The sequence below is a fragment of the Heloderma suspectum genome, chromosome 6, assembly GCF_057233095.1.
Source record: "Heloderma suspectum isolate Gila_16-S chromosome 6, 16-S_ref, whole genome shotgun sequence".
In the NCBI taxonomy this organism is placed as follows: Eukaryota; Metazoa; Chordata; class Lepidosauria; order Squamata; family Helodermatidae; genus Heloderma; species Heloderma suspectum.
In genome coordinates, this window is record NC_139463.1 from 86,146,038 (window position 1) to 86,208,219 (window position 62,182).

The 62,182-nt window shown below is 45.8% G+C and overlaps 3 protein-coding genes across 12 annotated transcripts; 2 read left to right on the plus strand and 1 right to left on the minus strand.

The window, feature by feature from the left end:
- Nucleotides 1–20,965: 20,965 nt before the first annotated feature.
- LOC146341687 (zinc finger protein 449-like) lies at nucleotides 20,966–31,166 on the minus strand. Of its 3 annotated transcripts, none has more exons than XM_084805136.1 (4): nucleotides 31,116–31,166; nucleotides 27,576–28,569; nucleotides 26,049–26,247; nucleotides 20,966–22,334 (listed from the first exon to the last, which is right to left on the minus strand). In XM_084805136.1, exons 2-4 carry the CDS (start codon nucleotides 28,374–28,376, stop codon nucleotides 21,616–21,618), a joined length of 1,719 nt encoding a protein of 572 aa, XP_084661262.1. In that variant the 5' UTR covers nucleotides 28,377–28,569; nucleotides 31,116–31,166; the 3' UTR covers nucleotides 20,966–21,615. The 3 variants fall into 3 exon arrangements, with proteins under 3 accessions (XP_084661262.1, XP_084661260.1, XP_084661261.1); XM_084805134.1 differs by having other exon boundaries at nucleotides 27,576–28,543; nucleotides 31,116–31,165; XM_084805135.1 differs by lacking the exon at nucleotides 31,116–31,166 and having other exon boundaries at nucleotides 27,576–30,208.
- A 268-nt stretch (nucleotides 31,167–31,434) lies between these two features.
- On the plus strand, nucleotides 31,435–43,956 carry LOC146341688 (uncharacterized). 7 transcript variants are annotated; one of them, XM_084805171.1, is made up of 5 exons: nucleotides 31,435–31,673; nucleotides 32,887–32,999; nucleotides 37,081–37,983; nucleotides 39,156–39,285; nucleotides 41,827–43,956. In XM_084805171.1, the coding sequence occupies exons 3-5, from the start codon at nucleotides 37,153–37,155 to the stop codon at nucleotides 42,315–42,317; spliced, it is 1,452 nt and encodes a 483-aa protein (XP_084661297.1). In that variant the 5' UTR covers nucleotides 31,435–31,673; nucleotides 32,887–32,999; nucleotides 37,081–37,152; the 3' UTR covers nucleotides 42,318–43,956. The 7 variants fall into 7 exon arrangements, 6 of the variants coding, with proteins under 6 accessions (XP_084661297.1, XP_084661299.1, XP_084661298.1 ...); XR_014783869.1 differs by lacking the exons at nucleotides 31,435–31,673; nucleotides 32,887–32,999 and adding an exon at nucleotides 33,478–33,663 and having other exon boundaries at nucleotides 41,827–42,868; nucleotides 42,983–43,956; XM_084805169.1 differs by lacking the exons at nucleotides 31,435–31,673; nucleotides 32,887–32,999 and adding an exon at nucleotides 33,491–33,663 and having other exon boundaries at nucleotides 41,827–42,342; nucleotides 43,342–43,956.
- LOC146341689 (uncharacterized) lies at nucleotides 43,631–57,915 on the plus strand. Of its 2 annotated transcripts, XM_084805163.1 has the most exons (5): nucleotides 43,631–44,417; nucleotides 47,221–47,325; nucleotides 52,749–53,622; nucleotides 54,815–54,986; nucleotides 56,705–57,909. In XM_084805163.1, exons 2-5 carry the CDS (start codon nucleotides 47,234–47,236, stop codon nucleotides 57,550–57,552), a joined length of 1,986 nt encoding a protein of 661 aa, XP_084661289.1. In that variant the 5' UTR covers nucleotides 43,631–44,417; nucleotides 47,221–47,233; the 3' UTR covers nucleotides 57,553–57,909. The 2 variants fall into 2 exon arrangements, with proteins under 2 accessions (XP_084661289.1, XP_084661290.1); XM_084805164.1 differs by lacking the exons at nucleotides 43,631–44,417; nucleotides 47,221–47,325 and adding an exon at nucleotides 51,347–51,525 and having other exon boundaries at nucleotides 56,705–57,915.
- The last annotated feature ends 4,267 nt before the right edge of the window (nucleotides 57,916–62,182 follow it).

Sequence of the window (62,182 nt, forward strand, 5' to 3'; positions counted from 1 at the left end):
TAAATTCCCTACTCACTGATCTCCAAAAGCAGAGCACAAAGGTTTTTTTTCCAGCTCTAATTATGTTGCCTGGTTATTCTTCACAATTGTAAAACAGAACAACCTGTTCCATTTTCAGCCAGGATTCTTACACACAGACAGACAGGCATACTTTCCCCCTGTACACAGTTGTGTTAGATGAGGAGCATCTCCTTTTGTGATGCAGTGACCCAGTTGCTTGTTTTTCAGTCGGGAGTGACTAGCATAGAGGTGAGATGACCCCCAGTAAAACTGTATACACACATAGCAGCCAGGGCCATTTCCACAGAGTTTTCTTCAAAATGTGACTTACTGGCTGTTCAGGAAGGAGAGAAGAAGGGAACTAAGTACAGCCATCCTGCTCTCCCCCTGAACAGCTGATGGGCCTGATTACTGCTCTTTAAAGACAGCTCTGCAGGTACAGCCCTGGCTGCTGGATATATGATCATCTGCAAGCATCAACTCGCAAATTAATGTGGCTGTTCAGTGTCCAAGTCAAACTCGTTCTTTCGTGTCCAACCTAAACTTTTGAGCAGGCCAAATTCTTCCCACCTCCTCTACTCCCCCACATCTCTGCTTGTTCTCCCCACGATCTCCAATTTAAAAAAAAAAAATCCTCATCTTGGGGAAGTGAAGGGGATAACCAGCCATCGAGGGCAGCAGAGCAGTGTACCTGGCTGCCTTAGCCACAGGCACATCCACCGTCTCGGGTGCAAATAAGCTCCACACAGCCTCATGTGGACCCTCCTGAATGGCACAGTGGTGGAACTGGCTATAAATGGTGGAGGCAGGATGGGAGCCCCAGTTTAAGGAGTGAGCTTGAAAGGCTGCATCCTCCGCAAATTAGGACTGCTCTACTAATTCAAGTGAGCTGCTCATTGTCAAGTTTCTGTGCTTCAGATATTCACTCTATCTTTAGTCTAGCTTCAAGACCATTTCTCTCCCCCATATTTTTGAGTGGTGAAGGGGGCACTCTCATCACTGCTGTGTAAGGAACTGCTTACCAGTGTCCCATGTGATGAACCATGTAACTGCAGCCTGTCAGAGAAGAACCTTCCAGATCTGGCATGGCTCCACCCACCCAGGCTAGCCATTGCCCTCTGATCTTGATTCTCCTTTGGTCCTGCCCCCCAGTTTCTGGTTTCTGACCCTCTTCAGCACACTGCCCATGGTCTGGCTCTGACAGGCTTGTGTGTGTGTGCTGCGAGGGGGGGATTAGGTATATATCTTGAATGCCCAATTATCTCCTAACACCCCCAAAATGAACAGAAGCAAGTGACAGGCTAGATTCCCAATACGTGACCAGTTTTCAAAGACTGGGGAGGAGAGAGAGGATCGTTTTGAACTGCCTCTGTTTTTCTGCAAGGGTAGAATGTTCCTGCTATCAATAGCAGCTCACTGCTACCCTGCCTTTTACCCATTTAGGCCCTGATGGTGTCCAAATAGGGATGGGAGATCCAGGAGGCTCAAACTTGCTGAAATTCTCTGAACTGTACTTCAAAACTCAGTTTCGGTTGCTCCCATTCTCGTTTGCAACCTGTTTTTCAGTTCATTCAAAGGGGGAAAGTTGCACAGTTTGAGAATGCTGTGCATTTTTTTCGAACTTTGCATATTTTGAGAAAGTTGTGCAGGTTGAAAAGAGTTGTGCATTTTTCAAGTACACATTTTCCAAATACAAATTCGAGAATTTGCAAACATTTACGAAGAACATGTGCTCTTCTTCGTGTTTGCATTTGGGACTGCAAACGGGGCATTTTTGAGTATTTGCAAACTGAAACGAAATTCTCATACATCCCTATTTCTCACACCCACTTTACAGAGACACTGACAGTTGCCATCTGTTGGTCCTGTTCTCATAATCATAAAATTGGATATAACAGCCATTCCACCTATAAGTATGTATTGAATTTCGCTCTCCCTCTCCTAGAGAAGGAGAAATCCAAGGAGAAATCCCCTGAAGAGCAGGAAAGAATGACCCAAGGTAAGTTCCTGTTAGGACTAGGAACAGGAAGGAATTATAAATATTATACTTCAGGACAGGATTTAGTCATCTAGATTATAAATTACCAACCTCCATGAAATAGTTGTCTATAATACTTCAAAATTATGATGGGATTTTGGTTTATCGCTATTTTGCAGAACATCAGGATCAAATGGGTGAGTATATATGTACCGTTCTGAATATGTTTTTGTCTTTTGGAAATATTCAGGTGAGAACAAGAAAAGCCAGACAAAGACCAAGCCTTTGCTACCTTATATGAGGGGAAAACCTCATTCAAAACATGCATGTAGCTTTCACACCTGTTATTGTGAATCGCACTAGCTTGTGAGCCCGTTTATGATCTTATGTGAAGCGACTCAAAGGATAAATCCAGCCAGTTCTAATAACAATGTGATGTTGCTGATGGTATTTATTCTGAAAATGTCTCTGGAAAAGGTGAACTGCCCTTTAGGGACAATTCCCACACTCCCATGTGTGCACTGTGATTAGACAAGGTGGGAGCACTGGAAACCATGTGGACATAACCCTATTTACAAATTCAAGGTTTAAGTGTAGCAGAAATATAGACTAACTTTTAATTGTTCAGATGGATTAATAAAGTAGCATGAGCTTTCATGGGTTACAGCCCACTTCATCAGATGCTGTAAGTGGAACTGGAGGCTTTGACTTTGAAAAGATGATTTAACAAGTAGATCTGCAGCAAGCATTCCATTCTCATAAGGTGCACTTCTGTGTGTCTCTGTGAAATAAGCACTCTGGAAACTTTTTTTCTGTGTATATTTTTCTTTTGCAATTTGCTCATCAATTGAAAAACATGCCTTTTCCTTTCAGAACCCAACAGTGAAGTTTCTCTGAACATTTCTGCTTTACAGTTATTATTACACATAGAGCACCTGAAACTAAGCCTGCCTACAGACTTCCATTCTGATCATAAGAACATAAGAACATAAGAAAAGCTACGCTGGATCAGATCAAGGGTCCATCTAGTCCAGCATTCTGTTCACACCAACCAGCTGTCAACCAAGAACCCACAAGCAGGACATGAGCGCAACAGCACCCCCCACCCATGTTTGGTCTGATCAAAGGGGACGTCAGCAAGAGTTGTTGAAACAGAATCACCCTAGAAGCCAGAAGCAGCAGGAATAGCTGAAAGCAAAGGAAGGCTCCTTTTGGCTAGATTTCGGTTTAGGGAAATTTCCTATTTGTGAAATCTAATTTAGAACTTTGTTAAAAATTGTGGCAGGAATTCCATAGACTCAAGCCACAAAGTTTTTAAAAGGGGGAAATAGATTGTTGTAGTTTTGTCACAGTTAGCAACATATGCAAAGCATGTTTGAAGTTGGAAAAAAAAGAGACAGACCCAGGTCTTGGGTTATATCTTGGCCACAACTCTATTTATATACAGACATAAGCATATCAATATTTGGAGTGGGGCAAAGGCCATCTCATTCACCTTGTCAACCTCATCCAAGGAGCAGGGCTGGCAGTCCATGCTGCATTCGGCCCCTCAGAGAATCTGCTCAAGCTGGAGCCTTAACCCTGCTAGTTCAATTCCAGCAGTGGCCCAAAATCTGCTGGGTGGTCCCCAGACAACCCCAATGCTTCTAATTATCTGTCCATCTTTCATCAGCAGCTATGGGCCTTTTACTCCTTTTTCCTTTTTACCTGCCAAAGTTGTGACAACTATATATAGCCTGCATTCCCTGCGCTATCCCTAAAGTGCTAGCCCAGAGAAGGTGAAAAAGATGCCCATCCATTACCAATTGGAGGGCATTAAAAAAATGCTTCCCAGTGTCCAATGGGATGACCAGTGCATGCCCAGGGTAACTTTCAAAAGCTAAAGGAGTAGTGTGAATCACACTGCCTCCCTGGCTGAACTGGCCAGGAACAGAATGGGTGAGGCATTAGAAATTCCTGCTCCAGTCGTCCACTCCCCCATCTTTTTATTTTTTCAGGTTTTTTTAATATACATACATGAATTTGTATATATCCATAGCAATTAATACATATGAAATGTACATATATGAATATGAAACTTACTAGCAATTATACATAGGTTTCAACAAAAGTGGACCATAAATCAAAATAAATATCCATCTGAAGGTGGCATCTATATGCCACCCGTTCAAATGCTGAAAGCATTATAAGGTCCTCCACCCATTGCATTATAGGAGGCAAGCGTTTGTCCTTCCAAAGTTGTAATATCAGTCTTCTAGCTGTCAAGAGGGCACAGAGGATCCATTTACAGTGGCCATTCATTTATTTCCATGAAGCACGTAAATAACTAAAAGAGTGTGCACTTCAATTAATATTAAGACTGTTCCAGTACATTTATCTGTATAATAACCTCCTGCCCAAAAGAAGCAACTATGGGACATTACCAAAACTTATGTTTAAAAGAAGTATTAGCTGCACTATGCCGCCAAGAATTGGTCAAATCAGACAATCCCTTATTAAAGAGATGAATAAAGACACAGCCTAAGATCCATAGGCAGGTATAGACACCAACACAACCCACTCACAATGGGCAGGCAGCTGTCATTGGCAGAAGGGTTGGGGACAGTGATCACAATGAGAAGTATAGTTAGTGCACAGATACCAGTGGAGGCTGATGGCTCGAATTGCGGTGGGATTGAGATTCCATTCTGGATTTTAGTCAGAACTCTGAAGGAGTTATTCAAGGTGCTGCACCCTATCCCCAAAATAGGTTCGGCACCTTAGAGAGCTCCTTTAGAATTCTGGCTGGTTCTGACTAAAATGGATGACCCAAAATGGATTCACAGCCCTACCAAAATCGGAGCCACCAGCCTCCACTGACAGACACTCTAGAGTCTAGAGCATCATGCTTCCTATCCATGATCACAAAGGACATATTTGTGGCTTTTCCCTAAAGAGCCCTGTGAATTGTAATTTGGTGTTGTTATGGTCAGGCTCCCCTCAGAATTGGGATGGGGGATTTTTTCTTAAGGAAGCTTAAAAAAAAAATGAGTGAAGCGTGACAGGGAGGGCTCGCTACCGGAGACAGGAAAGGCCTTGCTAGCCTCTCCTTAACTGGAAATTATGCTCCTGGGCATGTTCTCATCTGGGGGTACGTTGATGCGCTACACTGTTCACATTGGGAAGGATATTGGGTTAAATCCAACATCATGCAGTTAGACTTCCACTCCTGTAATGGGACTTCCCTTGGTTCTTTTCCATGCAGCCACTGTGCACACCCTAAACCTCCACCCTCTCAAACAGATCTGGGGCTTGCACAGGGGGTTGTAAGGGGGGAATCTGTTCCACCAGAAGTTTCCATTCTGCTGGAGGATGGCCAGCCTTGGATACAACCCATTGTGTTTTGTTTTGTTTCTTTTGGATTGTACCTCATTCATGTGGTGGGGTTGATGTCACGGAGGCATCCCACCATCTCTGTGCATAGATTTGTTCCTTTCATGCATGGCTAAGGAAAGGGTGTCACTGGCATACTGCACAGTGATTGGTGGGAGTCGGCAGTGTTGCCGTGGGTGCTGGGACTGTGGTTGATGGCATTGCTACAATTTTTGGACATTCATCATAGTCATCCAGAAATTCTTAACATTCACATGTTAAAGTTGAGAACTGCCAAATTTTGAACATTCCCTGTAGCATACACATGGCCTAACACTGATGAGAGTATTACATTCCACCCATAAGCAATGGAAGGGTAGAAGGTCCGTCATTTTACCACTCTTTGATCACCCTCACTGTATGAAATGGTGATTAAAGGGTGTTCATAGAGACCTATGCATTAGGCTACAATCCTATGCACACTTAGCTGGGGGTAAGTCTCATTGACCTCAGTAGGGTTTAGTTCTGAGCAGACATGCATAGGATTGCACTTTAAGCAATCTTGAGTATGTTGCTGGTTGGAGCTCAGTGGGGAAAATGCAAACATGGGGCAAGTATTATATATTTAACAGCACAAATCTACGGATGTTTTGACAGAAAAGGAGTAAAATCTAACCTAATTCCTACTTAGAGTGGATCGATGAAATGAATGGGACTTCGCTTAGTTATGGCTTACTTAAATCCCACTCATTTCAATGGGTCTACTCTAAGCAGGACTTGGGTTAGATCTTACCCAAGAAGTCCTACAACTTTTGGCTATGCTTGCAGGGGAATGCTGGGAGTTGTAGAACCTTTTTCTGTCTAAACATGTATAGGACTACACCCTAAGGCATATATAAATAGCTGTCTAGAAGTGCACGTTACACATCAGTTTCAACGTCAGCCCTTCCAGTAAGGTTATGTGGAGAGAGGCCTTCCAAAACAGCAATGTGGTTCTCTGCACTGGTGGAACAAGTCACATGGGTTAGGAGCCACAGCACGCACAGTGACTCTCTCACACCCAGCCTGCAATCTCTTTAAATAAACTCATTCTACCAGAACATGATTTGATATATTTGGAGGTAAGCCTGAAATGGAAGCTCTGATGAACTGTAAGTGGCTGAAGAAAAGCTACTTTCTATGAGGGACAACTGTACGGGGTTTCATCTGGATTAGAACAATGGGAGGGCAGCTACATTTTGTTTCACATAACATATTAGAGGGCTAGAGAAAGTGTGGCCCTCCAAATGTTGCTGGATTTCAACTCTCATCAGCCCCAGCCAGCATAGCTGATGATGGGAGTTGCAGTCCAATGACATCTAGAGAGCCACACATTCCCCATCTCCACTATAGTGCAGTCTTCCCCAACCTGGTGCCTCCAGCTCTTTGGCCTATAATTCACATCAGCCCCAGCCAGCATGGCCAATGGTGAGGGATGATGGGAGTTGTAGTTCTACACATATGGACAGTTCCAGGTGTGGGGAAAGATTGCCTAGCCTTTTCTTGTACCTTGTACCAACTCTGAGGTTCGTTTTTCACAGCTGCTAATTGAAACAAATCATGCTGCTGTTGAAGGCACATCCACAGGGGCCAGCTGAAATGTTGGCAACACTGCAAGTGTTGAGTCAGAATACCAGAATGACTCTTGGCCAGTTCTGTGTAGGAGTGTCTGGGTTGAGAGGACATGGGCAAGAATTGGGCTTGTCATAAAATATGTGTTTGCTTGTATTGGTGTACTGCAGTTCATCTCATGTTGTCGTCGGTGTCATTGACAAGCCACATGTAGAATCTTTATTGTGGCAAAGTAGGTTGGACTATGAAACTGAAGTGAAGCAATCACATGATCGTTTCAACACAGACATGGTATCAGCCTGAATCCACTCCTCAGCATGCTATAAGAGTTATGGAAATATATTTTCCATTCCATTCTGATACATCCCAAGATATAATTCTGCATCTGATAGGACATGTAGTAGAAATGTGGAAGACCATTATAATTTCAAGGAATTAGTGGTGAACAACAATTGTCCCTTTCTGTGTCTAGATTTCCAGTTGGGCCTGTTGCTTTAAGTAGCCAGCTATGCTTCTCACTTTCTTATTATTTCTCAGAAGCAAACTCTTCTGGCAAGTTCATATAGGCTTCTGCCTCAAATAAGTTCAGTTACAATAGCCCTGTTCAGACAGCATGCTAAGCCATGACGGTTAGGAGTTTTGAGCTAACCATGTTGGCTTAGTGTGATGTCTGAACAGGTGTCTCTCCCAAACATGGTGGTTTATTAACCATGGTCTAACCACATTCACTAACCACTTGCTGCAAGATGGTTAGTGGGCTCTACCATGGCTTAGCATAATGTCTGAACAGCCTCCGTGGTTAACTGAGAGCTGCCATAGAGCTCCGCAGCAAGAGCAGCCAAAGAAGGAGTAGCCGCCAAGCATCAAAATGGTTGACAGTGCAAAGGGCACTGGGATGCATGGCCCCCCATCCAGTGGGAGGGAGGGTGGTTAGAGAATGGTTAGTCCAACCATGTTGTGAAACATGGTTACCTGCATGTGTGGCAGTAGCACTTGCCATGGTTAGCGGTAACCACCGTGCACCATGGTTGCCTAACCACCCTTCCCCAATGTGCGTCTGAACAGGGCCAATGCCGTTTAAGCATCTTACAAAGGAACAAAGCTATAGGCCTAGATATGCCCTGATTCCCAAGATGTACATATGCCACTACTATGTTGTTCAATTCCTTGCGTGTTTTTAAAAGTTGTTCCCTGTCCATTTGAGTAGATGCCTGATCCATTACTCGAGAGCCCACCCCATGAAGGAATCCCCGCCAGTTATCTCTGATTTGCGATCTGAGATTACATTGGCAATTCACCTGTGTGCTACTCTCCTACCATGGACTAGAGATGACACCAGGGGTGCAGGCAACAGGGTACTCAGTTGGTGCTGGGAGGAGCCACTTATCCCAGTGCCATCTGGGTCCGATGGCATAGCATGTGCTCCCCCCCCCCCGGACAATGTGCAGTACACTCACGGGTCCTATAGCCTGTGACTTGGCCAGTGCTTGGACAGGTGGCTGCTTCTCCCAGCACTAGCCAAGACCCTTACTCGATCTCTCTCTCAGCACAGAGAAAGTCAAAATGAGATGGGGGGTATAGCCATGCCCACTGATGTCATCCTCCTTGCAGAGGGCCTGGTGGGGGACAATTCAGCCCCACACCTAAAACATCTGTCATTGTCGTCCCCACACTATAGTAGTAACGTATGTACTGAACTGAGATCCATGCTCAGGCAAACCATGGCAGATTCAGGCCACAAAGTGTTGTTCTACTTCTCTTGGGAGTTTCAGGAGTTGTGTGTTCAGACCGAGCTTCAACAACACTTCTCCAAAATGCTGCTGAAGATATATGATGAGACCAGGAGGAGAAGCATCACTATGGAGCGGAGAATCCAGACATAGAGAGGTACGGCTAGGCCCGATCAAACAGAGAAAGTGTGGCATATTTTATGTGTATTGTGCAAACACACGATCAAAATGGTTTGACTAAAACAACATTCCGTTGAGCAATCTTACGCCATGGTTATGCCAGCTGCACAACAAGCAGTCATTCTGCTGACATAGCAGTGGCGTATCTGTGACCCAGCAGAACCATGAGTATAGGTTTGCTCTGCCCATCATGATGCAAACCTGGAACACTGACATTCGACTCAAAACATTTATAGCATTTGTAGTCTTGCTGTTTGAATAGTGTCAATGTCAGTGGTGGCTGGTGACTCCAGTTTTGGAGGGGCCTTGACTCCATCCAGGGCTTTAGTTATAACCAGCCAAAACTCTAAAGGTGCTATCCAAGGGATAAGGTTCAGCACATTGGATAGCACCTTTAGAGATTTGGCTGGTGGCGTTTAAGCCCAGAATGGATCCACCGCCCCTCGGGGACTGGAGTCACCAGCCACCACAGCTCAACGTTTATTTTTCAGCAGTCAGGTCAATTTGGACAAAAATGAATGCTCTCTGTTAAATGCTTATGGAATTTGCTATGAATGCAGGACTTCTGCTTGTCTAAATCTTTTTTTACAATTAAGGCCTACAAGATCAAAGCCACTCACTCACTGCTTGGAGGTCACTTTTCCTTTCCAGTGTTTCTGCCATTGCTGTTGGAGCAAATATAGTTACCTGGGCTCAGTGACAACCAGAAACACTTACAGAAAACATTTAACCATACATCAAGTTAAGACCAGCTCAAGGAATTGCCAGCCTTGTAATTCCTGGAGCATCTCCAGGTCAGCTATCAAATTTGTTTAGCTCGACTCTAGCTGATACACACAGAGATTGGCAGAATTACAAAAAAAGTTAGGAAAAAATGTTTAGTGGGGTAAAAAAAAAAATCCAAAATAGCCCAATGAGGTGGGCAGGGGGAGGGTGGATGGAAAACCAAGGGGGGGGGAATGGAATGGAGTATGCTGGAAAAGGGCATAGCTGGCTGGCTGGTTGGAACCCTGAAAAGGAGCACTTCCACACTGCAACATTTTGTTGCAGGTCCCACTTGGAATCTATTGGACTCCTTGACCATATCAATCTCACCACTGACCCCCCAATCTATGATGATCTGAAGCGTAATCAAAGAGAAGACAAAAAAGTAGTAGAACAGCCTTTCCCAACCTGGTGCCTTCCAGATGTTCTGGACTACAACTCCCAGGATTCCCAAGTGTTGGCCATGCTGGCTGGGACTGATGGAAGTTGAAGTCCAAAACATCTAGAGGGCACCAGGTTGGGGAAGGCTGCCCTGCAGACATGTATCCACTGGCAGTCAGGTTTGGGAACTTCACCACTGGAGTGCCATAAAAATGTGTGCAAACATTCGGGATGCACTTTGTACAGTGTGTATACATTTATTTTTTTTGGCTCGCTAGAAAATATGGGATATAAAGGCAACTAGAGATCTCACTCTCTCTGGACATCTCTACATTAAAAGAAAATCTGGGAGCCCCCCGGAGCATCTTCTTCCATCTCTGTGGCATGATAAGAATTGGCTCATTGGACAAGGAAAACGACCAAACGCCCTTTCTCACCAGCCCGTATATCTTTCAATGAAAACTCCTCTATCTAGTGGCTGAAAAATGGTGGTGCACCCCATTGTATTTAAATACCTCGCTTAGGGCTCATTCCTATGCAAGTGTAGACAGAAAAAAAGGCCTACAACTCCCAGAATGCCCCAGCTGGCCATGCTGGCTGGGGCATGCTGGGCGTTGTAGGCCTTTTTTCTGTCTAAATTTGCATAGGATTGCACCTTTAAACTGTTTGTTTTTTTAACTACACTTTTTGACAAGGATAGCGCAGGAGGAGCTCTGGATAACGATGGTGTCATGTAACGGCCCACAAACTCCCGTGGGTGGCCAGTCACGAGTGCACTATAAATGCCTCGTGTAAAGACAGCCTCTCTCTCTCTCAACAGAATGCACTTCAGAGGTAATACACCTACCATTCCTTGTCTGTGCCTTCTTGTCTTTGTTGAATTGGCCATGATATTCTGTTGTTCCTGGGGGGCAGAAGAGCAAATGAATGAATGAAGAGTCTCTTAAAGCTTTACTGGGGATGCATGTGGGAGAGCTTGGGCTGTATCTAACGTTGTTGCACTTAGGCCTCATTCATTTCAATGGGTCTAGTTTAAGTAGGGCTAGCATTGGATACAACCCATTAATTCCACTCTCTGCTGTAAACTGAATCAGTGCTAGATGCTGTTGTCATATTAGACGAGAGGAAGGAAAATTCTGCCTTGCTAATGCTCATAATGCAGCACCGCAGAATCAGTGCTTAGTTTGGCCCACAGACTCACCTGGAATGCCGCATATCTCTAAATCTATATCCAAACACCAGGCAGCTGTGGACAGAACACCTGCAAGAGCACACACAGTGCAGCAACATTTAGCTGAAGAAAGACAGTGAGTTACAATGGTAACACTGTTAAGGAAAGATGATAATACTCGCCCAGCTCCCCAAGTAGTAGGAAGCCCAAGGGACAGCCTCTTTACAGCTGTGTTTCCTTGTAATGAAAGACAGCACTGGATAGTCATGCTTTCTTTGCAATATCTGTTCATTTACACATGTACAAACTCAGCACTTTGGAAGCAAATGTCTCCTAAAGCAGGCAGCACAACCACTGATTCTGCCTCAGATTCCACTAAGATCAACAGAGGGTGCTTCCAGACAGACAGCTCCTAATGCTGCCAAGTAAAACAACACATTGTGGAGTTATTCCATCTTTTTCTCCTTAATGGGGGAAAGAAAAAAGATGGAAGAAGTGGTGGGGAAACATAGGAGGGAAGACAACAATATCTGGAGCCCCATACATTTCCATAAATGAGGCAGGGTGATGGCATGCTAAAACCCACATCTAGAAACACCCAGAGTTGACCCCAGTTTCACCCAATTCCAACCAAAAATGCTTTGCCCTCTTTGATTAGAAAAGTAACTCAAGGGCAGGGGACACATAAGGAAATCCCCCAAAAGTATCTCCTCACCATTCAGTGTTCACTTCTCATCTTTCTATGGGACTTCACCCAAAGTAAATTAGCATCCCTCTGAAGCAGCACAGTGTCTGAATATAACTTGCAAAGATACAAATACAACCCTCTTTTTAAGTAATTCCCCTCTGCCTTCAGAGGCTTTCCCTGTCAGTCCAGTACAAGTTCTGCACATGCTCTCTTTTACATGTCTTTGGTAACCCAGCTTCCCACAACTAAGGATGGTGCGGACTCCTGATTCCATCCAGGAATCCAGCGGGAACCACACACACCCCTGCACCCCCAAGCTGCACTCACCGAGCCCCTGCCCCTAGTCGCCCCCTGCCCGCACTCACCAAGCCGCCCTTACTCATCCGGGTGGTGGCATCAAGCTCCGCGATCACCATTTTTCGGGAAAGAATGGCGATCACGAAAACGCACATATTTGCATATATGCAAAACAAGGCTGTGAATAGCCCATATAAGCAAGATTACAGGCATTTCCTTGTCTGTAATCTTGCTTATATGGGCTATTCACAGCCCCATTTTGCATTTGGGCAAATATGAGCATTTGCAAAAACGCGCACACTTGCATACATGCAAAATGGGGCCATGAATGGCCCGTATACGCAAGATTACAGGCAAGCAAACACCTGTAATATTGTGCATATGGGTGATTCAAGGCCCCATTTTGTATATATGCAAATATGAGCATTTTCACAATTGCCATTTTATTTTTTAAAAAATGGCGATCGCAGAGCTTGCCGAGGCCGGCCAGGTGAATGTGGGTGGCTCAGTGAGTGGCAGGGAGCACGAACACAGGTCCAGGTGCACATGAGTAGGGGCAGGGGCTGGGCAGGTGCCCAGAGAAGCCAGATGGGGGGCGTCTGCCCAGCCCCTTCCCCCACTTGCATGCAAAGATGTCACCCTTTCACTCCATCCAATCTCTTCCTTTAACTTACAAAGAAGCCAGACAATGTTCATTGGGGAGCAGGACTAGGTCTTCAGGCTGATCCTTCTCAGCCTCTCTTCTCATTTGTACTCCCTGAGTCCCCTACTTCTCCCAGCTCAGTCGTTGTTGTTGTTTATTCATTCAGTCGCTTCCGACTCTTCGTGACTTCATGGACCAGCCCACGCCAGAGTTTCCTGTCAGCCGTTGCCACCCCCAGCTCCCCCAAGGTCGAGTCTGTCACCTCCAGAATATCATCCATCCATCTTGCCCTTGGTCGGCCCCTCTTCCTTTTGCTTTCCACTTTCCCTAGCATCAGCACCTTCTCCAGGGTATCCTGTCTTCTCATTATGTGGCCAAAGTACTTCAGTTTTGCCTTTAATATCATTCCCTCAAGTGAGCAGTCTGGCTTGATTTCCTGGAGTATGGACTGGTTTGATCTTCTTGCAGTCCAAGGCACTCTCAGAATTTTCCTCCAGCACCACAGTTCAAAAGCATCTATCTTCCTTCACTCAGCCTTCTTTATGGTCCAGCTCTCGCAGCCATAGGTTACTACGGGGAATACCATTGCTTTAACTATGCAGACCTTTGTTGTCAGTGTGATGTCTCTGCTCTTCACTATTTTATCAAGATTTGTCATTGCTCTCCTCCCAAGAAGTAAACGTCTTCTGATTTCCTGGCTGCAGTCGGCGTCTGCAGTAATCTTTGCACCTAGAAAGAGAAAGTCTGTCACTGCCTCCACATTTTCTCCCTCTATTTGCCAGTTATCAATCAAGCTGGTTGCCATAATCTTGGTTTTTTTGAGGTTTAACTGCAACCCAGCTTTTGCACTTTCTTCTTTCACCCTCGTCATGAGGTTCCTCAGCTCCTCCTCGCTTTCAGCCATCAAAGTGGTATCATCTACTTATCGGAGATTGTTAATGTTTCTTCCAGCAATTTTAACTCCAGCCTTGGCTTCATCAAGCCCAGCACGTCGCATGATGTGTTCTGCGTACAGGTTGAATAGGTAGGGTGAGAGTATACAACCCTGCCATACTCCTTTCCCAATCTTAAACCAGTCCGTTGTTCCATGGTCTGTTCCTACGGTTGCTACTTGGTTGTTATACAGATTCATCAGGAGGCAGACAAGATGACTTGGTATCCCCATACCACCAAGAACTTGCTACAATTTGTTATGATCCACACAGTCAAAGGCTTTAGAATAGTCAATAAAACAGAAATAGATGTTTTTCTGAAACTCCCTGGCTTTCTCCATTATCCAGCGGATATTGGCAATTTGGTCTCTAGTTCCTCTGCCTTTTCTAAACCCAGCTTGTACATCTGGCAATTCTCATTCCATGAATTGCTGGAGTCTACCTTACAAGATCTTGAGCATTACCTTACTGGCATGTGAAATAAGTGTCACTGTTCGATAGTTTGAACATTCTTTGGTGCTTCCCTTTTTTGGTATGGGGATATAAGTTGATTTTTTCCAATCTGTTGGCCATTCTTGTGTTTTCCAAATTTGCTGGCATATGGCAGGCATCACCTTGACAGCATCATCTTGCAAGATTTTAAACAGTTCAGCTGGGATACCGTCATCTCCTGCTGCCTTGTTATTAGCAATGCTTCTTAAGGCCCATTCCACCTCACTCTTCAGGATGTCTGGCTCTAGCTCACTGACCACACCGTCAAATCTATCCCCAATATTATTATCCTTCCTATACAGATCTTCCGTATATTCTTGCCACCTTTGCTTGATCTCTTCTGCTTCTGTTAGGTCCTTGCCATCTTTGTTTTTGATCATACCCATTTTTGCCTGGAATTTACCTCCGATGTTTCTAATGTTCTGGAAGAGGTCTCTTGTCCTTCCTATTCTATTATCTTCTTCCACTTCCGCGCATTGCTTGTTTAAAAATAATTCCTTATCTCTTCTGGCTAACCTCTGGAATTTTGCATTTAATTGGGCATATCTCCCCCGATCACTGTTGCCTTTTGCTTTCCTTCTTTCTTGGGCTGCTTCCAGTGTCTCAGCAGACAGACATCTTGCCTTCTTGGTTTTCTTTTTCTTTGGGATGTTTTTTGTTGCTGCCTCCTGAACAATGTTGCGAACTTCTGTCCATAGTTCTTCCAGGACCCTATCTACTAAATCTAGTCCCTTAAATCTATTCTTCACCTCCACTGCATATTCATGAGGAATATTAGTGAGCTCATATCTAACGGATCTGTGGGTCTTCCCTGTTCTCTTTAGACTGATTCTAAATTGTGCAATAAGAAGTTCGTGATCTGAACTACAACCAGCTCCAGGTCTTGTTTTTACCAACTGCATAGATGTCCGCCACCTTTGGCTACAAAGGATGTAGTCAATCTGATTTTGGTGTCGACCGTCTGGTGAAGTCCGACTGGTGAAGTCAGTCAGAAACCTTTAAACCTCTTGAAGAATGCTTAGGACAACCCCACACCCCTCCCTGCACAGTGTGGCTTTGGCCTTGAGATAAATAAACCTTGCACATGTTTGGATCTCTGTTTATGTGAGGGTTGGTCAGGCAAAGAGGTTAGAGAGCGCCAAGGGCGGAAAGAGATACTTCATCTTCCTGAAATAGCATGCTGTATGAAACGAGTTACTTGACATGAATGTTGGAGATAAGCTCTTTTTGCTGATTTATTGAAGGTTGACTCTTTACTCTCAGTTAGGAGGGCTGCTTATAAATCGCCAAAAAAGAGGAAACGCATCACCAAAAGGTGGCACAAATTTGCATAAAATGTGCATATCCTGATTTATCTGTATAGATGCAAATTTAGACATTATTATTGTAATTTAAATAGAAGTACAGTGCATCTCACCATTGGGTGGAAGACTGTGACCAGGTGATTTGTGGGCTTTGCTCAGTCTGCTGTCCAGGTAGTGTTGATGGGCAGCTTCAAGGCCCAACTCTTCCATATGATGGTTTTTCATCTTGCAACCCAGCATGGTCTGGACAGCCCTTCAAACAGAAAATCCCTTCAAATACAGGATGGGCTACCCTGTGTGAGGTGCAGTGGTGGAAGTGTGCGGGTCCTGTCAGGTTTAGTACACAGGCATAAGGTTTAGCAGTGGTACACGAGTTTTCATTTTTTAATTAAAAAAACACACAGCTGATACAAGGGAGGTGGAAGCAGTAACTAAAAGGATCCCTGCTCCTTAATTCTAACAATGGATGGCAGAGAATTCCTCCGCGGACTCAAATGAAGCCGGATTCCAAAGAATCCGGACTCCAGAATCCGCGGCAGAACGGCTCACAGGAGGATTCTATGCAGAACAGCACACCGGCTCCGGACCGCAGGCGATATGGTAATGGCAGCCGCCATTACTGTATCACGGGGAAAAACAGATGCAAATGGCATAGTGGACACCACTTGTGGCCATAAAGCCTTCAGTTTAATCTAATTGCAGCCATTTATGGCTCTATTTAGGGAAAAAAAACAAAAACAGGGCTTTACGGCCACATGTGGCATCCACTATGCCATTTGCGGCTGTATTCCTCCCAGTGATATGGTATGGAGCCGGAGTGCAGCTCCGCGGAATCCTCCCGATGCAGAACCGCTCCGGAGGATTCTGGGGGGGCGGGAACGGATCACCTCCCCCCCCCAGGTGGATTGCCCCACAGACCGGAAGGTAGGGAATCTGCCCATCCCTAATTCTAACTATGTCAGATCAAGCCACAGCTGCTCATCAATGAGGAAAAGGCACCCTGTTCGCACTCAGAGGTACTTTGTTATGTTTCATAGGCGGTAGTGAGGTGGCAAATTCAGAAGTGCAAGATCCCTTTGTGACAGTCACAGCCATGCCCCTCACAGCCACGCCCCCTCATAGCCACACCCCTTCTAAGATTGTACAACCTTGTGAGATATACAGCATTCAACTGGGATCCATAAGCAGTGCAGCTGAAAGTAAGGCAGTGGTATTTCAGTTGGATGTCTGAGAAAAAAATGCAGGTGTGTTAATCTTTTTCACCCACTCACTCACTCAAACACAAACGTTTTAGGATTTCAAAATATGATACTCTATGGAGGCTTCAACCTCTCAACTCAGCCTTCATGGACAGATCCCAGATTAGAGAGCCAGTGTGGTGTAGTGGCTAGAGTGTTGGACTGGGAGCCTGGAGATCCGGGTTCTAGTCCCCACTCAGCCATGGAAGCTCACTGGGTGACTTTGAGCCAGTCACAGACTCTCAGCCCAACCTACCTCACAGGGTTGTTGTTGTGAGGATAAAATGGAGAGGAGGAGGATAATGTAAGCCGCCTTGGGTTCCTTGCAAGAGGAAAAAAGGCGGGATAGAAATGCAATAAATAAATAAATAAATAAATCCCTTCTCATTTAAACAGCCCCCTTGCACACTCCTTTAGCGCCCCAATATTACCCATTAGCCTTTCCTAAGTTCCTTCATTATCTCTCTCCCCTCCCGCAACAGAAATGTCCGCACACCCAGCTGGATTGAACCACACACACCTTCTTTCTCCTCTCCCCCCAACTGATTTTTTCCCATTTCCCTTCCCTCCACCAGGGTTTGTTTGCCCAGATAAATGCCAATTTTGTACCAAAAAGTGTAGCTGACAGATCAGGTTGCATTTGGCAATTCTGCTTACTGTAGAAAGTAATGTTCAGTAATTAACAGTGCAATCCAATGGGTCTTTATTTCGAATTAAATTTACAGAGATCTTGGAAAGGCAGCTAAGGCTGCAGTCCTACGCACACTTACCTGGGAGAAAGCCCAATCAGCAATGAACATAGTGGGACCGACTTCTGACTAAACATGCATAGGATTGTGTGATAAATCCTAAAAACTGGCACAAACCAGCCACCTGCCCTGCCTCATAAATAAATGGTGGTGGCGGTGGCGGCAGCAGCAGCACCCCCACCACCCCCAGCTCTGAGCAGGTGGCCAGTGTTGCAGGAGACGAGGGCATGCTCCATGCATGCTCCATGCATGCGGGCGCGCAGGCATGGAGCAGGGATGGGGGGAGGGGGAGAAGCCAAGAGCTGAGAAGGGGGGTGAAAGGAGGCTGCAGAGCTCCCTCAGGCTCCCTCTCTCACTCACTCCCTTTGTCTGGCCAGCAGCGAAGAGGCAGCCGCCTGGACTCCCTCTGCTCCCTCCTCCTTCCCTAGCAGACTGCGACCCGACTGGGGGCTGGCTTCAAAAAAAGTGCCGGAGCGACACCCTGGTGCGACCCACCACCACTACACTGCTGTTCATAGGTTCTTCCTTAAAGAAAAGGCCTGGCTCAAAGATGGGGCTGGTGGTGCTAAATGGCTGACTGATGAACAAGGGCTACATGGCCAAGACCAGCTGTGCCTGCAAGATTTTTTTTCACTTCTAGTGAGATAGTGAGTCTCTGCATCACTCTGCAAATGTTTAATTTGTAAAGATTTTACCATGTTAACACATAACATATTCTGTCTCAGATTCTTCCTATTGGACAAGAGCATCATAGCTAGTCATTTCTGGACCTAGACACCAGAGGGCACTAAACCCAAACATTTGTTGCACATTTTCTTTTTCTTTTCTTTCACATAGCTGACTGCACTTCTCAGGCGATAACTACATGCAGACATCAGTAATAGAGTTCTGAAGCTTTAAAAATAAAAGCTACTTGGGGGGGGGATTTGGACCAAAGAATCATCAAAGTGAAAGTGCCGAAGCCTTTCCCTACGTGCGGTTTCTGTGCTCTGAAATGTGCTCCACAATCGAATGTGATTGTAGAAACATAGATTTGGAACCCCCTGGAGGAGAACCAGCTTGGAGGTGGGGCTGTGTTAGGGCTCTGTTACATGCAGGGAGGACCCCTCCTCCAGTCCAAAACAAAGATTTCCAGACAGTAGGTGCTCCCAGATGGCTCCTGGAGGGAGCAATCAGAAGCTGCCTGAGGCAAAGGACAAAATGGTATTTCCTCCCATTCCATGTACAAAAGCTGACTGGACCAGCTCTTAAATGTTTCTTCAGTACCGGCAGTGCAAACAGCACCTTCCACCATACAGCTGGTTTGCTTAGGGGGCACAGGGCAAGCTGTGTGGCACACACAGCTCTCTCTTCCAACCTCTTGCTGCCGCCTCCTAGCATCTACCACCTGAGGCAAGTGCCTCACTCCACCTAATGGTAGGGCCAGCCCTGATCAGAAGGCACTGTGCAGCTGTCCCATTGCTTTCTCTTAATGGATTTTCTTCAATAAGGGAAAAGACGGAAGAAACTATAAGCAAACCTGGGAGGGTCAGAAGTAAAAGACAATGCCATCTGGATTGTAACCTTCCATGAATGAGGCAGGGAGGAGGCGTGATAAAAGCCTCGTCTGGAAGCAGCCTCTGTGGAGTTCCCAAAGTATCAAAAAAATAATTATTATCTGCTCTTTCCTCATACACTGGAAGGTGGAGGTAAAGGTGAGAACTGGAAGAAAACTCCAATCTCCTCCTTGCAGACTGGATCATCAGAGGATAATTCTAGTCTGTGTTCATAGATGACACTTGAACAGTTAGGTTGCTGTGCAATAGGGACACTAGACCATCTTGCCATGTACACTAGATGGTTAAAGAAACAGAGTGCTTCCACATAAGGCTTTTACCGTGCCACCACACCGCCTCATTCACAAAATTTTACACGCCTGGACAAAATCTTCCATTTGTAACCCTCCTGTGCCTTCTCATTCCCTGTCTTTTTTTTTAACCACGGAAAATCTGTTAAGACAAAATTGCTGCGCAATGCCTTGATTTGTAGCTCCGGGAGCCCTCCATCTGCAAGCTCCCAGACATTTTCTTCTCTGGCCTTTCTCCACAGTGCTTCCGTCCCAATGAAGTCAACATGAAAAATTGGTCATGAATTAAGAACCCTTGATTTCTGTGAGAACTAAGTGCAACTAACCAAGTCTGGATCCAGCTCAGTTTTCTACACTATGAGCCCTCAAGCCAAAGTGGCAACAAAGAAGTGACAAGGAAAAGTATTGGCCAAATCAACCCAAAACCACAGAGAAGATGGAAACATAAAACTAGAAAAAGCAGTGAACGGTTAGCTCAAGGCCATCTGAAGGACGTTTCCTGAATATACACCATGAGAATGCAGACTTGATGTAGGAGAGGGAGTGGTGCTTCTCCTGAGTTGTTTATATGCCTCAACCTATTTGCTCTTCCATGCAGTCCAACCCAGGTAACTCACTTGGGAATAAATAAACTGTAACCGAAGCGCTACACAGCCCAACTCAATTTGCTTTAGTGTGGTTTGGGTGCATGCCAATCACATCCACTGCAGCCTACGACTTCATGAGGAAAAAGGGTTTTGGGGAGGCCTGGGAGAATAACCAAGGCAGCCAGTTTCAGGACAGGCTCCCAGCTGAGGATAATACTTGGACATGATGCTTACCTATCCTATTTGACAAAAACTTGGAGAGGATCAACCGCATTTGATCCTAGGTACCTTTAGTTCTATAGAATTCACTCTCTACTCCCAGATAGCCCCTGCAACCTAGTGGAGTGACTAACCAGGCAATACTATGCTTGTTTTCTTGGAAGTACTTCCCCCTGAGCTTAATGACTCTTAGTCCCTCATAAGGCTGCTTACTAGGGCTGCAGCTTTAAGAGACCAAGGGCACAATCCTATGCATGCTTAGACAGCAAAAAAAGTCCTACAGCTCCGAGCACCCCCTGGCCAACACTGCTGGCTAGGTAATGCTGGGAATTGTAGGACTACCTCCTGTCTAAACATGCATAGGATTGCACCCTAAATTGTGGAGAACCAAGTCTCCAGTTCAAATCTTGCTCTGACCATGAACTCACCAGATTGCATTAGGCAAGCCTTCAGTTTCAGACTCACATCTGCAATACAGGGATAGCAATACTGACCAACCTTAACAATGTTACAGTACACCCAGCTGAGATGATGTATGTGAACTGCTTATTAGTATTATTCTGGCCAGTGGAGGTCAAGGGGTGCAGCATAATTTTAGCTTCAAGCATCACCCTGCCAATGCTGCCAGGCAACCAGCGAGTGCTGGGACTTTTAAAAATGGGGGTGGGGGGCATATTGACAACCAGCACAGCACCACAAAATAATCAAAATCTTTTCAGCTCCATTCAACATGATACCCCAAATAGCAAAATGATGGTTTGGCATATTTGAATTCCCCATTTTACAGAAATGCTGTACAGAATGATGGCACACTTACATGTTTTATTTTTATTCTTTTCTTTTTAATGACCTGAGGAAAAAACTTGTCCTTTATCATCAGCATCCCCTTATGCTCCTCACAAAGGCCGAATATCAAAACCTGTTGGCAACAGCATTAAGAATTTCATCTCCTAGTCTTTGTTCATTGTCCCAGAATATTTGCTTTTCATATCATTAAAATATGTGTGTGCGTGTGTGTAACTCTGGAGAGCCAATGGAAAAGAAGCTGTAGGCATCCATCCTGGACTGGTTGCTATCAGACATTTGCAACTTCAGTGCTCCAGCACCGAATAAATGAGAGGTAAACAACAGGAGCATATGCTCAGTGGGCATCTGCGTGTATGCATCTCTGCTTTCCTCTGGACAGTCCCTGTAGTGTTGCCGAGTGGCTGAAACTCCTTCACCTCTCTCCCACATTCCTGCTCCACCCACGCCCGTTTTATCTGGGCTTGGACGACATGAACCCCCCGATGTGCCAAATCAACAGCACCACTTCAGGTCCCTCCATTTTTACCCTGACAGGGCCAGGTTCTGGTTGGCCAGACCGTGTTCTACCACAGGGTCCTTCTCGGGCCCGGCTTGTGGCACCTCCAAGGAGACGGCTTATGAGTCATGTTTCCACCCAACCCTCCTGTCAATATAGCCAGGATATTCTTCCCCCCTCGTGAATCTTCTGGTGAGTGAGGAGATCCTTCTGCTTGCTGAAGCAGTCTCCACACGTGTCACAAATGTAAGGCCTGTCTCCTCGGTGCCTCTTTTGGTGTTTATAAAAATTGGACAGGTCCCCAAAGGCTTTCCCGCACTCCGTACACTGGTAGGGCTTCTGGGCTGCGTGGCTCCTCTGGTGCTTGTAGAAGTTGGAAGCGTCCGCATAGCACTTCCCACACTCAGTGCAGTGGTACGGCTTCTCGCCCGAGTGGATCCTCAGGTGGGTGGTCAGGTGGTACAGCCGGGTGAATCTCTTCCCGCAAATGGCGCAAGGGAAGGGCCGCTCCCGCCAGTGGATCCCTTTGTGCAAGGCGAGCTCTTGCTTTGCTCGGAAGCTCTCCCCACACTCTCGGCACTGGTGAGGTTTTTCCGCCCAGAAGAATGTCCTTGCCTGGCTTCCGGTGTCCTTTGGTGCTGCCTTGGCCTCCATGGTCTGTGACGGGAGGACTATCAGACCCTTTCTTGGTCCTCTTCTTTGGGTAGAAAGCTCATCTTCTGAGGAGTCGTCCTGCTCACCAGGCAGCCTATCCTCCTCCCACTCAGGGGACATTGCCTCACTCATATTCCCCCATGCATCCTTGGGGATCTCCAAGGAATCTTCAGTAGTAGCTCGGTGATTAGTAGCTCGGCTGGTAATCCTGGCACCTAAGATTTAAAAATAAATAAATCCAAATGATATTCCCATCACCACATTCAAATTACTCCCGGCAATGGGACATCCTCAAAGGGACTGCCTGTAATTAGAGAGAGATCAAAAAATGGATTCAAACCCCATAATTTGCACTGAAGGTGTGGGTTGAGATGGGGGGAGTAGCAAAAAGGGGCATATGATTATGTAATTCAGGGGTAAGCAATTTCGGGAGGTCTGGGGGCCATTTTCTCCCCCACCCCTGCAGGCCACACTCATGCTGCCACCCCGCTACAAATTTGGTGGTGGTGGCGAAAAAAGAAAATGGTGATTTGCTGCCCATTGTCGGCAGCAAACCTCTACAGAACAGAAAAATTGCCAAATTTAGCTTCCCATCCCAAACCCAATGCTGAATTGCCTGCAGAAGTCTTGTGCTCCATTGACCTGCTGTACTCTTAGAAGTTTAGAAATTATGAAATTATGTTTTCCACAAAAAGTAAGTTCTGAGCTTATAAGAGGAGAAACTTCTGCCTATCTTGCTATGGGGCATTACTGCCTAATCACAGCTAAGCTAAAAACCTGGATTTCTCTGTTGTTTTCTATGAGCAGCTATCAATTTTGTCTCAGCGGAGTTTCCCCCCACCAAAGTAAACCAGGAAAAGTTCCCTATATGCAAGTCTAGATACAAGTCTGTGACTATACCCTGTTCAGCCCTGGGGGTGGGGGGCGGGAGTGTCTGGGTAGGCATCCCAGCACCAACCCACTAAACCAGTTAGAGCCCATACCAGTTAAGGGCTTGCATTACTACAAGGTGTAACCTGAACAAACCTGCTTAAAGAGCTTCCTGAGCCTGTAAGCATACCTGTGTATGAAAGAGCATATTCGCATCCCAGTTGAAACACTATTGCAAGCAGGTTGTCCCTTCAAGAAAGAAATAGCCCATGAAACTGGCCAAGGCAGAGCAGCCCAAAGGGACAAAGAACATTTGCAATGAAGGTTCCGTTTGCAAGGAAGGTATTAGGTGTGAAGAGAAAAAACAGAATGTGTCTGTACCAGCTATTTTCTGTACAATTTGTACCTGAACATACATGTCTTCTCCAGAGTACTATTCCACTTTTGGTATGGATTATGGGCTTATTAAAGAGGCCCTAAGATTTCCACAATATTCCTCATTATGCTTGTTTAGTCATGCTCTGATGTTCCTCATCCTAGCCATTACTCCACTGCCATTCTACTCTGCACACTTTTCATTTTTTGTGTGCTTCTCTACCTATTTATCCATCCCAAAAATAGATAATTCAATTTGTTTGTTTGTTTTTCCTGACACAAGCTCTACCTACTTCCAAATCTCTCAAAAACAAACATTCCATTGACCCACACTTCTCCTTTAAAATAAAATCTCTTGCAAATCCAAAGCACATCCCACAGTCTTGAAAGGAGGAAACATTCACAAACAGGAAATGTGCAAACAGCAGCAGGACAGAAAGAGAGAGAGAGAGAAACTTTTGTTAACTGATAGAGCGTTGGAAGTTTTAGAGCATGTGTGGGTAGAAAGAAGATCACTGGATGATTTGCAGTATATCAGCAAGGGTTTCCGACTTCGAATTGTTTAACAGTAGCGACAAAAGTGTTTGTCTCCCCACCCTTCTAAATTAGACTGTCAGAATCCCTGATCTGTAGTAACTCAGATGTAGATTTGTATTTATATAGGGAGATCATCCCAGTCTATGGTTCAAGGAGTGAGGTAGGTAACTGGCTCCGCCTCCTGAGCCACCATTTTGCATCTAGCTCCACCCATCTCCCAGCCACTATTTTGTCCCTGGCTCCAGTTGGTGGTTTTCCAGGTTCTAGTAAAAAATAAAAAATAAAGTAGATCCTGGAAGCCTGAAGTCTACCCACACTTGTTTTAGAGCAGGGAGACCCAAGTTCAAATCCCTACTTGTTGGGCGGCCTTGAGCAAATAACTATTGAAAGGCAGCGTGATGTAGTCAACGGAGTGTTGGACTTGGAGTATGGAGACCTGAGTACAAAGCTTCACTCAGCCACGAAGCTCACTGGGTGACCTTGGACCAGTCACTATCTCTCAGCCTAATCTACCTCGCAGAGTTGTTGTGAAGATAAAGAGAGGTGAGGAAGAACTACGCATGCCACCCTGAGCATGGGATTTTTTAAAACGTAACAAATGAAAATCAGTGACTGTCTCTCAGTCTGACCTATCTCATACAGCTCTTGTGAGAATAAAAATGGGATAACCCTGACAGAACAGTGCGATGCACATGTGATAAAAAAAACAAAAGCAATGAACAACCAGAGATAAAAGTAAAACGCAAAGCACTGGTATTGTTTTCTCCACATTTACATCACCAGAATAACTCAGGGCACCTCCACATACGGCTAGCCCAGCCTTGCCCAACTTAGTGCCCTCCAGATGTGTTGGACTACAACTCCCAGCATGCCCCAACCAGCCATGCTTCCTGGGTCTTCAAAGGTCCAGAGCAACCTTCCCCAACATGGCGGCCTCCAAATGTCTTAGACTACAACTACCAGCAGCCCCAGCAGTATGCTGCATGGTCACTGATGGGAGTTGTAGTCCAATATATCTGGAAGCCACCAAGTTCAGCATATATAAGTTCACATCTGCAAACCGCAATCTGCAGTTAGCCCTGGGCAGTTCCTTCTGTACCACTCCCTTGGCACTGTTCTGCACACACATGCAGATTATTAGGAAATGGTATGGTTCAGCAGCTGGTAGGAAACAGACACTGCCTCCAGAATGAACCACAAGAACACCTAATGAGCATAGCCGGGCAGGGCTTATCTACATGTTTATTATAGATAATTTTGGAGAACAGGAATAGTGCTGTAATTGCTAAGAGGCAGTAACAACTAGGAGAAGTGGAAACCGTGTACTCCTGGTATCACTTGCCCTGAACAAAGACCAATACTGGGAGTACAAGGTTGAGAAAAGGGGGTGATTTCTGTTATTTTTTTATTTATGTATTTATTTATATTTTATTTATTTTTATATTTATTATTTTATTTTATATTATATTTTATTTTTGTATCATTCCTTCAGCTAGATTCCTGAAGGAATAAAACAAAATACGTTATTCATTTTATATATTTTATTGTATATTTTATTTTTGTATCATTCCTTCAGCTAGATTCCTGAGCCAGTGGCTACAGCTCTGGACAACGTGAGGCCCTCCAGATGTTTTAGCCTACAACTCCCATGATCCCTCACCATTGGCTATATTGGCTAGGGCTGATGGGGAGTTGTGAGCCAAAACATCTGGAGGGCAACAAGTTGCCCAATCCTGCGGTAGAAAGAAAAGCCCTAGATCAACCTTCCCCAACATGGTGCCCTCCAAACATTTTGGACTACAGTTCCCATCATCATGATCACAGGGCATGCTGCTGGGGCTGCTGGGGGTTGTAGTCCAATACAACTGGAGGCCAACACATTGGGGAAGGCTGCCCTAGATCTTTGAACCTCCAGTACCAGAGGTGATATGCCTATGTACACCAGTTGCTGGGGAACATGGGCGGGAGGGTGCTGTTGCACTTGTATCATGCTTGTGGGTTCCTGGTCGAGGGCAGGTTGGCCACTGTGTGAACAGAATGCTGGACTGGATGGACCCTTGGTCTGATCCAGCAGGGCATTTCTTGTGTTCTTAACCTGGCCCTTGGTTCTAATCCAAGGATTTCACATATAATTACAAGATCATTACCCATCTCCCAAGGGGGCTGATCTTCTTCCCTGGGGACACAAGTCAGCTTATGCTGTGGCTCTAGGGGATCTCTGTAGTCCACTGACTCCTGCAAGAGAGATCCAGGATACGTCTGGGAGCCAGGAACATCCTGCAATGCAAAAGGCGACGTCACCTCCTCCTCTGAAGTCACTTCCTCCACCTTCATGCGAACGGTGACCTGAGGGTGGACAAAACACACCGCTTCCAAGTTGGAATAGTCTACGGGACAAGGGTGATGGCTCCCGAATTAATGGCCCCCAGAGAGTTCTCTACGGCAGGAGACCCAAGACTGAATTGCTCCAAATAACTACAGGCCCAATATGTAATCCACAAGAACCCCAGATATTTCTAGGCGGCTTCACTTCAACAAAACTCGGGTGACTAATGACAAAACCACTCCACTTTTCTCCTCAGCCTGAGAACCTTTATTGCTAATTAATTTTAACGGCCTGCTCGGGCGGCTTTAATGTATCTTATTTCATTTCTTTCCTGCCCTTCCTCCAAGGAGTTCAGGGTGGCTTACAACGTTTCCCATTGCCAGCACCCTCTTTATCCTCACAACAACCCTGTAAGGAAAGTTCAGGTGAGGGAATGTGACTGGCCCAGGATCACCCAGCGAGCTTCAAGGCTGCATGGGGATTTGAAAATGGATCTCCACAGCCTTAGTCCAGCACTCTACCACATACATTAGAGGTGACATTTCAGTTTTTCTTATTCCTGCATACACATGGCTAGGGTGCTTGAAACCCCCACAGTGTGCGAGCAGACATCAAGGAGTAACACAGGCTGCGTCTTCTGCTGTGATGTCAGACAGCATCTGCATAGGCCAAGGGGTGAACTGCAGTAAAGCCCTTTAGCAGAGCCCTTCCCTGATAATACAGTTTGCGGCTGCTCGCTTCTAGACACAAGAAAACAAGTGAGCAGCTGAGGCACAGAGGAAGAGAATTCTGACACAGCACTCTATTTATGTAGCAGCAGTGTGAGGTTAAGGCTGCAATCCTAAACACGCTTACCATGGAGTAACCCCACTGCACACAATGGGACTTATTTCAGAGCAAGCATGCATAGGATTCCCTGCACAGATCCCTTTGCCTGTGTCTCCACTTGTAAGGGAGAAAACAGATGCATGAAAAGAGAATTTCCTAAGGGCCAGACTGAAACCTTCTCCCTGCACTATTTGCATGCTACAACCTGAACTTAGTATTAATTTAGAATACTTATGTCAGGAGTGCAGAACCCCCGGCCTGTGGGCCTAATTCCCAATCTGGCCCGCGGAGCCTCCTCAGGTTTTCCAAGCCCCGCCCCCTGGAGGAATCCTGCTGTTATCTCCAATCTGAGATAACAGCAGGAGTGGGAGCGGCACACAGGGGAATCCCCGCTGTTATCTCAGATCAGATATAACAGCGGGGATGACAGGAACTCCGCCAGTGCTGGGAAAAGAGTGTGTGTGTGTGTGTGTGTGTGTGTGCGCGCGCACGTGCATCTGTATGTATAACATTTGCTCACATGCAAGTCTGATCGCTCAGCCTCCTGCTGCCTCAGGGCAAATTCCTCTGCCAGGGCCACAGCCTGGGCACAGGTCTCTGGGTGACATTCCCAAACCCAGGTCTGCATTTCCTCTGGCAAGATATTCAGGAACTGCTCCAGGATCAGCAGCTCCAAGATGTGCTCCTTGGTGCGGATCTCTGGCTTCAGCCACCGGCAGCAAAGTTCCCGCAAGTTTCCACAAGCCTGGCGGGGGCCCTCAGCCTCCCGGAAGCAGAAGCGCCTGAAGCGCTGCCGCTGGGTCTCGCTGGCAATGTCGCAGTGGCCCAAGATGGCAGCCTTGACTTTCCCATAGTCTCCTCTGTCCCTAGAGTCGAGGCTGTTGTAGGCCCGTTGGGCTGCCCCACTGAGGGCGGGCACGAGTCGGACCACCCATTGTTCTTTTGGCCACTGGCAGGCGTCCGCCACTTGCTCAAAGGTGGACAGATAGACCTCGACATCATCGGCTACAGTGAGCTGAGGAACTTGAAGGCTGCCCCATGCAGGAGAGGAGGCTGACGTCGCTTCTGGAGCAACAGTCTCCTGCCACTGGATTTCCCAGTGCTGTGATGTTTCCCGGTTTTCGTTCCTGGACTGCTGAGAGGCCACCCATCTCAGAAGCTCTCCAGATGTCCCAGCCTGGATGAGAAAAGGGGGGTTGCCTACACGCTTCAGGCTCTCCTCTGGCAGAGAGTCTTCCAGGTCCTGCTGCTCAGTTTTCACCACAGGCAGTAGGCCTCGTTCAAGCCGAACCACATGTTGCAGGCCCAAGATTGTAGTCATCGTTCTCCAGATCTAATATGTATTTTCAAACCTGGATTCACGAGTCTCCTTCCAAACCAGGGTGCGGCAAGCCTGGAAACCTCTGGCCCAAGGACTTGAACACAAGCCTTTAAGTCCTGCACACTCAAACTTCTTGGGGAGAATAGCAGGCCTGCAGGGACATGCCACTAGGAAAACAAGATTACTTTTCTGCCTAGCGAAGGGGTAACAGAAAATATAAACAGGGTGGGAGAGTACATGAGGAAGTGTCTATTTTTCACTCCACTGCCTCCATAACCATCATCCCAAACTCAGCAAATTGGCCTCAAATTGAAGGTTGCCAGATTAATAAAGAATAGGGCTCTTGTGCCTTTCAAAAACAGAATTTCCTCAGTTCCAGCTTCTTCTCAACTGCTGCACTATCCTGGGAGAAGTTGCGGCTGTCAAAATTTTCCTTCTACTTGGCTTATTTGTGTGGATTTTTAACCTACTCTGTCCTTAGAGGGTGAGGGTGGGTAACACCATTTAGGAATATATTATCATTTGTATTCTACCCTTCCTCCAAACAGCTAAGAGCAGCATTTTTCACCTCACAATGACCCTGTGAAGTAGATTAGGCTATGAAGTAATGATTTTCCCATAACTGCCCAGCAAACTTCAGGAATAAGCAACTATTTGACGCCACTTCACCCTTGAGGTAAAATTCCTCCCCAGCTTCAAATATGGCAAAAGATTAAAACTCGAGTATGACAGAGAAACCCAACCACCACTACCCAACCCTGCCCTGAACCAGAAAGACTTCTTAACACTGTAATTATGCTCTTTCCAATATCCCACCTACAATTATGACCAGGAAAGAAGGGGAATGGAAACCCTATGATTTTAGCATGGGGGAAGAGGGTCCCCCCCCCCCCCGTAATGCTGATAAATACTGGATTAAAACTCATCAGAATTTTAAGAGACACTGCTGTAGGTTTATTCTGGGAGGGTGTGGTTCTTTACTTCTGAGTAAACATGCATAAGATAACTCTGTAAATGTGTCATTTCAGTTGTGTACCTTTAAACATTAAAAATAAAATAGCAGCTGCGGGGGGGGCTGGGGGGCAATCTGGAACAGGACTGTGGTACAGGAAGAAGGGTTGTTTTCCTGATGAAAATTGTATTCTATGCACACAAAGCTATTATTTGGTTGTTCCCAGTCTGCTTTTTTTAAATAAATAAATAAATAAATAAATAAATATGCACAGAATAATCTATCATCTAGTTTGGGCTATAGAAACCTAAGTACCTTTACACCAGCTGAAAATAGTTCAGGAAAACAGGGTACGGAACACAGAAGTTACAGTTACAACGGCAGCTTAAGTGTTTGACTCTTTAAGACACGAGAGACCTGGGTTCAAATTCCCACTCAGCCGTGATGTTTACTGGGCGACCTTGGCCCAGTCACTCTCTCTCAGCCTAACCTACCTCACAGAATTGTTGTGAGGATAGGAGGGGGACCATGAATGCTGCCTTGAGCTCCTTGGAGAATGGGTAGGAAATAAATAAATAAAATAATTACACAGTCCCTGCTTGCAATTTACTGTATACAACTGGGACTGGTGGGGGGAGTGACAAGAGTACATTACGCCACACATGGTAGCAGAAAAAGCAAAGAGAGCTTAATTTGAGCCAGGTTCAGCCTCAAACAGCAAATCACGTCATTCTAGAAATTGTTCTTTGAGCATGCAAAGTGCCTCTCTTTTCCCACTGAAGAACCACAGGCAACTTCATCATATACTGGATGAGGGGCTAAACCTTTGAGTTTCCCTAGGACCTAGACCAGCGGTGGGCAACCTGGCACCCACCAGACTTTTTAAACTACAGTTCCCATCAGCCCCAGCCATTGTGGCCAATGTGCAGGGATTGTGGGAGTTATCATCCAAAACATGTGGAGGGGACAAATTGGCCTGCCGCTGTCCTTGGCAGACTTATCCTGCCACTAGGGATTGTCAATTGATTTGGGAGCAAGAGCAGGAGAACAACTGCCTGGATTGTTCCTGTTGACTTTAAAAGCAGCTTGATCTGCAGCAATAAAACAGGCAAATGTTTTGTTTTCCATAGCAAACATTATTCACTGCTAATGTCTGCACATCAAGCTGCTATTAAAGGCGCTGATGCTGAGCCCACTTGGAAAGTTGGCAACCCTACCCGACACTCCAAAAAAAGAAAAGTAGGGCACAATCTTATGCATGTTTGGACAGGAAAAAAAGTCCTACAACTCCCAGCATTCCCAAGCCAGCATTCCCCGGCTGGGGAATGCTGGGAGTTGTAGGACTTTTTTTTGTCTAAACACGCATTCGGAATGCGCCATTACGCACTACCCAAAAGCAAAACAATTCCACTGAATTCAGAAAAGGTAGCTCCTCAAATTAAAATCTGCAAGCTTTCTCAACTCGATCCGTACTTAATAAAACTGCTAGTGCACCAAAGCAGAGTTTAACTAGCTGCTGGCTAGTAAACTTCTTGATTAAGCCCAAACTTGGCACGCACAAAAAGGTTCTTGGCCCAATGGCTGCGATCCTACGCACACTTACTTGGGAGTAAGCCCCACTGCGTTTCAGTGAAACTTCTTTCCAAGTCAATATGCATAAGGTTGGTGTGTACGTTGTATACTGCAATTTATTCCCTTCCTTACCAGTAGGCAACAATTGTAGTTTATCTGTCCCGCATGACTCTACTGCTCCAGCAAACCCCATTTTTCCCCGACCCCCAACTCACCCAGAAAGGCTCTTGCATTCCCCAGAAATGCTGGAGGAAGAGGAAGTCTCTGCTTCCAAAACAATCTGGGCGGCTGTAGGACCCAGAGAGCTCTGCCCATTTAACCCTTTCTCATCTTACTTAGCAGAAACTAGGGCTTCGTTTTCAGCACATCTCGGCGTCGGGAGCTATTTTTCAACTCCAGGAACCTCAATGATCGGAACCAACGAAAGAGCAAACAAGAAGTGCCTCTGGGCATAGGCAAAGTGCCTTTCCATCGCCCCCGCATAATCACAGACAATTTCCACACATCTGGGATCACTAGGGGGAAGGACTTCCCGGGTCAGAGGGATGTGGTTTCCGGGCAGCTTTGAGCCCCGGCACCTCTTTTTTGATTTGGAAATTAACCGCCGGCAGAAGCTCAAGCAGAATAGCCCGCAGCAGCAACACTGGCTAAAGTTGCATTCTCAAGACCACTAAACCCAGATCAGTGTTACACCCTTCAGCCACCCTGCCGTGGCTTGTGTACAGTGTACGCTGCTGGGCAGAACTTAATTTCAGCCAGGGCTCACACCAAAGGTATAGTTGCCCCCTTCCCTGAGCTGCTGCATCCGTTGTAACGTCCTGCTCTAGAGGAACCGGTTGCACCTGGTCCTCGCCGCTGTTTGCTTTGGATAGCAGCAGACCACAGAAATGGGCAGTTCATCAGCTGCTTGATGAAGAGTTCTGTGTAACCTGGAGACTGGCTGGGAAGGGATAGAAAAAGGACCTCCAGGACGGGGGGCAGGAAGGGAAATGGGGTGGGAACTAGCCAATGTTTATTTGCCTGTGTTACTGTCTGCAGCTTTAAAAAAAATTCACTGCTAGGGTCTGAAGATTAGGTGGGGGAGGGAAACTTGCCAGACCTGTTCCAAACGGGCTAGATTGAGATCTTGGGGAGGAACATTCCTTTAATTCAAGAGAGGGGTTAGAAATGCTATTCAGGAGCCTGCTTTTTTTTTTTCTTACAAAAATTAATAACCGAGTATAAACAGTGGGTGGAGTTAACGACGCTTTCCAGTATAGCTTGCAGACGGCAGCTTCAAGCATGTCATTAAATGAATAACCCCGCAGCCCTATACACGCTTATTTCGGACTAAGCCCCCCACTGAACGCAGCGAGACTTGCTCCTGGGTAAGCATCCATAGGATCAAACTGCCAACGTAATATGAGTTGGGGGTAAACCGTCTGTGGCCCGAAGGGAGCAGTATATAAAAGTGTACTATTTCATTGCGGATTAATGAACCCCATTATCTGTAATCCGTTGGTCGCGGGACAAGATTCAAAGGGCCCGTTTCCTGTGCAGTCCGATCCTATGCATGCTTACTCAGAAGCAAACCCTGCTCACTTCAACAGGGCTTGCTCTCAAGCGACGTTGTGGTGGCCTTAATAGACTTGGAGAGAACAGGATTTCGCAAATGGCGCTGCTTTCCTCGCATTTTTCTGAAAAAAACTGAAAATACCTTCTTTTGCAGGCCTGAAGGCACACAAGTTCTCTTTTGTATCTGATCACCCTGAGGCTAGGTCAAAGACGCCAGTAACCCAGGTTGCTGAGTGTGCATTTTAAAAAACCAAATCCTAATTTTGAAGGGATTTGCTTTGAAATAAGTGTGTTTTGAATTGGAGCCTAACTAGTCTCAGGAGGAACTCGCTTGATTCACTCGCTTGAGCCATGCTGCAATTATTTCTCACATGATGCACTTATTCTTTGCTTCAGAGAAACTGAAGTTGCTATCCTAAACCCTCTTCCTAGGTGGTAAGACCCACTGAGCGTAGTGAGGCTTACTTCTAAGTCAACAGGCATAGGATTCTTTATGAACAGAGCTCCGGGCGTTTCCCCGTTGCGTGACAGGCAGAAATCAACTGGTAAGGATTTCCCGTCACTGCATTTCCATGCTGAGAAAAGCACCATTGGTTGATCTCTCTCTGTTGCAGCTGTAAAAAAAAGCACATAATCTATTCTGTTATTGTAATGACTCATCACATTTTTGTAACAAATGCTTATCAATCCACATAGTTTTGTTGTTTGTTTAAAATCCAAGCCTCTCTACAGGCTTTTCAATCTGAATAATATTGTGCAAGTATTTCTGAAGGTGACTATTCGGCAGAAGGAAATGAAAGGAGCCAAGCGTCTGCCCAGTTGATGGCCTTCTTTTGTGTAGCCAATGCATTCTCCTGGGCTGGGCTTTTGTTTGCATGCACACCGACTGCATACATTCTAATGCAATGTTCAGCTGTTTGTGGCAAATACAAAATGCCCTGAGACCATATGAGTGCAATGAGGCCTAGTCACCTGCACAGCCTTTTTTGATCTGAGCATGCTGGGAGAGGGGTGGAGGTTGATGATATCAAATTCCAGAAAGTGAGGGATGCAAAGGCAAAAGAGGCAAGTAAGACCTTGGCCATCTGAAACGAAGAAATAGCAGTGAAGAGCACTTTGGGGCATTTGAAGTGTGCAAGCTGACAGACACTGGACTGGTCCTGCATTTCTTGGCTGACAAGAGCACAGTTGTGTATGAGAACCAGGCTTGTAAGATTTTATTTTTTTCCAGATTGTGTTCCATTTTTTGTATTCCTTCCTGGCATTGCATTGATTTGCTTCCCTTGTGTGAGTTGATTGGGACTGGTTTGCTACTTCAAAAAATGTATTGTTCCAACACAAATGTAGTTTTAAAAATGTCCATTGCCTGGTGATAAAGCAATTGTGGGATTGAGAGAATATAGCGTTGAATTTTGTATGGTCCAAAGATCTTGGGTCTTCAAATCTTAGAAGATTTAAATTGTATGCAGAATGAAGTATTAAGGGCCGTACAAGAAGTACAGAGAATGATTCCAACATTATACTTGCACTTGGAAATGGGGTTTGTGAAAATACATCACCGGGCTTTTAATTATTGGTTAAAAGCTCTTGGGCATGCCAAACATATAGGTTAGCAAAAATCTGTTCTCTGGATCAAAGAAGAATCAGCTTGCAGAAAGTTAAATCTTAATATCAAGGCATAGTTTCCCTACTAAACAAATTTGGATATTCGAAGACCTGCTTCTGCCAGAGGAGTTTAACCTTATAGGCTATGATGTACTCGCTCTGGCTGAAATCCCATATGCCCAATTTTCTGGGATTAAGATCCATTGACCTCAGTAGGATTTCCTTCTGAGTAAAGATATCTACAGTTGCATTGTTAAACCTTTCCTCTCTTAGGACAGTCAAGGTTGCCCAGCGGTATAATCTAATCAAATATAAACCAGGTTTGGAGGATTATCTATGCAGAATTTATACATTTAACTTGAGGGAATTCATTTTTTCCAGATTTCAACTACTGCCATCTGTGGTGTTAGAGAGGGTAGGTCGTCTTGTCTGAGGTTCTTGTATTTATCACTACCAGCCAAACAGGGTCTTCCTTGCTTTCTTTTTCTCACTTGCCCACTGCCGCAGCCTGTAAGAGGAATGGATATGTTAAAGAAAGATGCTAATTGGTCTGACCTCCACAAGATAGGGTTCTTTTGCCTTTTAACAATGACTTCAGGATAACAGGTAAAGCTGCCACAGTATTAATGGCATTAGCAGAGTTTACTCGAGCAGAACACAATTGATTGCATTACATATGTTGAATGAATTTAAAGACTTTTTTTATACTGTTAGATTTTAGATTTCTTGATTCTAATTCCTTTTTCTTGGAGTTTTGTAATTGGCGGTGGCTAAACAATACAACTAACCGAACTAAACAGCAGTGGAAGAAACTTCCTCGCTTAATTCTGTGTCAGGCTTAGAGGCATAGAAGCAGTACTAGGGGAAGAAAATGAGAACCCTACCGATTTGTGCAATTGCTTCAGCTGGAGTCAATTCACATGACTTTGAGTCACCACCCCAAGAATGTCTCTTGCGTGGATCATTGCTGTGTTTGGTGACCACTGAAGAGATTTGTGGTTACTTGGCAATATGTGCAATTCATCTCTCAGCTATAAAATTGCTACAGCACCTTCTGTGTTGCACAGTGGCAGTGCCATAAAAGCTACAAGAGGAAGTATTTGCAAAACCAAGCTTTGCCATATCTGCTCAGTCCATGTTCTCTGCGTTCCAGTTGGTGTGAATTCGAGGGGGAAAGTGTATTTCTTCTATCTCTGGATCCAGGTTTGAGCGGCAAAGTGCCCTCTGGAGAACCTGCTGGTTAGTCCATCAGCCCTGGCACACTTACTTGGTGACAGAGGTGGGCAGCAGCACTCTGACCAGGCCTGGATGGTTGGTCTTGGCCACCATTTTAATTTCCTGCACTGCCCCAGAATACTGCTACATCAGGGGCAGCGGAGGGGGTGCACTGTAGGGAATTTTCTTTTCTCTTTTAAACGTTGACAGATTGTTCACTGGTCTTCTGTGTCATGTCTAGTTTGGCCCTAAGAATTCCACCTCGAATTAAAGCAACATATTTCATATTTTTTACATTTAATAGTGAAGGTAAGTCAGCAGTTAAAGAGAGAACCAATGTGGTGTAGTGATTAGATTGTCGGACTGGGAAAACCCAGGGTCTAGTCCCCACTTGGGTGACTTTGGGTCAGTCACTGAATCTTAGCCTAGCCTACGTCATGGGGTTAATGTATAAGGATAAAATGGAGAGGAGGAGGATCGTGTACACCTTCTTGGAGGAAAAGGTGGGCGTCAGGGTACCCCTTATGATTTGGATCCCCTGAGTAACTCCTTAAGAATCAATTGCCTCCTTAGAGTCCCACCTTCCTCCTTTTAAATTTCCCCTTCCCAATAATGTGGGGCTTAGACTGTAGATGTGGGGTGACTGACCACAACATTTTACTGGTAAATTAAAACAAGCAAATTACAACTAAAGGTATTTACAGAATAGAGCTGAGTGATACAAAAGGCATTAAGAGAAAATAAAGGTTGCAGAAATAGAAGTTCCTCTACCCTAGCTGCACTTAAGACTTCTCCAGGCTGCTTCTTGCTGCTCTGTCTTCAGGCTCTGGTCTTCCTCTCCCTCTGGTCTGCCTCTCTCTAGCTCACTCTCCTTTATATCTCCTCCAAAAGTACTGTTTCATACCTGGAGGAATGAAACCTAACTCAGGAAAACAAAACTTAGCTGGGGAAATGAAACTATTCTTCTCAGGGATACCCCGTCACAACAACAAAAAAACAGGCTTCTAGGCTTGACCCTTTTCCTCACCTCTGTAGGCCTCAAACCTTCATAGTGGGAGATAAATGTAACCAAAAAATACATAAATAAAGAGGAGGAGGAGCTCTCATGTGTCACCTTGCAAGAAAGGTGATCAGGTTGTCCAAATCTGAACCATTTTAGTAAGTTTGTCAAATTCAAATTTTTCCAAAGTTTGTATGCAGGAAAGATCTATAGACCCAATTACATGATTTTGGAGAACTGTTTTTCCAGTGCTTTAAAATAAGGCTTTTTCAGCCCAATCCTAATTGACATGTTTACTTGGAAGTAAGTCCCATTGAGTTCAGCTAACTGTGCATAGAATCAAAACCTTAGGAGCTGGAACAGCCTACTTCAACTATAATTTCTTCAAGTTGCGCTATAGGTTTCTTCTTCCAGTCAACCAATCTTCTTTATTAGTCTTGAATTTAAACGAACTGGCTTGTTAAAGCAGGAAGAATCAAAATGTGTGTCACTTAATCCAAAATACCAGCTTTATACCCCTTTTCACAAGTCAGTGATGTAGCCAGAATCAGAATTTTCTTTGCTGGAGGACTCTAACTAAAGTGGTACTTAGAGCACATGAAAGCTATGTCATGAAGCTACAAATGGGTAGGTTTTTAAAGCCCTTGTTGATTAATACCAATTAATTGAGTAAAGCTTGCATCCTTATTAATAATGTAGCTGAAATTAAAATTTTAACATTTATGTTTATATTTGCTGTTTATTATGTGATTACCACCCCTCCAGCTTGGCATCCCACCCAGTTAAGGCATTTTTCCATCTCTTAGCCTCTCCCGCTGGCAAATTGGTCACTGGAAAGCCTAGCAGAAGTCCAAGGAAGCTCAGAAGCCACCCCAAGGATGAGGAGGAAAATGGCAGCAAAGCGGAACATGGTGGCCCAGTATCTCCAGGGTCAGGCACCGCTGGAGCAACGCATACAGCCGTCGGTGAAAATGGAGAAGGAGCCAGACCCAACAGGCTCCGACTCATTGGGAATATCGGAGGGTTCTGTAAAAACCTATCGTATTGTGCAGGTAGGGACTGGTGGCGGAGGTCTAAGACTGGTAACACCTCAGCAGACTAGAAGCGAACGGCTGGAGGCTCCTCAGTGCTGGGAAATCCAGGGGCAGGAGTTGCCCACTCCGGAGCTTACGCCAGTCCAGTCACCGGCATGGAGGAACCTGCAAGTGCCAGAGCTCACGCTGACAGAAGACGTTGAGACCTACTTGGCTACCTTCGAGGATGTGGCTGAGGCCTGCAAGTGGCCGAAGGAACAGTGGGTGACCCGGCTCGTGCCAGCCCTCAACGGAGCTGCGCTTCAGGCCTACAATAGTTTGGATCCTAGAGAGAGCGGGGATTATGGGAAAGTGAAGGCTGCCATCTTGCGGGAGGACGCCGTCAGCCTGGAAAGGCAGCGCCAGAGCTTCAGGCACTTCCGTTACCAGGAGGCTGAGGGGCCCCGGGACGTCTGCACTCGGCTACGGGGGCTCTGTCATCGCTGGCTGGAGCCCGAGAGCCGTAGCAAGGAGCAGATTGTGGAGCTGCTGGTCCTGGAACAGTTCCTGACCATCCTGCCAGAGGAAATGCAGGACTGGGTTCAGGAGTATCGCCCAAAGACTTGTATCCAGGCTGTGACCCTGGCAGAGCATTTCCTGCTGAAGCAGCAAGAGGGCGAGAGATGGGATCAGCAGGTGAGAGCTTTTTGCCACCGTGACCGGAAGTCTAGAAAGCTACAGGGCTGTGATAGTGTTGCTAAGTTTGAATGTAGAAACCAGCACAGGGTTTGGGGGCCCATGAGCACATCTGACATTTTGAAAAAGCATCCTCACCATAAATTGCCAAGGGGGGTAAACATTTTGTGTGTGTGTGTGTGTGTGTCCCCCTCTGGATTTTCACTTCTCTTGCCACCCTGCTTGTCTGGATTCTCATTTTTCTTGGTCCATTGATTTTAATAGAGGTGGGGGGAAAGGTGCTGAAAAACTTGCCCCAAGGATCCTTGATGGGGGGTGGGCTTCCCTTCCCCCTCAAGCTGTTTTTCAGCAGGGCACCTTCCCCCATTAAAGTCAATGGAGTCCTGGACAGGCAGCGACTTCAAGTTTACTTAGGGATTGGTGGGCTGTGTCTGGCTTGGTCATTCACAAGCTGTACCGTTCTGGCTTATGCTGCTGTGAATTCAGCAGAGATCAAGCATTTTCTCTGGCCTTCCCCACTTCTTTCTCCCCACTCCCATTACAGATATTTGGATCAGCTCTGACCAGTGTTGTAGCAAAGCCAGGTTTGCAGGGTCCACGCAAACTGGGATGTTTGGATTACCAGGAATGATTATGTCATCTGCCACACCCTTCAGGTTTCTCTGTTCCCTATGAGCTTAGCTGCAGTCCTCTCAGCAGCTAGGAGGAAATGGATTTTCCCAGCACCAGTACATTTTTGCAAACTATCCCTGTTGAAATGCAAAGTATGTTGCAGTGGCTTGGTTTTGGATGGGCAATTAAGACACATTTGCTCCTAGTGGAGATGAAAACTGGTTTGTTGAAATGGATCAAAGTAGCTGCCTGCATTTGTGGACTCTTCTTGGGAATGTGGCTATGAGGAATGCCATGATGAGTGCCTTGCTGTCACACTGGCTCTGAGTCAGATCCCTGGCCCACCTGGCTCAGATACTGTCTACCCTGAATGGATGTTTCTCTCCAGGTTCACAGGTAGAGTTGCCAGCACATCTTTTTACACTGATGACTTTGGGGATTGAAACAGGAAATCGCTACCTCTGCCTGTAGCTCTTATGTTCCGTAACAGATGATATATTTTCCTCTCTCCCCTCTGTGCCCCTCTGCCTTGAATGGGGGAGTCCTTGCTGCTGTTTCAGGTGCTAGGGCCGTTTGTGCTTGAGGAGGCTGTGAGTTTCCCAGAAAATGAGCAATTACCATTGGACACCAGGCAGATGATGCTCTGCAGAGAGGCCAAGGAAGAGGTGAACAAGAACCCCACCTCACTGGGTAAGGATTTTGTGTGGCCTCTGCTAATGTATAAAGACCTGGGGGGGGGGGGGATACCAGGAAAAAAAACTATTTTTTCCCAGGGATTTTTGGAAAAATTGGGGGAGAAACATTTTTTCCTGAATTTTCTGTGCATTTTGAACAGATGGAGTAATAGATAGAAAGTGGTGCGATGACACCATCTTCATTAAAAGTTGAGCCACGTGTCCTTCAGAATCAGGTGGGGCAGTCTTTTTAGAGAACTGTACCACTTCAAAATGTTAGGGAAACGGGATCCTCCACGTTAAGAAAACACACAAAAATCCCTTTACTTGTCAGTGAGGTTGATCAGTGGGGGAAACAACGCAGTGTCAGTTGTTTTCCCCACACGTGCCAGTTGCACAACCGGGATTACCCTCATTAGTCACGTTACAGGTTGTCGTGTTGTCCAAACCCGGTGTGCAGCATGGGCGTAGTGAATTTTCACCCACCCTACAACCCCAAATGCAAGCCATTGGTGGTAGCTTGGGTGAAAAGTCACTGTGCCTGTACCGTGCGCTGGGTTCGGATGACACGGCAACCCGCGATGCGGCGTTGGTAATTAGGGTTAATCCTGGTCACGTGACCAGCATGCACCGGGGCAGGGGGGGGAACCAACGCTGCATTGTTTCCCCCACTTGATCATCCGAGCCCAGTCAGTGTGCTGGAGAGAAGCCTAGGCTGAAAATCCTCCTCCCTAGCTGGCTAATAGGCATGGAGTTCCTGATTCAGCTGTGCTAGCCCCTCACCTGCGTTCTGAAGTGGTACAGGCTCACAGGGCCTGTAGTACCATATGATTCAGCTGTACCTGTGGTTCGGCTCAAAGTGTTAACAGTATGAAATGATTGCTGCTGAAGTCTTTAGGGAAGAAAAATGCACTTTGAGGATACTCTCCATAAACACTAGTCGCCATCTTATTTTTCCAGGCCTTTTAGATCCATCCATCTTTAACACTTCTTTTGCCAGTAACACTGGTGGCTGTGCATTTAATATGTTTTATTATTTTTACTGATTTCTTTATTTTGTTACAGATTTTAAATTTCACTGTAAGGTACCCCAGACTAAGATAATTGCAAGTAGTCTCCAATGAGATCAATGTGAAGCGTTAGTCATCACTTAAGTCTCATTGAAATCAATGACAACTCGGTGCAGCTAACTTGCAGTGCAATCTTATATGTGTCTACTTGGAAGTAAGTCCCATTAGGTTCAGTGGGGCTTACTCCCAGGTAAGTGGGTATAGGTTTGCAGCAGTCTGTCTGAATCCAATCCAACATCATGAATTGTGTTAACATGATCTGGAGATTTCTCCCCTACATTTTTCTCAATTCAAAGTGCTGCTCTTAACCTTTTAAAGTCCTACACGGCTTAATACCTGTTAGATTGCTTTATCCCGCATCAATCCACCCATCCACTGATTATCATATACCTTTCTCCAGGTGCTCCTGCCATCTGAACTGCAGTGGGCTCATGCTCTCCTTACTGTCATTGAAAACATTTCTGTTTTCCCAGGCTTTTAAGAACTGTATTTAGCAGTTAGCATTTTTAATTTAGAGCTTATTGTCTATTTGAATGGACTTCTGCTCCTTTCGTTTGTATGCCTAGTTTTATTATTTCTGATTTTTAATTGTATTTTAATTGTTTCTTACTACTTTATTGGTCACTCTGGGAACATAGTTTATATCCCACACCTGCAATATAAATCTAAGTAACTAAATATGCTGCCTCCAGTATTAGAGGCAGTGAGCCTATGTACACCAGTTGCTGGGGAACCTGGGTGGGTGGGTGCTGTTGTGGGTTCCTGGTCAGCCACTGTGTGAACAGAATGGTGGACTAGATGGACCCTTGGTCTGATCCAGCAGGGCTCTTCTTGTATTCTTAAATGGCTGAAGTAGACAGTTCCTGAGCATGTATAAAATTGAAGGCCAGTGTGGTGTAGTGGTTAGTGCTAGACTAGGACCAGGGAGACCTAGGTCCAAGTCCCCAGTCAGCAGTGAAGCTCAGTTGTTATCGCTCAACCAAACCTACCTCGCAAGGTTGTTGTGAGGTTACAGGGGTTGAAGATGGGGGAGAACCATGTACACCACCCTCATCTGTGGAGGAAGGCTGGATAAAAATGAATAAATCTCTGCCCCCTACTAATATGTCATCACAGCCAATGTCCACACATTAAGAAGGCTGGGAAGCAATAGGTTGTGGCTCAGAATAAATGACTTCCAGCAAGCCTTCATTTCTTAGTATCATTCATTTTTATATTTATTTCATAGCATTTTTATCCCATCCTTCAGCCAAAAAGGCTCACAGAGCAGCTTAGAAAATTAAGAAATGACAATCCCCTGCCCACAGGCTTATAATCCAAAAGTCATGACACAAATGGAAAGAGGATTGGGAGGGAGGAGGAAAAATACACATACGAAGTGTTTCCTTCCTCGGTAGAGCAAAGATTCGAAAGCCCTTTTACAACTCAAATTGGTTACATAAAAATAACTATGCTTAAAATAGGAACTCTTTTTTTTCCCAATCCAGCAGCTGATGAGATCCAGACCAAAAATGAGGAAGAGTTTCTAATACAGGAAAGTACGAAGAGGCAAAGAAGCCGTCTTCTGCCCAACTTGCAGCCGGCCCAGTTTGCCCGCCAGAACACCGATGGGCAGCCGGTGGTTAACAAGCAGGCCATTCACAAGCAAGATGCTCTCTTCCCCTGCCCTGAATGTGGAAAGAACTTCTCTCGTAAATCCACCCTCACCCGGCACCGGAGAGTGCACACGGGTGTCAAGCCCCACCAGTGTACCGAATGTGGGAAACGGTTCTTGCACAAGTTCAACCTGGTGAACCACATGAGAACCCATGTGCGGGAGGAATCGAGCCGTTGTGGGTTGTGCGGGAAAAATGCAAAGCGGAATTCAGGCCAGGGGGGCCAAGAGAGGAAGACCGGGTGTTGCGAATGCACAGGAAGTTTTGGGCTGCAATATGGCACAGAGCAGAGAATGCCGGAGACAGGAGAGTCTTTCAGCTGACTCCAATGGAGAGGAGAGAAAAAATGTAACTGACTTGAATGTAGGAAATACATTTTTAGGAAATACTCTAAACGCAGGGACTCATTCTCTGCCCTGGAACTTTCTAGAAGTTGGAACCCCTTTCTGATGATGAGGCGGTTACCCTAAACATGATCAAAGCAAAGAATGCCTTCAGCTGCTCAGTTTGGTTACATGTTTATTTTATTTTATCCCCTTTGCTTGTTTGTTAATTTGCGAAAGCATACTGAGAGGAAAAAGTGGCAAGAACGTTCAAACCTACATTTTATAATATGAAATATGGCCTTTCTAATGCTACTGTAAAAGAGAGCAAAGATAGACAAAGAGCCCTGATGTGTCCATCGCATAGGACCTGTAGCCTACATTAGTAGAAATTCCCCCCTCCAAAATATACCAAAGTGTGATTGAATGGCATCTACCCATATACTGTTCTTAGCTGACAAGAGTAGCTGTGACTATAATTTGCAGGTAATTAATTTCCTTCAAGAATAATAGAATAGCAGCTTTTGAAGAATGGAATCTGACAATGAGCAGTGCAACTTAGGGTGCAATCCGATGCATATTTAGACAGGAAAAAAATCGTACAGCTTCCAGCATCCCCAGACAGCCATGCTTGGAATGACTTTTTTCTGTCCAAACATGCATAGGGTTGCACCCTGATGCGGTGTTCGGAGTCATATTGTTTGTATCAGCTTTTCCCCAACCTGGTGCCCTCAGATACACATCTGGATGGGATTGTATTGCTACAAGCTAAAACTGTCTATATTGGATGTTTCTGGAACATTATATGGATAGATATTACCACATCATATTTTGCAAATTAATGATGAAGTCAGAATTCTGCTGGTTTAGGGCAAACCTCCAGGTAATGTGTGATGGAACGTCACCTTCAAAGGCCTTCAACCAAGTGCCTCCTTCATGGTGACCTTTAACATGACATATTTGATACTGTGATGTAGGTGAGAACTGTTATACGGACTGTCAATTTTGTGTTTCTTTTGAACAGTGTCTGAATAAGAGGAAGAATTCACAAGAAGATTTCTTGTCCATTTGGATGCTTCCGTTATAATTATTTGTGTCAGGAGCCCTCACGTGTTATTCTTTTCTATCCACAAATTTTCCTCTTTTTTTCTTTTAAAGAATTACAAGAGTCTAGGTAAGATCCAAAGAACTGTCTAGCTCTAGTTCATTCTGTATGCCCAAGGGGACTTTGGACTTGTGTTTGTCAAGTGGCAGCTTTCCATACCACAAAGCAAATAGCTTTTGAAATTGTGGTGACTTTCAAGAACATTTTGGGATAAAAAAATGGGAGGTCTACTATTCAAAAGGGGGGTGGGGGTTAAAAAAATCCTATTGGGCATACTTAAAGTAGCATTTTGGATCTCTGTACATGCCTGTCAAATGCATTTCAAGTATTTCAAGGCTAACACTACCCGTTTTTAACCCCTGAATAACACTGTTGATATACCAAATTGCATGTTTGAGATTTTGCGACGGTGATAACGGCATATGTAAATGTTAGATTTTTTTTAAGAAAAGAAAACGGTAATTGTTTTTGTAAAATTTTTATTAAATCTTTATTTTTTTGTAGTTTGCACATTAAAAAAAAGTTTAATGTTGTAATAAGAATTTCCAGTTCCTCAAGGTCCAACTTAGCTGGAGGCTGACATTCTTCAGTTTGTTGTTAACTCTTAGTTTATAGCCCAACTGAATGCAAGAGCAGTGGATATGACATAACTATGGTCATGAACAGGGCTCATGAAGCAAAATTAAGACCAGTCCTACACACACTTACCTGCTAGTAAGTCTAACTGAACTCAATTGGATTTACTTCTAAGTAGACATGTATAGGATTGAACTGTAAGAATAGAGATATACCGATGCATTCCAAACGATTCCCCATAATATAGTTTATTTTGTTTTAAGTTCTATAGAAGCTCTAGAAGATCGAAGGAAATTACAGGCCAGTTAGCTTAACATCTGTTCTGGGTAAATTGGTTGAAAACATTATTAAAGATAAAATTTGTAAGCATAAAGTAGGACAAGCCCTGCTGAAAAAGAACCAACATAGCTTCCACAAAGGTAAGTCCTGTCTCAATAACCTTTTAGAGTTCTTTGAGAGTGTGAATAAACATGTGATCAGGGATGATCCAGTAGACATTGTTTAGTTGGACTTCCAAAAGGCCTTTGATAAAGTCCCTCAACAAAGACTCCTGAGCAAATGTAGCAGTTATGGAATAAGAGACAAAGTCCTCTTATGGGTCAGTAAAGAACTGTTAAAGAACAGAAAGCAGAGGGTAGGAATAAATGGTAAATTCTCTTAGTGGAGGGATCTATATTGGGACCAATGCTTTTCAGCTTATGCATAAATGATGTGGAATTAGGAGCGAGCAGTAAAGTGGCCAAGTCTGCCGATGACATCAAATTATTTAGGGTGGTTAAAACAAAAGGGATTGTGATGAGCTCCAAAAGAGTATCTCTAAACTGGGAGAAGGGGCATCAAAATGGCAAATATGTTTAATGTAAGCAACTGTAAAGTGATGCATGTTGGAGCAAAAATGCTGAAGGCATTTGAACTAGTGGTGTTTGACCAAGAAAGACAGCTTGGGGTTGTGGTGGACAGCTCAGTGAAAAAGACAACCCCAGTGTGTGGCTGCTGTGAAAAAGGCAAATTCCATGTTAGGTATAATTAGGAAAGGAATGGAGAACAAAACTGCCAATATCGTACTGCCCTTATACAAATCTATGGTGTGACCACACATGGAATACTGTGTACGGTTCCGGTCACTGCACATAAATGGGAATATTGTAGAGTTGGAAAAGGAACAGAAAAGGGCAACTAAAGCTGTCAAGGGCCTGGAGCAACTCCCCTACAAGGAAAGGTTACGACATTTGGGACGGTTTAGCTTAGCAAAGAGGTGAGTGAGAGGGGACATGATAGAGGTGTGCAAAATTATGCATCGTGTGGAGATAATGGATAGGGGGACATTTTTCTCGTAATACTAGAACCTGGGGTCATCCCAGGAAACTGATTGGTGGGAGATTCAGGACAGATAAAAGGAACTGTTTCTTCACACAGCACATAGTTAAACTATGGAATTCACTACCACAACACATAGTGATGGCCACCGATTTTGATGGCTTTAAAAGGGGATTGGACAAGTTCATGGAGGAGAAGGCTATCAATGGCTAGTAGTCCTGATGGCGATATGCTACCTCGAGTATTAGAGGCAATATGCATATGTACACCAGTTACTTGGGAACATGGGCAAGAGGGTGCTGTTGCACTCATGTCCTGCTTGTGAATTTCCCCACAGACAGCTGGTTGGCCAGTGTGAAAACAGAATGCTGGACTAGATGGACCTTCGATCCAGCACAGCTCTTAACATTCGGAGGGCGCAATCCTATCGGGATAGATGGCTGCCTCCGAACTCAGAGGTGACCACCTATCCAATGCAAGGCAGGAGAAGCACGGAGGTGATTGTCCCCGCTGTGCTTCAGCCACCCTGCATTTACAGCTAGACGGCTGATTTCAGCTGTCTAGCTGTGGGACCTCGGAGCACGGGAAGCAGCAGCCGGACGACACGTAGGATGTGTCATACCAGCATTTCTGACTCCCCCGCCCTGACACGCTCCCAGGACCGCCCTGTTTTTGCCACTCCATGCTCCTCTTCCAACCGCGGGGCCATAGGAAGCAGCGCAGGAGGGCTGGAGGTCAGTTCTCAGGGAACGGACCTCGGACCGTAGGCTCTGAGGTCCGTTCCCGGGAACTGACCTATTCTATGGCCATCTAGCCACTGACTAGCGGCCATAGGAGTGTTCCCTTAAGCTTTTTTCTATAATAAAATAGGATGTCTGTCAGTGCCGTAGTGCCAAGACTGTGAAACCTAGACACCTGCAGCTTGGTGTGCATAATAAGGGAAGCCTAGGGGTGTGTGCCGCTGGATTATTTTGCTTTTAAAATGCCTGATTTGATTTTAATTAATTTAAATGTGTCCCATGTGGTCAAAGCTTGCTGTAACATATTCAGCCACTGGGGGAAGACTTCCTTTTCTATGGCATACCTTGGCAGTCTATAGAGGAGATTAGGAGGGCAAGGGTCAGAGTTCTACATCTGCCCTCTACTGTTATACATCCCACCCATCTGCCAGAGAATGGAGTGCACAGGTCCCTCCCGCTGGAGGCTACAGGGGCTCACCATGGCAGGGGCAATGCATGGGGTGCCAACAGGCATGCCTTGGCTCAGACAAGATCAAGCAGAACATATCCAACTCTGACAGCTGCATACATTTGCTTGAAGACTTGGCTGTGTCAAACGAAGAGCTGTTCCAATCTGTGTTGAGCTGGGCCCATTCGCCAGTTAAAAATAAGACGAATGTAGGTTACATGTCAAACAGAAATACACAAATACACATTTCCACATCCTGATGAAATTGCACTTCATTCACAAAGGCTCATGGGAAGAGAGGCACTCCCAGTAGACCAGGCTGGGTTGCTTAGGGCTTTAAAGGTAAAAGTAGTAATTTGGGATGTACCCAAAGAATAGCCAGCGCAGTTGTTTTAATATAGGTCTTAACAGACGTTTGGATAGTTTTCCGCAAGGGTCACACTGCTGCGTTCTAGTTAGACCAGAGGTGAGGAATCTGAGACCCTCCATATGATGTCAGACTACAACTTCCATCATCCCTGCCCAGTGGCCACACTGGCTGGGGGTGATGAGCGTTGAATCCAACATCTGGAGGGCCACAAGGTGTCCACCCGCTGAGTTAAGACTCCTGTGGTAAGGGTCATTTACTGTTTCAATGGTATGTTCAATGCTGCTATATTTTCCCACCTATTCTTAACCGTATCCTACTCCTGTCCTTACATTGGTTTCTGGGAGCAGAAAAATAAGAACCATGTCAGATGACCAGCAACACAAATCACTGATATTGGAGAAACCAAGCTATGAACTTCTATGTTTGCGGCCTGGAAGCAGCCTCTTGCAATGGTAAGAAATACTTCAGAGGAGCAATTTCCTGCTTTGCATATCACAGCTTGTGGCAAAACTCCCCACACGGGAGTGGAATCTTGCTGCTGTTTTCAGCCTCAGGTTATATGGTGCGGATTTTGTTCCTTGCTGCAAATCATTGTAGAGATGTGGTAAAGCTATCCTGCAGCCTATTCCACACCAACAATATCATTTTTTAAAAAAAATTTAAAGTACTTATATACTGCTTGATATTAGAAGATCTCAAAGTGGTTTACATAAAAATACAATATAAAACCAATGAAAAACAATACGAGCTTTTCTACACGAGGCTGTTAATCAGCTGTTAATCTGCTGTATCTACTTTCAATTTTGTTGCAGAATTGAGCTCTAAGCGTGTCACGAAGAGCATTTCCTTTCCTGCTACATAACCCCTAAGTGGCACTCTAGTATAGCAGAATAGCACAAATACACAAGAAGAAATTCTGCTTTCTTTCATTTTCACAATTAAATGCCTTATTTTCCCTGCTCTGAAAAACTCCCCCAAAGTGCTGGTTTTAGACAGAAGTGAAACTGGAGGGTCATATCATTTAAAGAACCCGTAAACAACCGTGAGTAAGGAATGACAGGTGCACAATAAATGCCTTGTGTAGAAAAGCCCTAATACATTAAAAGGGTTACCAAAAAACAGTAAAACAGCGCAGCACAATTATAAATCACCGAAAGCCTGAGTAAACAGGTACAATTCCAAAAGGTGTCTAAGACTCGCCATAGTTTCCACCTCTCAAACTACATGTGGGAGTGTGTTTTAGATGGTCGGTGTCACTACCAAGAAGGCCTACTTACATGCCATTGCATGATGGCACACTGCTGGTTGTGGGACAATCAGTAAGACCTCGGAAGAGCTCAAGGATTGATTTGGTGCATACAAGGGAAGATGGTTGTCTAGGAATCCTGGTCCCGAGTTGTTTAGGGCTTTGAATGTCAGCAACAAAACCTTGAGCATGGCTTGGTAGCTAATAAGCAGCCAGTGCAGCTCTTTTAATACAGGTTAAAGGTGTGTATAGCTAGCTGCTGCACTGAGCATTTTAACGTATTCTGCACTAGCTGCATTTTTTGAACCAGGTGCAAAGGCAGCCCCACATGGAGCAGGTTACAGTAGTTTAACTGTGAGGTTACCAGTGCATGGACCACCATGGCTAGGCTATTCCTATCCCAGAATGGGTGCAGTTGGTGCACCAACTGAAGTTGGTAATGGCTGCTCCAGGGCACTGAGGTCATCTGTGCCTCCCGTGAGAAGGTTGAATCCAGGAACACCCCACAAACTATGTACTTGCTCCTTCAGAGGGAGTGCAAGCCTGTCCAGAACAGGCAAATAGCCCAATTCCCAGACCTGAGAACCACCCACCTGTAGGAACCATTGTCTTATCAGGAGCTTCAGTTTATTGGCCCTCATAAGCGACCCAAACAAGTCGTGTGGGGTGCCGGTGAAGTGGCCTTGCAACGTGTGCATCCTTTTAAGTTGTGCTCCAACCTCCTCATGCACAACTTTCCCCAACCTGGTGCCCTCCAGATGTTTTGGAGATGAGCTCCCATCAGCCTCTGGCGGCATGGCCAGGGGTCAGGATTTCTGGAAGTTGTTGTTCAAAATCTCTGGAGGGCAGCAGGTTTGGAAGGCAACTCTAGAACGTTGCAGAGGAGCCTGTGGCGTGCTTCTTGAACTGTGCACTGCAGCCTCAGGATGGTAAAATGGTTTGAGCCAGTTCTGCATGCTTTGATTCTGCAAATGGTCCTTTGCCCCGTAGGCTAATCTCATGGATATGAGCTGAGATCCAGGTTCTTCCTCTGTAAAATAAGGAATAACAGTGAACCTCTCCATTGGGGGTGTGAGCCTGCAGTCCTATACCTGGGAATAAGTAAGCATGCATAGGTTTGAGTAAACATGCACAGGGCTGTGCTGCATGTAAGACAAGGTTTGTAAGATATTTTGTGCATTAATTGGAAAGTGCTACAGAAACCATGTTTTCTGATAAAAACAAGTTTGCTACATTTCTGGATGCAAAGAAAGGCCTTTGGCATTTTTGCTGTTTTATGTTGGGCCAGGGAAAAGGTTCCTGACCTCTTGAACTAGACTGCCGCAAGCAGACCTCTGTGCACCTTACACACTGTCAAGCGAAGTTCCACGCTGAGGAAGCACTGCGCTTTATTCTGAGTGACAGGGATCCTAGCCAATCTTTATAGCACAGATACTGAAAAAGGGTGTATATGCAGGGGGTGGGGGGATAACCCTATGATATCTGCAAATTATGAAATCCTATAGCAACCTTACCCAACTTGGTGTCCTCCAGATATGTTGGACTACAACTCCCAGCATCTCCCAGCCAGCCATGTTGGTTTGGAAGTGCTGGGAGTTGTAGTCCAACAGCTGTCCTATAGCAAGCTACAGAGGTTGTTGTGTTTGTTTTGTTCAGTCGTTAAGTCGTGTCTGACTCTTTGTGACCCCATGGACCATAGCACACCAGGCCTTCCTGTCCTCCGCTCTCTCCCGGAGTGTGCTCAAGTTCATATTCATTGCATTGGTGATGCTATCTAGCCATCTCATCCTCTGCCATCCCCTTCTCCTTTTGCCTTCAATCTTTCCCAGCATCAGGGTCTTTTCCAGTGAGTTTTCTCTTTTGCTTTCTTTTTCATTTTCTCTGGATTACAAATGGGCCATAAACTTTGCCATGCAATGCACTTTCTCATTACCTCGCTCTCTTTTTAGAATCTTGCGTAAGGATGTATCGTTTCTGATCTGTTGTATTGTAGCAGCTAAGGGATTGGGGTTGTGAATTATGGTCCCCAGCTCAAAACTTGGCCATACCAGAAAGTCTCTTTGTGATTGTGGTCTTAGACAAACCCCCTCCCCTCTCTCTCAGCCTCAGCCCCTTATCTGTATTAGGGGCTAAATAATAACCCTGCCTTATAGGGTTATTGTAAGGATTACTGAAATAATATAGGTCAGAATATTTTTTGAAATATTCTCAAAGTACTAGATCAGTGTTGTTACAATATAGGCAGGTGCGTTTATATGTACAATAATGTACATGTAATGTATATGTACAATAAATATATGTAATTTAAAATGATTGAAACCTAAGGGGAAAGCCACTGGAGGCTTGCCAAGCAGGCCCAGCCGCGTTAGAGCCACTGTGCTTTTAAGAGCAGTATAGAAGGGGAAGGCTTTCACAGGGTGCAGCTTTTCCTCTGGATTTCTGATGGGGAAAGCAGTAGGTGGTAAACAAAAAACAAAAAACTCCCTTCTATGCAACTCTGGAGTCCTCCAAGGGATCTGGTAACCCCATCACTGTATCCATTTAGACGCCAAGTTAAGACCCTTCCTCTTTAAGCAGGCATTTCACCTTCAATCTGTCCCTTTAATTTTACTGCTGGCTCCTCAATGTTTTCAACATTAAAAAAAAATGTTGTTAATGTGTAATTATTAATGTGATACTTGTCTGTAGTATTGTTTGTATTATTTATTTTGTTGTTGTTGTTGTTTGGTTTTATGACTGTAAACCACCCTGGGGGCATTTGCCAGTTGGGCGGTATACAGATGTAATAAAGAAATACAGAATAATAATACCATAATATCACCGCTGGCCTAGAAATTATGCATTATCTTCATCATCCCTTAGTAACACTGATGGCCTAGAAACTGTGCATAAAGTTGCCCCTGTTGCTAGATAAAGCTGCCAATTCCCCGCCGACACACACAGGGGCGGGGGGGGGGGGGAGCTCCCATGCATTTAATGCTGCATGTCCGCGGGCACTCAACCAGTTCCCGTATGCATGAAGACTCGTTGAAGGCGGCGGGACTTCTAGCACTCAAATGGCAGAGGCACAGGAGAGGGGCGGTATAAGGTGGCAACCTAGCACACCTTTTGTTTTATAGCCAACGTGTACTGGTATATCCAGCCCATCGAGCTGGAGGGGAAACCTAGCGAAGGGTTAACCAGACCTAGTTTCCCCATGACTGACAAGGATCCCAGCCAATGCCAGTGGCATGGAGAAGGGGGGATTAACCCTGCGCACGCTGGTTCCTGTGTCTCCAGGAGGGAACACGCCGCTGCTCCCTCTTTGTCTGCCCCCCCAGGAGATGCTTTTGGCGCTGGGCGGGCCGCTCCCGCCACCTGCCCAGCGCAGCCCCTGAACTGCTTGCACCTAAAGGAGAACGTACAGGTGGGACACCTTGGCAGAGTTGCTCCCTCCCTTTTGCAGCTGCTGTAATGCCAGATATTGGCCAGGCCAGTCAGACACCCAGGGGCATCCCGTGATTGCAGTACCGTTGGAGGTGCATCTGCTGGCATTATTTTGATCCTTAAATAGAACTGGAAAGGAGGTTGCTAGTCCCTAATGATCACTATAGGGCCTTTAAAAATTTAAATCCTACACTTCAGTTTCAGTTTTGAGTGTGTTAGAAAGCTAGGGCAGGAGCGAACCTATGAGAGGGATGCTGGGAGTTGGAAGACTCTTTTCTGGCTAAACATGGATAGGATTGCACCCTGAGAGACTGAGCTGTGACCCCCAAAAAGTGCCTGGTCACCTGCCTTGTGCCAGGAAGCGCCCCCAGTTCATATCTTGATCCTGCCATATACTCACTAGGGAACCCCCATTTTCCTCTCAGCGCAAGCTTATGCGAGACTCCTCGGGAGTAAATCTTATTGGATTCAGTGGGGCTTGAAGTGTTACAGGATTGCAGCCTCTGTTTCCTATCTGTGATGTGGGGTTAATGGTAGAACTGATCTGTCTTCCAGGGCTGTTGTAAGGATTATGGAGATTTAACAATCTAAAAATGCTAATAATATTAACAATAATAATAAGTGTTATTTTTATTATTAGACGATAAAGAACCTAGCAGACAGCTGCCAGTAAATATGCACTATGGATATTAAGGGTACGAGTGGATCTTTAAGCTCACAGTGTGAATTAGCCTCCTCTTTAGGGCACAATTCTATGCATGTTTAGACAGAAAAAAGTTATACAACTCCTAGCATGCTGGATATTGTAGGACTTTTTTTTCTGTCTAAACAAGCATAGGATTGCGCTCTTAGCATTCTGTCAGACTTGTAATCATGTTTATTTTTTGGTGCCAGGTGAAGACCTTTTTATTTTCCCAGGCTTTATAGTTATTCAGCTTTATTTTTTAATGCATCATTGGGTTTTTCGACATTCACGCTACTGTTGGCTTTTGCTCTGTTTTTTAATCTGTTTTTATGCTGTTTAAAAAAATTTAAGGTTTTATATTTTATGGTGTATGTGGGGACTTTAACTTTTGTGAACTACCCAGAGAGCTTTGGCTCCCGGGCAATATAAAAATAATATACTAAATGAATAAATTCAGAGAAAACTCATTCTCTCACCTCCTCCATTCTGCTTTCCCACATTGTTGGCTTCTTCCATAGCCTGCTCAGGTGGGTGACCCTTCCAAGCAGAGAGACAGGGAGCAAAAGCCAGACCACAAATCCATGTGTGGTAATGTCTGGGGATGTGGCTTTCCTTGAGCCTGCTGGACCAGTCAAGGTGAAGATGGAAACGGAAGAGTCAGAGAACACCGACGAGTTGGGCGAAGAATGGAACGCTGCTGGAGATGTCTTGATGGTAAATCCATGCAGCCAAGGAAGTCCCCATTCATCCCAGCCTGGGCAACAGGAGGTTAGGAAAAGCCAACTTAGGGTCTCCCAACATTGGGAAGAACAATGTGAGGACATTCTGCAGGCCCAACAGGTCACCCCAGACCGTGTCCCCGCCCCAGGAGGTGAACCCTATTGCCAGCTGCTTGGGGTGACATTGGAGGATGATGTTGAGGCCTACCTTGCCAGCTTCGAGCGAGTGGCTGGCACCTGCCGGTGGCCCAGGGGGGAATGGGTCGCTCACCTCGTACCATCCTTAAATGGCAAAGCCTTGCAGGCCTACAGCAGCCTTGACCTCAGCGAGGCCAGAGACTATGGGAAGGTAAAGGCTGCCATCCTCCAGGGTTGCCACGTCAGCACAGAGATGCAGCGCTTGCGCTTCCGGCAGTTCCGCTACCAGGAGGCCAAGGGGCCCCGCGACATCTGCGGCCAGCTCCGGGAGCTGTGCCGTCGCTGGCTGAGGCCGGAGAGCTGCACCAAGGAGCAGATTCTGGAGCTGCTGATCCTGGAGCAGTTCCTGATCATCCTGCCAGAGGAAATCCAGAGCTGGGTCTGGGTCCGGCATCCAGAGAGCTGTGCCCACGCCGTGGCTCTAGCAGAGGAGTTCCAGCAGGGGCGGCGAGATGCAGGGGCACTAGAGCAGCAGGTAAAGAACATCATGGGGTATTTTTTTCCTTTGTGGGTTTTGTACCATATAGTTTGGGGGCTGCAAGGGCTAAGGAACAGACCCAGTCAGCCCATGGGTGAGATGAAGCAGTTGGGGAGGGGGAGTGTGTTCACTTACACGTCTCCAAAACAGAGGAAAAGCATCGCCCCAAAAAGAGGACAAAAGTGGACACCAATTTGCATAAGGCTTGCATATGCTAATATATGCAAATTTAAACATAACTATCATTTAGACATACAATACATCTCACCATAGTGGGGAAGACTGATCAGGTGCTGCTTCTTTATGAGCAACTTCCAAGGCCCTTGGGTGCTCCCCCTTCTGATGGTTCTTTATCTTTAAGCTGAAATTGCACAGAACAGCCCTTCAAATAGAGGATGCCTTCAAAACAGAGGACTGTCCTCTGGAAAGTAAGACACCTGGCCACTGTAGGGGATTCCAGAGGGATACAATATTCTGGGTTCCAACCTCCATCCATCTGTTTGGCATGTTTAAAAATTACCCCAGACAAACTGCATTTCCTTGATCCTGTGCTGTGGGCTTTTGACAAGAATAACTCACCACTTCGCTGGCTGTACTTCCTTGTATGTTGGAGTAACTGCATGAGATGCCCTCCCAACATGGGGCTTTACTTCATATTCAAGGCCTAATGAATCTTCATCTTTGGGATGCAAATCCCCTCCTTCCCTTGCAGCAGGCAGATTGGCTCACTTGCTTTTGCTATCCAGGAGTGTCCATGACTAAGCTGTGTTTATTGAGCTGCACAAGTGTGTCTGCTAGCTAGAAGCTGAAACCGTGCCTGCTCTTATTCTCTGCTGGTGGCCGTCTGGCTAACTGAATTATTCTTAAAGACGCACAAGAGGGCAGCACTTAGTCAACACAGGCCAAAGCTGAGTGAAATCCAATAAATGGTACAAAGAGGAATTTATTAAATAACCCAGTACAGTTTGAGCATCAAAAAGCTCTTCCAGGGAAAAACCTAAATTCAGGCAGAAAAGTATCTTACTGAGAAGTGGTGTCACTACAAGAGAGTCTCCAATCTTACCATCTGATTGCAGATCTGTAGTAGCTGCATCGACCAAAAAGGCTTTGCCTGTGGATTAGACTGTCTCCAATTGGGACATTCCCTCTGATCCTGCCTCACTATTGTCATGTTTGACTTTATTTCCAGATAACAGTAAGTGTCAAAGTTGAAGACATGACCTCAGCAGAGATGGAGACCTCTGAAGCGTTATCGAGGTCACAGCCTCCTCCTCAGCACATGCCTCAGGCAAGGCCTCAGAAAAATAAAGACAAGTGGCCTACAAACTCTAAAAAGGTTTCCTGGATACCGCAGGACACAGGTGACTATGACGGAGGGTCAAAAAGGCCGTGGCAAAAGCTTCCCCTCTATTTCAGGCAGGTATATAGCCACCTGCTTGGCTTCATGTAATTAAGTACACGTTTATTTCTGGATGTATTTATTCATATTTATATTCTGCCTTTCCACAAATGTTGCCAAGGCTTCCACTCAAGGGAAAAATTAGGGGACAGTGCTCTTCTTCTTCTTCTTCTTGGCACAAGTAACTAACATAAGTATATGTAGGCAAACCAGGTTAGTAAAAACATTTTTTTAAAAAATGTGAACCTAATTTTTGTGGATTTGTTAGCCAGGCTGCTGTGAGTCGCAGAGGAACAGGAAGATCTGCAATGTTTGAGCTCCATGTTATTTTTGAGAAAACATGAAAGATCATGTTACCATGTATGAGAAGAAAAGGCTGAATTTAGTCCATGGCTCCCCAGACTACCTTAGATTTAAAACAGGGTTGAGGTACCTTTTTTCTGGTGAAGGCTGCATTCCCTTTGAGGGTGATCTGTCAGGGGCCACATGCTGGCAGGAGCTGGTGGTGGGCAGTACCATTCATTGCCTTTTCTTTCTTTCTGCCACCCCTATTTCCCCCTTTGCCATCAGCATGAGGTTAAGCCAAGGGCCAGAGGTTCTCCACCCCTGGTTTAAAAAGTAATTTGAGCTCTGGAGGTCATAAATAGAGGAAGTAACTTCATTTTCTTATTTCCCTAGGCCTGAGACTGGGTGATCTAAACCTAGAATTAACCGGGGTGGGGGTGTTAATTGATTTCAGGTAAAAAGGTGAGGGCTTAAAACATTTCTGGCCTAGTGTGGGTTGTGAAAAAAAACCCATTCCTTGTTTCACCAGAAGTGGCTATAGAGTATGCTTTTTTATTTATCTATTTGTTATGTTTATATCCTGCCATTCCTCCAAGGAGCCCAAGGCAGCGTACACATAGTCCTTCTCCTCTCCATTTTATCCTCACAACAACCCTTTGAGGTAGGCTAGGGTGAGAGTCAGTGAGTCATCCAGTGAGCTTCATGGCTGAGTGAGGACTAGAACCCCAATCTCATGAGATCCATTCCAAAACTAACTGCTAAACAAAGCTTCCATGCACACAACAGGTAACTTCCTTCTGAGTACCAGCCATTAGGGACAAATGACAGGAAATGACCTTTCAACTTCAGGACCAGGCTGGGAACTTCCCAGAGGGCCAAGGCATCTCACTGGCTTCTGTTAGACATGTGCTGGACTTCAGTGGGAGCTAGAAAGACCATTCTTGCAGTGTGAGTTCAGAAGGCTGGGTGGTTCTGGGTTTCATCTCGGATGTAAAACCTCCTCCCTAATGCAGGGTTGGGGAACTTGTAGCCCTCTAGATGTTTCTGGAATCCCAACTCCCATCATCCCTGACCACTGGCCATGCTGGCTGAGGCTGATGGGAATTGCAGTTTGACAGCATCTGGAAGCTGGTGGCTCCTATTTCAGTGGGGCGGTGAATCCGCTCTGGGTTTGTCAGGAACAGTCAGACATCTAAAGAAGCTATCCAAAGTGCCAAACTCTATTCCCAAAATGGGTTCAACACCTTGGATGGCTCCTTTAGAGTCCTGACTGAGACCCAGAGCAGATGTACCACCCCACTGAAATAGGAGCTTCTGCTGGCCACAGGTTCCGCACCCCTGCCCTAACCTGAAAACTCAGTGCATGAAGTTAGGCCCTCTTTTTTTCTGACCTAGGAGGAGAGAGGATTGTGCCAGGAGGTGCAAGGTCACCAACCAACGAGGAGCCGGAGAATCTCGCTCTTTCAAGGGTTCTCCAAGAGGCTTCAAGTGAGAGGTCTATCCAGGAGGAGGAGGAGGAAAAAGAAATTGTAAAACAAGGAAATGCAGCCATAATTGTGCAACGACGTCCGCAGGGTGTATCCGAGACTGCAGGTGGGGACCCAAGAAAGAATGAGTGCCCCATTTTCGTGAGAGATAAGCCCCACAAATGCAGGGACTGTGGGGTGAGCTTCTGGGAGAAGCAGGAGCTCACGGCCCATGGGAGGACACACGAGAAGGACCGGCCTCACCCCTGTGCTGAGTGTGGAAAAAGCTTCAACCGGCTGACCCACCTGAAAACGCACCAGAGGACACACACGGGCCTCAAGCCGTACACCTGCGGGGAGTGCGGGAAGAACTTTGGCCACCTCTCCACGCTGACCACGCACCAGCGGCTCCATACCGGGGAGAGGCCATACTCATGCGACGAGTGTGGGAAGACCTTCACGAACCCGTCGGACTTGAACAAGCACCAGCGGTCGCACACGGGGGAGCGGCCATACCCTTGCGGGGAGTGCGGCAAGAGGTTTAGCCAGCTGTCCAACCTGACCATGCATTACAGGAGCCACACGGAAGAACGGCCATACCCTTGCGGGCAGTGCGGCAAGAGCTTCAAATACCTGGCTGACCTCACCGTCCATGAGAGGAAGCACACCGGCGAGAGACCTTTCCCTTGTCCCCAGTGTGGGAAAGGCTTTAGCAACAAGTCCTCCCTGGCGCGGCACCAGAGAATCCACGCCAGGGTCCCAGCCAAGGGGAAATGAGAATCCTCTCACACAGAAGCTCTGCCACGACCTTGTGCGTATAGTTAGGCGAAGGTGTACATCCAGCAAAAGCAGCCTTCCCAACCTGGCACCCTCTCCATGTGTCGCTGTGCACATGTCCTTTGGAAGGGGTACATTAAACCCACCCACTTCCACAGCCTCCATAATTACAAGAGTCCACCAGTAAGTGCAGGCAGCTTTTATTTTATGTATTCATTTTATTTACAATATTTATATACCCCTCCACACCAAAGATTTCGGAGTGGTGAACAACAAGATAAAAGAATAAAACCCCATAATTAAAACAGTTAAAACATTTTAAAAGAACAGATTCTGAATTTAATAAACGGCAGCTGGTCACTCAGAGAAGGCCTTTCGAAGTAGCAATGTCTTCAGGAGGCGCCGAGAACAACACAACTTCTGCGCCTGCCTGACCTCCAAAGGTAGGAGTTCCACAGGAAGGGGGCCACCACGTGTACTTTATTTGTAAACCTTTGCCTCCAGTTACAGCACTGGGGCCAAGCCAGCATATAGACATCCAACTCAGGGAAAGGAATTACGCCTTCCTCCCCTGGCTTTAAATTACAAAAATGTAATTTAAAAAATGTAACTCTTCCCTTTTGAAGTCCTGGCGTTTCAGGTGGCCCCCCTTCACAGCTTTTCCTCGCTGGCAGTTGTCCATTCCTAGGGAAATAGCTGTCCAGACCCAGCTGTGGGTGTGGCTCTTCAGGTACCTCAGAGAAGGCACTAAGCCCCAGCTTGGATGTGCCTGAGGTCTTCCTGTGGATGCCAGCTGGCAGTTTCCAGGTCTCCCAGCAACAGAGGCCCTGGGTGGTGGTTGCAGGTGAGGCCCTCTTTCAGCATCTGCCTTGGCCGAGAGCATCTGTCTGCCCTCTTGCAAACAACTCTCACCAGCCTGCTCCTCCCCAGAGCTTTACAGCAGCACCTTGATGAGGCCCAGCTGTTGCTGCTGAGGCCTCACTCTCCCACAGCTGTACTGTGCTACCCTTATCATCTGGAGCCCTCCACAGGCGGTGCTCCCTTTTAACTTTATACTCAGGCCCAGCTCCCTCTGCCTGGGTGTTTTCAGCAAAAGAAGGATTACTTGGTCCGGTGAGTCCTGGCAGGCTGTTACAGTTGCTCTGCAAGCCCCATCGTCCCCATGGCCATTCTGGCCAGGGATGATGGGAGTTGTAATCCAGCACCTCAGGAGGATGCTTGCTTGGGGAAGGCTGAGGAAAGGCGTAACACAAGGCTGTTGAACCTCTTTCAGCCCAAGGGCCAAATTTCTTTCAGCCCAAGGGCTATGGTCAATTTTGGTGGAGCGCTTACATTCCAGTGGCAGGCAGGGCTGAAGGCAAAACAGGGCAGGACCCAAGTACCCAAAACACCAGCTTATGTTAGCTTAAAGCTCTTCCTGCTGTAACGAAGCCTTCAGAGAGGCATTTCTACTGTTTAAAATGGGGGGGGGGGCAGGAACACGGATAAGCCAGGAAACCACCAAGCGATTGGCAGTCGAGAAGGGGGTGGGGCCAGGGGAAGGGGCAGGGCCATCTGGGGAACCTTGGAGGACTGGATTGGGACCCACAGAGGGCCAGAGTTGACCCATGGGCCTCAGGTTCCCCACCTCTGGCATAACAGTACGGTCTCAAAAATATGGTAGTACCAGTTGTGAAGGATGTTGGACAAACTCTCGAGCTGCCACTAGGTAAAGATGGCACAGGACAAAGGATAACTGAATGTCTAAAACTGGGGGGCAAAAGAATGGGACAGAATAGGCTATCAAAATGGATAGTTCAAAATCCTAGATCTAAGGATGCTGCAGAGCAGGATTCAGGATCCTATGAGACTTTTGCACTTTAGGTCCTGCCCCATGAGAACTCCAGACAAAACCCTTCTGTCTTCCCTGGGGCTCTCTTTATTTCTAGCCATGCTGATACTGCAATTTTTTAAAATGGCTCCATTAGAATGCATTTAATTATTCTTTGTCCTGTGGCTGGAAGGTAGGGTTGGCTACTTGTATCCCCTAGAAACGGAGAAGCAAGATCACAGCTGGAAGTTGCAGTGTTTTCTGCCAAAAGGAAAACATTTCTTCCCTCCCACAGAAGTCAGGGCTTTTGATTGCCAAATGTCTGGTTCCTGCATGCTGCAAAATGAGACAGTAATGAAGAGGCAAGACTCTTGAGGTGTTTGAATGGATTGTAGCGCTTCAGACTGAAAGTCAAGAATTGCATTTTGGAATGCCCCACCACTACCACTGCATGCTAGGTTAGAATTTTTATCCCTGATGTGCTAAGCTTTTATTTGCAGGGGAGTTACAAGGGATTTTTTAAAAAATAGCATCTCCCAACATGCAGTCTGAAGTGGCATATTCCACTCTACCATCTTATCCTGCTGCAAGTGTAGGCCGGGTCTTAGCCAAAATGGAAGCATTGTGTTGTTCCTTACTGCAGGACTGGGGCAGACGTTGCTTTTCCCTCCACAAATCACTAGGCAAAAAAGTTAAGCCCATGGCCAATCCAGAATCCTTCTTTTCAGTGCTGAGCTCCAAGGTGAAATAATCCCAATTTCCCAGCCATCACATTCTATGAGTCATCCAATTTTTATTTGGAGTTTGGGAGGAACCTCATACAACTTCTACTAAAATCAAAGTGTTCGCCAGCTACCAAGGAATTCCTGAATAGGAATATCTTGTAACAGACAGTAGTCCTAGAATTCGCCTTCTGCCATTCCGTTTCTTTACTTGCATTTTTTTTTAAAGGGCATGTAGCAGAATGGCACAAGTGGGTCATAGGATGTTGAGAGAAAATCCCCAAACCGTGGTGAGATGCAGGCCCTGCTTTCATGCTTGACCTTTCTGATGTTACAGAGATATGCAGCTATAGCCACTTCTTGGCTACTGCCTTGCACATGTTTCTACACTGCATGCATGCAAACTCAGGTGATGTATTGGCATCCAAACTCATAAGAAATCCCTGGATTCTGAATTACTTTTTAATACATCAGTGCTTTTAAGATTGACTTTTTTTCTCTTTTCTGTCCCCCCCCCCCCCCATCCACAAGTGACTTATCACCTATTCTGAGATTAACGGCTGTAAATAAAGGCTCAATCCAATGCACATTTAGACAGAAAAAAAGTCCTACAGCTCCCACCATTCCCCGGCCAGTATGTCTAAACATGCATAGGATTGGGCTGTAAGTGGCTCAATACAATCCACATGTACACGACATTGGTGCATTGGGGTGGACACAGAGCACTACATATGTAACACACATTCACACTGTTCAGGAACACAAAGGAACGTCCTCCTAGATCAGGAAAACAGCCCACCTAGTCCACCCTTCTGCTTCTACTGGTAGCTAGCTGGATGCCTCTCAGAAGCTTAGAAACAGGGCATAAAACCAAGCACCTTTTCTTGTTTGTCCCCAGCTCTTGATATTCAGAGGTGTCCTGCCTCTGAATATGGAGGTTTTATTTAGGGTCAAACTGCACATTACATTAAATTCATAGCGTGCAGTTCCCGCTGTGTGTGTGTGTTTTTAAAGCAAGTGATGTCAGTTTTTATTTTTACAGCCTTAACTTATTGGGGGGTGGGATTAAACCTCCCCTCCTTGCACACGACACTCCTGATCCAGATCGCCCTCCCCACACACACATTTGAGCAATGAAAACACACACACACACACACATTAGGAGCTGCGTGCGATGTATTGAACATGATGTGTAGTTTGACCCTTAACTATCCCCGCTCACTGCTAGAGAAATGCAGGTGAGTGCATGACTTTACATCATTTTTATTCCCACGGTAACCCTGGGAGGTGGTTTACTTAGGCTGTGTGAGTCACCCACAGCTTCATGGCTGAACAGATGATTCCCATACCCTTTTTTAAAAAAGATTTCTGCACCTAGCAATTCAGGCAATGTTTCCCACACCCAAATTGGCCTTCGGCAATTTCCTGGTGAACAGTAAGTGTTACAACCTGTCTTTGTCCTAAAACTTTATACTGTGTTGCTAACTTGCTGTTAATACTTCCCTGGAAAGACAGTCACTGAAAGATCAGGAGACTTCACTTCTGTGGCATGAGACTAAAATTACAAACTGTACCAAGCTTTTATTGATTCTTTTACAATAAAATTATTTATTCCATTAAAAAAAGTTGAATTAACAAAACAGATTCTAAAACATCCTGAAAGGATCAGCCCCCAAAGGTTGACACTGCTTAAGAACAGCTCAGACAAGAGGCTGTAACATGGCTCAGAAAGCAGCAAGAGCGATCAATTGCTGAATTGACAAAAGAGGTAGCTGTAGCTAGGGATAGCGGAGAATTTCTCCCCGAAACTTCGGGGGGCCGAGCGCCGTGTTCGGCCCCCTGAACAAGTTTCAGGGAGAAATCCTCCGCCCGCCCCCCGCACCCCCCCCCCGGGACGGGACTTACCTTTTGCGAATGTCCCTCCCGGTGGCTGGTCCGGCCGGCGGTTCGACGGGTTTTCGAGCGAGGCGGGAGCGGCAGCCGGTCTTTCGACCGGCTGCCGCCGCCGCCATTGTAATGAAAGAAAAAAAAAACCTTCCCCTGATAGGCTACGTGACGATTCACGTAGCCTATCACGGCTAGATCTGCAAAGTCAGCC

Coding starts and splice junctions, on each gene's coding strand:
- LOC146341687 (XM_084805136.1), bottom strand. CDS start 28,376: ATGACTACAATCTTGGGCCTGCAACATGTGGTTCGGCTTGAACGAGGC. Junction 26,248..27,575: donor CTGAGCGATCAGACTTGCAT/GTGAGCAAATGT, acceptor GTCCACCCTCAG/GTCACCGTTCGCATGAAGGT. Junction 22,335..26,048: donor TCAGCCCCCTTGGGAGATGG/GTAATGATCTTG, acceptor TTTAAATCTTAG/GTGCCAGGATTACCAGCCGA.
- LOC146341688 (XM_084805168.1), top strand. Junction 37,984..39,155: donor GCGAGAGATGGGATCAGCAG/GTGAGAGCTTTT, acceptor CTGCTGTTTCAG/GTGCTAGGGCCGTTTGTGCT. Junction 39,286..41,826: donor CAAGAACCCCACCTCACTGG/GTAAGGATTTTG, acceptor TTCCCAATCCAG/CAGCTGATGAGATCCAGACC.
- LOC146341689 (XM_084805163.1), top strand. CDS start 47,234: ATGTCAGATGACCAGCAACACAAATCACTGATATTGGAGAAACCAAGC. Junction 47,326..52,748: donor GGAAGCAGCCTCTTGCAATG/GTAAGAAATACT, acceptor CTTCTTCCATAG/CCTGCTCAGGTGGGTGACCC. Junction 54,987..56,704: donor CTGGATACCGCAGGACACAG/GTGACTATGACG, acceptor TTTCTGACCTAG/GAGGAGAGAGGATTGTGCCA.